At 34.1% G+C, this 68,216-nt stretch overlaps 2 protein-coding genes and 1 non-coding gene across 4 annotated transcripts; all 3 read left to right on the top strand.

The window, feature by feature from the left end:
- Positions 1-8,999: 8,999 nt before the first annotated feature.
- Positions 9,000-25,144, top strand: RBM34 (RNA binding motif protein 34). Of its 2 annotated transcripts, none has more exons than XM_074262431.1 (11): positions 9,000-9,141; positions 10,283-10,452; positions 11,139-11,281; positions 15,132-15,381; positions 16,216-16,275; positions 18,196-18,239; positions 23,468-23,551; positions 23,669-23,732; positions 23,979-24,018; positions 24,154-24,272; positions 24,790-25,144. In XM_074262431.1, the coding sequence occupies exons 1-11, from the start codon at positions 9,015-9,017 to the stop codon at positions 25,075-25,077; spliced, it is 1,389 nt and encodes a 462-aa protein (XP_074118532.1). In that variant the 5' UTR covers positions 9,000-9,014; the 3' UTR covers positions 25,078-25,144. The 2 variants fall into 2 exon arrangements, with proteins under 2 accessions (XP_074118532.1, XP_074118531.1); XM_074262430.1 differs by having other exon boundaries at positions 9,016-9,141; positions 10,278-10,452.
- A 4,362-nt stretch (positions 25,145-29,506) lies between these two features.
- Positions 29,507-44,892, top strand: TOMM20 (translocase of outer mitochondrial membrane 20). Its single transcript, XM_074262433.1, has 5 exons — positions 29,507-29,778; positions 34,434-34,480; positions 39,982-40,063; positions 41,321-41,463; positions 43,202-44,892. The coding sequence occupies exons 1-5, from the start codon at positions 29,658-29,660 to the stop codon at positions 43,244-43,246; spliced, it is 438 nt and encodes a 145-aa protein (XP_074118534.1). The 5' UTR covers positions 29,507-29,657; the 3' UTR covers positions 43,247-44,892.
- On the top strand, positions 30,594-30,729 carry LOC141542045 (small nucleolar RNA SNORA14). Its single transcript, XR_012482050.1, has one exon. It is a non-coding gene; the product is annotated as a small nucleolar RNA SNORA14 (small nucleolar RNA).
- Positions 44,893-68,216: the final 23,324 nt, after the last annotated feature.

The raw sequence follows: 68,216 nt of genomic DNA, 5'->3' as shown, positions 1-68,216 counted from the left end.
TTATAGCTTGTTTCTACTTTTTTGTTAGCTTGTCTCCCCCATTAAAATGTAAGCTCTTTAAGGGCCAGGATTTGTCTTTTGTCTTTCTTTGTATCCCCACACTTAGAAGTAGGGAGACTTTTAAATACTTTTTTCAATTCCAAATGTTCTTATCCCCCCTTCCTCACATATTGCAGTGAAATGATTTAAGGCAATTCCAATATACTTGTGTTAGGATTACTAGGTGTTAACTCAGTTGTCTAATTTAGCCTGGTACTTAACAGGTCTCTAGCTCAGAGTTCACACCTTTAGTTCAAACCTTTAGAGGAGTTTACACCTTTAAAGAAGCAAGTTCATTGGTTGTAGGAGTTCCCACAAGTCCCTGGGAGTACCTTCAAGCCCATTCTCTGGGAGGATAAAAAGAGGAACATTGAGTCTGGAAGAAGGCAGTCTGGAATGAGAGTGGCGAAGATCAAGGAGAAGGCTTCCTACACTCTTGGAGATTCAGAGTCAAGATTTCATTATCATGTCTACCTTTGCTCTGGCTGGAGGCTCCAAAAGCCTCCCAAAAAACCTGCTAACAGAGAAAAGGATTTAACAGAAAAGAAACCTCCTCCCAGAGAAGGATTATAATTGAGAGACAACAGAACAGAACATTACATTTTGGCGCCCAATGTGAGGCAAGGACTTATTCTGAGCCCTTCAGAGGAGCTAAACCGGGATTTGACAGACTTGTGATGGAAAGAGCCATCTGCATCTAGAAAGAGAACTATAGAGACAATGTGGATCAAAACACAGTATTTTCCCCTTTTGTTTGCATGTTTTTTCCTATGTTTTTCCCCCATTTGATTAGATTTTTTCCTGTATAGCATAACAAATATGAATTGCACATGTTCAGATTGCTTGTTGTTGCAGAGAAGAGGAAGAGAAGAGGAAAGGAAGAAAAATCTGGAATACAAAGTTTTGCAAAGGTGAATGTTAAACTCTCTTTGCATAATTTTGGAAAAAACAAATATTAAAAAGAAAAAAAGAGAGAGAGATGAGACCTTTATCAGAGAAACTTGCTACAAAGATTTCCCTGTCCCCTATAGAAGGTCACAGACAGTAAGGGAACTCTGGGTGAGGTATAAAACCCTTCAGCCCAGAGGAAACCTGCTAACAATGTCTGGTTCAGCTCCCCATCTCTCCTAAGGACTCTCAGCCTTCCATAGAAGTCAGAGGGCGGTGACAATATGTGTTGTGATTGAAGCAGAATGATACCAGGTGGCAAACTACATACAATAGCAAGTTGTTTATGTGGCCCCACATTCTTAGTATATACTTAGCTCATGCCCAGTGTTGTTTTGGTTACATAAGAATATGAGGATATAAAGAAGGGGGAATAAATGGAGTCCATATTTCCACCATTTTCAGGAGTCTTACCTCCTCACTCCTCCACTAAGAGGGTATATTTTAATCACCCCAGCATGGGGGCTCTAGAAAGCAGGACATAATAGTCCCCCATCCATTTTCCTGATTTTCTAATTTTAGATGTATGGATTTTGTTTGTGCAAAATTTTTAAAAATTTATACAATTAAATTTATTCATTTGATTTTCTGTCATTGATATCTCTTCTTTGGTGATGGGTTTTTTTTCCCCTCTCCATAGACTTGATTTTTTTCCCTGCTCCATAAAGGTGTTTATGGTATCACACTTTATGTCTAAATCATGCATTTTGAATTTGTTGGTATATAGTGTGAGATGTTGATCTATGCCAAGTTTCTGACAGACTGTTTTTCAGTTTTCCCAATAGTTTTTGTCAAGTAAGGAATTCTTGCCCTAATAGCTGGGATCTTTGGATTTGTCAAGCACAATTATTATGCTCATTTATTTCTGTTTGTTGTTTATCTAAACTGTTTCACTAATGAACTTATCTATATCCTATCCAGTTTTAATGATTGTAATCAGTTTGAAATCTGATATTGTTGGATTCCTTTCTTCCCATTTTTTTTACATTGATATTCTTAAACTTTTGTTCCTCAAGATGAATTTTGTTATTTTTTTTTACTTCTATAAAGTAGTTCTTTGGTAATTTGATTGGTGTGGCATTAGATAAGAAAAATAAAATGGAAAAATCAGCTAAAAATGTTTTATAATTATATTTATATAGTTCCTGTGTGTATCTTGGTTGGTAGGCTTCTGGGTAGTTTATATTTTCTGCAATTATTTTAACTAGTATTTCTCTTTCTTCTGGGTTTTTGTTGGTAATATACAAAAACACTAATGATTCATTTGGTTTGTGGTTTTATTTTATATCCAGCTACTTTGTTGAAGTTATTAGTTGTTTTGTTTAGTTAACTCTCTTTTGGTTAACTCTTTAGGGTCTTCTAATTAAACCATCATATCATCTGCGAAAAAGTGATAATTTTATTTCCACATTGCATATGCTTATTCTTCAACTTCTTTTTCTTGTCTTATTGCTACAACTAGCATTTCTAGTATTGAAAAATTATGGTGATGATGGTCATTGCTGCTTCAAAATTGATCTTATTCTAGCATATTTCCCCACTAGAAATAATACTTGCTCTTGATTTTAGATAGATACTAATCATTTTGAGGAAAGCTCTACTTATTTCTGTGGTTTTAAGAATTATGTTTTTTTTTTTTTTTTTTAAAGCAGGAATGTATATAGTATTTTGTCAATTTTCTGTTGTCCAAATTTCTATTGAAGTAATCATAATTGTTGATGTTTTTATGGCCAATTATATTTAAATTTTTTAAAAATTGAACAGCCCTGTAATCTTTGTACAAATCCCTAAATCCCTTCTGATCATAGTCCATGATCTTTGTGATAACTATATAAGACCTATGTATCTAGTTCTCTATCTACCTATTTCCTTGCTAGTATTTTATTTAGAATTCTTACATCAGTATTTATGGGGGAAATTGATCTATCTATTGGGCTCTTCATAATTTAAGTATCAAGACCATACTTGTGGTATAAAATTTGTTTGGTAGGACTTTATTTTATCTGTTTTTCCAAGTAGTTTTTATAGTATTGGAATTAATTGTTCTTTAAATGTTTGCTAGAAATCACTTGTAAATATATGTGGTCCTAGAATATTTTTTAAGAGTTCATTTATGGTTTGTTAATTTATTTTTATTTTATGTATTTAATTATTCTATTCCCAGTTCTGATAATCTAGAAAAATTATTTTTGCTATTTTTTTTTCATCTACTTCATTTAGATTTTCCGTTTTATTAGAATTAGCCTTTGATAATAGCTTTTATTTCTTCTTCATTGGTTGAGAACTAACCTTTAAAATTTTTTTGTTAATTATTTTTAAATGAAATTAGTCAGTAGTTTTTTCTTTTTGGTTGCTTTATTCCCTCAAAAAACCCACCCCTAGTTTTATTTATTATTTATTAGTTCAATGAGTTTTTAAAATTTATTTTCAATTTTGTTACTCTCTTTAGATTTTTTCAAAACTTATATTTTAGTATTTAATTAGAAGTTTTAAATTTGTTTTTCTAGTTTGTTTTTTTTTTTTTAAATCACACACCCATTTTGTTGTTGTGATTTTTTTTTCTTTTACTGACATAAGCAAGTAAAGATAGATATACATTTAACCCTAAGTTACTTTGGCTATCTCCTGGGTATTTGGATATATGTTTTTACTTTTGTCATCATCTTAATGAAATGTATTTTTAAAAATTCAATAGTATTTTATCTTTCCAATTACATGTAAAGGTAATTTTCAACATTAATTTTGTAAGATTTTGAGTTCCAAATGTTTTCTCCCTCTCCCCCTTACCTTCCATCTCCCCAAAACAGCAAGCAATCTAATAAAGGTTACAGATATTACAAATATAATCAATCATTTAATAAAATTTATTGTTTGAAGCTTTAGAGATTCAGCTACAGCCCTATTTTTAAATTTCTGTGTATCTTTCTGTTTGAAGTATCCTTGTACATGACATAGATTGTAGTTTCTAATTCATTGTTATCTTTTGTTTTATGAATATATTCCACAACCTTCTCCACTGTATAAACTTCTATGTGTTCTGTTTATTTGAAATAATTTTCCCCATTCTTCCTCTTCTGGCTCCCACCTCTCAGTGCATTCCTCTTCCCTACCCTTCCATTCTTCGAGATCATCCCAATATAATAAAATCATACCCAGACCCGCTATTTAGACTCCCTCTAAGAAACATCTCTTGTAGTCCCCATGATAATGTTTGAGAGATGTATCCTCTTCCTCCATATAAAAATGTTTAAGCTTGGTTTGGTCTCTTTGATTTCTTTCTTACTCATGCTTACCTTTTTTTTTTTTTTTTTAATTTCTCTGGAGTCTTGTGTTTTATCAGATTTTCTATTCACATTATTCTGCTCATCAGGAATGCTTGAAACTCTTCTATGTCATTAAAATTTCAATTTTTTTCCCTCTGTCAGATTGTACTCAGTTTTGCTGGTTGGTTTATTTTTTATTATGCTCTTAGATCCTTTGCATTCTGGAATATCATATTCTAAGCCTTTGGTTTATTAAAATTGAAGGCTGATAAATTTTGTGTGATCCTGATTGTGACTCCAGGGTCCTTGAATTCTTCCTTTCTGGGTTTTTAGGTTTTTTTTTTTTTTTTTTTTTTTTTTTTGGTTTTTGTTTTTTTAACAGTATTTTCTCCTTGATCTAGAAGTTCTGAATTTGGGCTATTATATTCCTGGGAGTTTTTATTTTTGTATTTCAAGTGATCAGTGGATTTATCCAGTTTCCACTATGTCTTCTGGTTCTAAGATATATGAGAAGTTTTCCTTTATAATTTCTTAAACTATGATGAACAAGTTGTTGTTGTTCATGGTTTTTAGTTAGTATAATGATTTTTAAAATTATCTCTTTAGACTATTTAACAGGTCAGTTAGTTTTGCCTTTGAGATATTTCATATTTTCTTTTATTTTTGCAATCTTTTAAAACCTTTGAGGGGCAGCTAGATGGTATAATAGAGTACTGGCCCTGGAATCAGAAGGATCGGAGTTCAAATTTGGCCTTAGACTTCCTAGCTGTGTGACTCTAGGAAAGTCATTTAGCCAAAAACAAAACAAAAACAATTTGTTTTATTGTTCCTTGATGTCTCATGGAATCATCAGCTTCCATTTGGCCAATTCTATTTTTTTTTCCCTGAGGCAAATGGAGTTAAGTGACTTGCCCAGGGTCACACAGCTAGGAAATGTTAATTGTCTGAGGTTAGATTTGAATTCAGGTCCTCCTCACTTCAGGGCTGGTGCTCTATCCACTGCACCATCTAGTCTGATGCCAATTCTAATTTTTAAGGAATTATTTTCTCCAGTAAAGTTTTGTAACTTTTTTTCCATTTGGCCAATTGTAACTTTAAAGAAATTAATTTCTTCATAATTATTTTATATAACTCTTTTACTAAGTTTTTAATGCTCTTTTCATAACTTTGTATAGTTCTTATTAATTTCCCCATTTTCCCTCTACTGCTCTCATTTGATTTTTAAAATTATAGATCAGGCTTGTCTCCCATGAGATCACTCCTCTCCACTTTGGAACTGTGACTTGGAACTGACTAAAGGTTGACAAGAGTTATCAGTTGGCACTTGTTTCTAATGCAGGGATCTTTTTATATTCTTTTTATACCCTTTCTGTTTCGATGTTCAGCTTCAATCCCTTTAACTTCATGACCACTGAAGTTGTCCCTATTCCTTCTGTTCTTCATCCTGGCCATCCTCTGTCCTAATGTTTAAACCTCTTTATCTTCCTTAGAATCCTTGACTAGAAAAATGTTATTGTGAATTTTTCTTGGTTTTCCTGATCAGAATTCAGTCTGATACATTTTCTAGGTTGTCATGGAGGAAGTGTGCTTGGTGAATTGGAAAAAAAAAATGCTGTTACTTTGCCATCTTGATTCAGCTTCTCTCTGGAAAATTTGAACTATTAACACAGGAATCAAAAGAAACATTAAAAGTCAGAACATGAATACATAATCATAAAAGATTAAATAAACTGTTTACATTTTAATATGAGATAGTATTTGTAAAGTATTTAGCATAGTGCCTGACACATAGTAGGTGTTTAATATATGCTTATTGCTTTCTTTTAAGATGGAAAGATGATTCTTGTCCCCTCAGAATTCTATCATCAGGGATCACAGAGGGAGCCTAATTAGAGGTACCAAAAGATTTTTGTTTTTAATTTTTTAATTATCTTAAAAGAAAGAAAAGGAAAAAGGAATATACTGAGGGGCAAGGTGGCAGAAAAGAGGGGGGAAGTTATATGAGATATTCTTACATAGAATCTTTACAAGATTCTACAAAAAGGAAGAGTGGGAGAAGTCAGCAACACTTGAACCTCACCATCTGAATTATTTTCACACAAGAATTGAGTACCAAAAATACCTTTCTTTTGGCAGGGAATTTTGGGAAAGGGGAGAAATTAAAGAGAAGAATAAGAGAGAAGATAAAGGGAAGGATTAATCCTAAACAAAATGAACTCCAACTCAGAGGGATACATTGCAAAGAGGAGGTTTATTTTTTTATTAACTTTTTTATTGAGTAAGTTTTTTTTTTTTAATACACATTGCTCTATGAATCATGTTGGGAAAGAAAAATCAAAACAAAAGGGAAAAACCATAGGAGAGATTAAAAAAAAAAAACCAGAAAAAAGAAATGTTGATTTCTAGTCATTCTCCTTAGTTCTTTTTCTGAATGCAGATGGCATTTTCTGTCCAAAGTCTATTGGAATTCCTTTGGATCACTGAACCACAGAGAAGAACAAAGCCTTTCATAGTTGATCATCACACAATTTTGCTGTTATTGTGTACAGTGTATTCCTGGTTCTGCTTGTTTTACTCAGCATCAGTTCATATAAATCTTTTCAAATCTTTCTATAATCAGCTTGTTCATCATTTTTTTTTAAAGAACAATAATATTATCTTCATGTATCACAGCTTGTTCAGAAAAGCAGAAGGCAAGTTCCCCAAACCTAGAATATTGGTGCCAAGCACACACCTTTTCTCTCAGAACTCTCTTCTTTATAAAGAGGAGAAAGAAACAGACAATATGAAATATAAAAGAATAGGAGGAAAAAAGAATTAACAATAATAACTGTGAATGGTAATGGGATAAACCCACCATTGAAACAGAAGAGGATAACAAAATGGCACAGAAAACATAATTCAACAATATGACAATAAAGATTTGCAAAGAATTAAAGGAGCTAGAACAAAATCTATCATACTTTCTCTGTAATAAAGACTTAGAAATCCGATTAATTCAATGATTATCCAAGATTCCAGAGGTATGGGACAAAATATAGTACCTATCTCCTGACAGGTGATGGATCAAGAGGGCAGAATGATAGCGATTCTTGGACTTGGTCCACATGAAATTTTTTTTTGCTTGACTATATAAATGTACTATGAGAGCTTTTTAAAAAAAAAAATTTTTATTTTTTAATTTGTTTGTTTAAAGTAATGGTTGTATAGCATATACATTCTTTCTATTATTGTTTGTTTGCATTTTTGTTTTTCTTTCCAGGTTACTTTTACCTTCTTCCTAAATCTGATTTTTCTTGTGCAGCAAGATAACTATGTAAATATGTATACATATATTGTATTTAACATATACTTTAACATGTTTAACATGTATGGGACTGCCTGCCATCTAGGGGAGGGGGTGGAGGAAAGAGGGGAAAAGTTGGGAACAGAAGTTTTTGCAAGGGTCAATGTTGAAAAGTTATCCATGCATATGGTTTGTCAATAAGAAGCTATAATAAAAAAGGAGGGAAAAAAAGCAATGGTTGTAAATTGCTCAAAAAAAAAAAAAGGTAAAATAAAAATGATTTTTAAAAATGTATACTTCAAAAAAAAAGATCATTGGTAATTTTGGATAATAGTTTTCAGTTAGGTGATAATGGAAACTAGGCAAAAATAAATGGGCAAATAAGAAACAACAGAGTGATTTCCCAACTGGAAATAAATCTCATTAATTACATATGGCATAGGCTTCCTTTTTGTTTCTTATACTATACATTCTACCTGTGAGCTCAGTTCATTTCTACCCTTGCCTGAAATTCTCTCCCTGCTAATCTCAGGCCCCTTGCCTTTCTTCCAGTCTCTGCTCAAATTCTATCAGGAAGCCTTTCCAAATCTCCCTCACTCTTGGTAGCCTTCCCTTTGAGATTATTTTTAATTGCTCCTCAATAGTAATCTGTTGGCTCTTCCATATTGTCTTCCTCATTGGATTGCGGGCTCCTTTGAGAGTAGGGGATGCTTTTGCCTTTTCATTGCTTCCAGAGCTTAGTACAGTGTCTGGCACATAGTAGCTATTTTATAAATGCCTGTTAATTTGACCCTTTTTAATTTCCCCTAAAGTTCCTGATCAAAGCTGCAGTTTACAGGTATAACAGTGATGCATCACTGCTGGCCTATCAGTGTCTGGATTTCTTTGAGATGGGGTGAGCTAAGAGTCCAGTCTTATTCCACAACTGTTCATTTTCTGAATGTCTTTTAAATAACCATTAATAAATATCTTTTGTTTCTAGATCTCCATAATTTCTGAATGTATTCTTTTCCTCAACACCCTAAGGACCATCCCTTTTTAAATTTGAAAAGAAAAAAGTAGATCAGCAAAATTAAGACGTCATGTTTGAAACCACATTCAATATTCTTTCTCCATAATTCTCTTCCATTTTCTTTCTTTTTTTTTTTTTCTGAGGCTGGGTTTAAGGGTCACACAGCTAGGAAGTGTTAAGTGTCTGAGACCAGATTTGAACTCGGATCCTCCTGAATTCAGGGCTGGTGCTCTATCCACTGCGCCATCTAGCTGCCCCTCTCCATAATTCTCTATCTCTAAAACAGTAAATGCAGTATATTATATTCACAAAACGGAAAGGAAGCCAGCCCATTTTTTCAATGCCAAACTTTGGCATTAATTACTGTAATTACTCAACGAGGATTTATACGCCCATCAGCAAGTTCAGAAAAAGTTTTAGGCTTGGGTCCGGAGGGAGGGGAAAAGGGCAGTGCGCCAAGGCGGAAATGACGTCTGGAGCACCAGAAGTTGACAAGATCACGTGGTCAATATCCCGGGGAGATGTTGTGTTGCGGCCAAGATGGCGCCTGAAGGGAATATTAAGCGGAAGAAAAAGAAACCGACCAGAGACAGGTGAGGAACGTGCAGAGGCTCGCAAGCGCACCCCGGGGACTGCCCTTCTCTCCCTCCTCTCCCTCCCTCTCTCCACCTCGGGTTCTTTCCTGGAGGAGCAGGCCTTGCTACCCCTCCGGGCAGTAATGCAGCTGTGGCGGCCGAGCCTAAGCCGGCCCCTCTGCCTACTGAGGTTAGCAGACGTGCCCCCGAAAGTCGTCTCCGCGACTCCCCCCGCCAGGAGCAGGGTCCCTCGAGCCTCCTGCCCCTCCCGGGCTGCGGGCTGGCGTGATGGAGAAAGCACGGGACAGGGAGGCGGGAAGACCTGGGTTCGAGTTCTTCCTCTGTTTACTTACTCGGGAGAAATCTTAGGCTCCTGGAGCCGCCTTTTCGTTATCTATAAAAGAGGAATAATTACGGCACCTATATCACAGGACTCTTGTGAGGATCAAATTAATATATGTGTGTGTGTACTTATATACACTTACTGTCTACATATATATACTAGACATACACACTCCTCTGTACCTCTTTTTCTCCTTTGTTCAGTTAGTTTCCTACTCTGAGCCACCCCATTTGGAGTTTTCTTGGCAGAGATTCTGGAATTTGCCATTTTCTTCCCCAGCTCATTTTACAGATGAGGAAACTGAGGCAGACAGGGTGAAGGGCCATGCCCCATAGTCACGCAATTAGTAAGTATCTGAGCCTGGATTTAAACTCAAATCTTCTTGTCTCCTGCCCCTGCGCTCAATCCACTGATCCACTCAGCTGGCCCAGAGATAGAGGTATTTCATCTGTATATGTCTAAATGTGTGTGCAGTTTTGCAAACCTTAAAATTACATAAACTGTGGCACTGTGAATAAAAACAGCTAGACTGGAAGTAAGAAAGCCCTGGATTCAAAGTCCTTCTCTTACATATTCTTCAGTTAACAAGCACTTGTTAGGTGCCAAGCTCTGTACTAAATGATGTCTATACAAGGGAGCAATAATTGACTGTTGCCCCAGTTAAGTCATTTAAACTCTCTTTACCTCAGCTTCCTCATTTGTTAAATGGGAATGGCTTAAAAGGGTTGTCCTGGGGAGCAGACAAGATATTTGAAATGCCCATTGCAAACCTTAAAGTGCTTCAAACATACTTGCTTTTATTTCTTTCTAGCAAAGCAATGGAAGATAGAATGAGCAGCTCCTCCTCTGGAGAATATCAGGTTGGACAAGTGGCCAGCAGTTTGTTTCCAAACAAACCTTGTAAGAGTGTCAAGAGCCACCTGGCATTTCTCTTCAGCTCCTCATCAGCACAAGCTCAGCAACCCGTCTATGTGGCTGCTAAAGAAGTAAGTCGGGAGATGTTCCTGTGCCTCAGTAACCACTTTTCTCTCCAGGCTGAAATTTCATTTCACCTCCTCTTTGAATACATATTCATTGGAATGGCTTTGCAATTCTTAGAGGATTTCTTGAGGGCACTTAGCAGATTAAGTGACTGCCCTAGGCCAGAAATTGGGTGTAAATTTATATCTTTCCTATTACGAAGATTTACTCTTTATTCAAAAAGTCTGTAGGAGACCAGCTGTCCCCATCAGGCTATGCTCTCTGTGTTTAATTTCATAGGGAACTCTTAAGATCCTGTGTTTATAATCATAAGGAATTTCAGAATCATCTAGTCCAATCTCTTCAGCTTTTAATGAGGAAATTGAGGCCCAGAAAGATGAGGTGGCTCTCCCAGGGTCATAAAGATAATAAGAAACAGAGTTAGTGTCCTGACTCCAAATCTAGGATGTTATCCGGTGTCCGTCAGGAAGCATGTCCCAGACATTATGGTAGTGCTGAGGATACAGAGAATGTTAAATGAAAAGTCTGACCCCCTAAGGACATTGGAGGGGAGACACAGAGTACAGTTTTATAGTGGAAGGTTTTGGTAATTAAGGGAGGAAGGGTAGGGAGACAGGAGAAGAGTAGGATTTTGGTTAAGTTGGTATTTATGATGAATGAAAACTCATATAGAGCTTAATTTCTTTTAAAGGCTAATGGTAAGAAGAGAAAACATAATGAAGATGAAATTGCATTGCACAGTCAGAGAACTAATGCTGCTGTTGAACAAATGCCTGCAAAGAAAATTATAATGAAGAAAGATCTCTCTGATGCAGATAAAAGATTGGCACACAGGTCAGTCCAAGCTCAAGAGGCTTTTTTAAATACTGAAATTCCCAATCCTGCTTTGTTATTCTTGTTTCTACCCTATTTCACCTTACTGATCATATTGATGAATATTACAGAATTGGAAAATAACAAATGTTGAAAGGGTTATTGAAAAATTGGAACAGATGACATGATGGTATACTTAGAGAACCCCAAAGACTCTGCTAAAAAGCTATTAGAAATAATTCAGAATTTTAGCAAAGTCGCAGGATACAAAATAAATCCACATAAATCCTCAGGATTTTTATACATTACCAACACAATCCAACAGCAAGAGATACAAAGAGAAATTCCATTCAAAATAACAGTCGATAGTATCAAATATTTGGGTATATATCTACCAAAGGAGAGTCAGGAATTATATGAGCAAAATTACAAAACACTTGCCACAAAAATAAAGTCAGATTTAAATAATTGGAAAGACATTCAATGTTCTTGGATAGGCCGAGCGAATATAATTAAGATGACAATACTCCCCAAACTAATCTATTTATTTAGTGCTATACCAATCAGACTCCCAAGAAACTATCTTAATGACCTAGAAAAAATAACAACAAAATTCATATGGAAGAATAAAAGGTCGAGAATTGCAAGGGAACTAATGAAAAAAAAGTCAGAGGAAGGTGGTCTAAGTGTACCTGATTTAAAGCTATATTATAAAGCAACAGTCACCAAAACCATTTGGTATTGGCTAAGAAATAGACTAGTTGATCAGTGGCATAGGTTAGGTTCACAGGACAAGATAGTGAATAAAAATAGCAATCTAATCTTTGACAAACCCAAAGATCCCAAATTTTGGGATAAGAATTCATTATTTGACAAAAACTGCTGGGAAAACTGGAAATTAGTATGGCAGAAACTAGGCATGGACCCACATTTAACACCACATACTAAGATTAGATCAAAATGGGTCCAAGATTTAGGCATAAAGAACGAAATCATAAATAAATTGGAGGAACATGGGATGGTTTACCTCTCAGACTTGTGGAGGAGGAAGGAGTTTGTGTCCAAGGGAGAACTAGAGACCATTATTGATCACAAAATAGAACATTTTGATTACACCAAATTAAAAAGTTTCTGCACAAACAAAACTAATGCAAACAAGATTAGAAGGGAAGTAACAAATTGGGAAAAAATTTTTACAGTTAAAGGTTCTGATAAAGGCCTCATCTCCAAAATATACAGAGAATTGACTTTAATTTATAAGAAATCAAGCCATTCTCCAATTGATAAATGGTCAAAGGATATGAACAGACAATTTTCAGATGATGAAATTAAAACTATTTCCACTCATATGAAAGAGTGTTCCAAATCACTATTGATCAGAGAAATGCAAATTAAGACAACTCTGAGGTATCATTACACACCTGTCAGATTGGCTAAGATGACAGGAACAAATAACGATGAATGTTGGAGGGGCTGTGGGAAAACTGGGACACTGATGCATTGTTGGTGGAGTTGTGAAAGAATCCAACCATTCTGGAGAGCAATCTGGAATTATGCCCAAAAAGTTATCAAAATGTGCATACCCTTTGACCCAGCCATACTACTACTGGGCTTATACCCCAAGGAACTACTAGAGAAGGGAAAGGGTCCTGTATGTGCCAAAATGTTTGTGGCAGCCCTTTTCATAGTGGCTAGAAAATGGAAGATGAATGGATGTCCATCAATTGGAGAATGGTTGGGTAAACTATGGTATATGAATGTTATGGAATATTATTGTTCTATAAGAAATGACCAACAGGAGAAATACAGAGAGGCTTGGAGAGACTTACATCAACTGATGCTGAGTGAAACGAGCAGAACCAGAAGATCTTTATACACTTCAACAATGATACTGTATGAGGATGTATGCTGATGGAAGTGGATTTCTTCAACATAGAGAAGAGCTAATCCAATTCCAATTGATTAATGATGGACAGAACCAGCTACATCCAGAAAAGGAACACTGGGAAATGAATGTAAACTGTTATTTTTACCTTCTGAATCCAATTCTTCCTGTGCAACAAAAAAATTCGGTTCTACACACATATATTGTATCTAGAATATACTGTAATATATTTAACATATATAAGACTGCTTGCCATCTGGGGGAGGGGGTTGGGGGAGGAAGGGAAAAAAATCTGAACAGAAGTAAGTGCAAGGGATAATGTTGTAAAAAATTACCCATGCATATGTAATGTCAAAAAATGTTATAATTATAAAATAAAATAAAAAATTAAAAAAAAAAAAAAAAGAAAAGAAATTAAAAAAAAAAAAAAAAAAAAAAAAAAGAAAAATTGGAACACTAATAAATTGTTGGAAATTCTGGAGAGCAATTTACAACTCTGCCTAAAGGGCTATAAACCCACATACCCTTTGACCCAGCAATAAACACAACTATGTTTATATTACAAAGAGAAGGAAAAGGACCCTTATGTACAGAAATATTTATAGCAACTCTTTTTGTGGTGGCAAGGAGTTAGAAATTGAGGAGATGTCCATCAATTGAGGGATAGCTAAACAAGTTATATGATTGTGATGGAATACAATTGTGCTATCAGAAATAATGAGCAGGATGGTTTCAGAAAACCTGGGAAATTTTAAATGAACTGATCCATAGTAATGTGAATAGAACCAGAAGTATATTGTACATAGCAACATTGTTGCCACCTTGCTGCCTGCAACAACAACTGACCCTTAGCCATCCTTTTGTGAAGGATACTGTTCCTTGGGATTAGAGATAAAATGTGGTATTATACAAGACAGGGATGAAAACAGAGGATCAGACCGAGTTTTGTCAGAAAATAGGTTAGAGGAGATAGATGGAATTTTTAATAATGGACTATAGAGTATATTAAAATAATCACATAAAGACTAATAGGAAATTTGGAAAGTATATAATGTTAGAGTCTTTAAGTTTTGAAGTTCATATGGAAGGACATGTTATATGGACCAAGGCTCATCTTTGAATCAAGAAATGAGATGATTTTCTGTTAATTTTGTGAATTGTCTTTTGATTTTCTTCATACTATTTTCTTTCAGGCATTCTATTATTTATTCATACTTAAATTCCACTCATTGCTATTTCTCCTGTCCTTTTTTCTCTGCTTTGTTTATTTTTTTTCTAAATCTTGGAAGGGACTCATCCTCATTTCTTTCTGTAAAGCCTTCTATAATGGTAACTGAAGCTACTCTTCCTTTTTCAACTTTCTCATAGGGCTTTTGGACCTCTTATTTCACTTATCTTAAACTTGTCTGATAATGGATACTTAAGTGCATGTTAAATCCCCTAAATTAGATTGTGAACTTTTTGGGGTAAGGTCTTATATCCTTTTTGAATTCCTGAAATAGTGCATTACATATAGTAAATGTTAAATAAATACAAGAATTTAATATCTTGTCACATATAATAACACTGAAATAAAAAGTATATTTTTATCATGATTGCTATTTAAAATTTTTAATGTCTTAGTTTGCATTAATATAAATTTGGAAGAAATAAAATTATGGATAGGGAATATGGCTGTTGTGAATGTGGTATTTATTGTACAAGTGTATTTGTGCATTGATCACTTTAAGTGCAGTGCCTAGAAATACCATAGCTTGTTGTTAAAAAAGGGAAATATGAAAGAAGTGAATTTATTAGATATTTTCTTCTTAAAAAATAGAATATGTTTTTTATTTTTAGGCTTAATGAAATAAGAACATTGTTAAAGATCTAGTCACATGTTTTATTTAACTTTTTTCCATGTTTTGAAATACTCAGTTGGAAAAGTGATATTTCTTAATTTGTCTTTAACACACCATTTTCTTGTGTACATTTTGCCTTTTATAGAGAAGGTGCTTTGGTATCTGCTGATCTTGAAGAGGAAGAAGAAAAAGAACAAGCTAAACAAATGAAGAAACAGAAATTTTCTCAAGCAAGTAGTAATGACAAAAGAGCAAATGGTAAAATACTTGATAATTCAAATGATTCATTTGAGTTAAATAAAAGAAAGAAGATTCAAATCAATGAGGCAGAGGAAAGAATAAAGAATAAGAGAACTGTATTTGTGGGGAATTTACCTGTCATGTGTAAAAAAAAGGTAAGTAAATATATGGATTGTAGAGATTTATAATAGTTTATGTTATCACAAATAAAGGCAAAAAAGTCCCCTGTCCTTAAGGAGTTCACAGTCAAAGGTCTATGTACAAACAGATAGTCTTTAAGAGAAAGCTCTGTTATAGGAGACTAGGAAAGGTTTCTTAGAGAAGTTGGGGTTTTAGCTGAATCTTGAAAGAATCGAGGAGGAAGAGCAAAGGAGAACATTCCAGGCATGGGGATAGCAAATGAAAAAGCAGAGTTTTGAGAGACTAAGTAACTTGCCCAAGGAACATTGAAAAGACCGGTATAACTAGACTATGTGGATGGTAATATGGTGTAAGAACACTGGAAATATACAAAGAGACCAAGTTATGAAGTGCTTTAAAAGCCAAACAAGATTTTACATTTGATCCCAGAGGTTAATAGGAAGCCATGGGAGTTGATTGTATGGAAGAAAAAAGATGACTTGGTCAGATTTGGATTTTAGGAAGATGGTTTGGACAAGTGAATAGAGATGAACTGGAATGGGGAGAAATATGAGGCACTGAAGACCAACCAGAAGGCTTTTGTTATAATAGTTCAGGTAAATGTTGATACTATGAATTACAATATAAACACCAAGTGCCAAGAATTGGAATTAGGTTTAACTGTTACCTGTACAGTATTGGTAATTTTTTTTTTCCCCCAACAATCTGGAAGTAGGCCATTTGCTCCTTAACTATTCCTTTGCTTGGAAATTAGTAATTAAATTTTAGTAGGTTTTACATATTGTCACATAGAAATTTTTATTGATTTTTTTATCTAAAAGTATAAGGATGTTTTGTTTCATCTGTAGGAGCTGAAATCATTTTTTAAAGAATATGGACAAATAGAATGTGTACGATTCCGTTCTTTGGTATGTTGATTCCTTTTAAATACTACCATGGTTTTGTTATGTGTAAATCTCTTATTGGCATAAAGATTGGTATAGGGTGGAAGTCTAACCTCAACTAACCCTTACAGTACTCACTCACTGTAAAAATCTTTTTTATTTGGTGAACATGACTGCTAGTCATTCCTTAGATGTAACTTATATTTTCTTCCACATAATTGGTTAAACTATTCTTTTCTCCTGTGATGGCTATTCTTTCCCCCACCCCCCTTTTTTCTGTTCTTTAAAGGACATTCCAAATACCAATTTTTCCATGAAACTTTTTGTTGGATAACCTCTCTTCTCTGGAAATTGTCTTCCTCTTCAGAGTCCCATAGAATTTTATTCATAATTTGCAAATGCATTGCTCATAGAAAGTGCTTAATATATATGGGTATTTTGATGAATGAATCTATAGTATTTTATTATATACTGCTTTGTATTATAGTATGTTGTGAAGCTGTTTTTTAGTCATGTCTGATTCTCTTTAACCCCATTTGAGATATTCTCGACAAAGTTACTGGAGTAGTATGCATTCTCTAACTCACTTGATAGATGAGGAAACTGAGTCAAACAGGGTTTAGTGACTTGTCCAGGGTGACACAGCTAGTAAGTGTCTAAGATGAATCTTCCAATTCCAAACCCATTGCTCTTGTCTATTGCATCACCTAACTGCTTCTGTCTGTGTATTTTATTTGTATTGTTGGGACACTATTATATTCATCTTTGTATCCCACATAATATTAAGTACTAAGTGCTTTGTATATAGAAAACACTGAATATTTGTGAATGAATTTATAAATAGCATTCTGTTATTTTTCAGTTTCATAATTTTTTTTGTTCATAAAATTTTTAAATTGGGGATTTTTGGATAGATAATAGTTCTCCCTTCAATTAATGATGTTTATGGCTTTTTAAAATAATAGAATCACTGTCTAGTTTACTTCTTTTGTCTCCCCCCTCCCAACACACACACAACCTCTGTCTCTTTCTCTCTCTCTCTCTACATGATTCATTTCTTATAATATTGAAAAATGTAAGCAAATCTTAAGCAAAAGTGCATTTACATCATTCCATTTCACTAGTGAGGGGGGACATCTTCTGTTTTCCCAGAAATCAAAATTTAGCATTGCAATTACTTTGAAATTGGCATTGTATTACTGTTTTTATTTACATTGTTTTGCCAAGTAGTTCTGGTATGAAAAATAATTTGTCAGAAGCAGATCTCACTACTTAAAAATGAGAATATTTATGAAATATGTATTTGGCAAGTATCTCTGTCACACAAGGTCAGGACAAAGTATAGAAGGTTCTCCTACGAAAATATATTGTCGGCTCTCCTCTATATGGAGTAGCAGTTGTATGTTTGTGTTTGTGAAGATTTACTTATGTTATAAGTTCTTATATTACTCATCTTTAGTTTTCACCAATTAGAGCTTCAGGCCATTTTTGCTAATTTCTTATGAAATATTTTTACTTGTCATTAACAAAGAAATTTATAATTTAGAGTTGGTTAATTAATGTATAGGTTTGTTTTGTTGAATTCTTTTTTTTCCCTCTGTTTTGTTATAAAGTATGATTTTGGGTTGAAGGGAGGTTTACATTAGGAAATTCTGATAATGAAAAACAAGAGACACCAATAAATTTCTGTTAACTATAGCATTAAAACAATCTACAAATACTTAAAGGAATGAATGAGAAAGGCATCTTCATGCTTACACTGTTTTGTTTTGTTTTTTTTGTTTGTTTTTAATGAGGTTATTTGAAACTTGCTATTTATTTTTTTCTTAGGAATATCCAATTATAGTGTAACAAATTTCATGTTTTAGCATACTTTGTAGACTTTGAAATTTTCTTTCTTTCCTGTATATAAGATTGAAGAATTTTTTTTTTTTTGTTTTGAAGATTCCAGCAAAGAGCAATTTATCCAAAAAGATTGCTGCAATAAAGTAAGTTAATTATTGAGGAAAAAGTCTAAGTTAAAACTTTTCTTTAAAATTTTAAGTTATTACAAGGTTTTAAAAAGGTGAATGTTGAAAACTATCTTTGCATGTATTTGGCATATTAAAAACCTATTAAAAATGGGGGAAAAGTATATGGCCAGAAAAAAAAAATTTTTAGGTTATTGCCCAAGAAATTTGTTTTTATGTATTGCTTTGTAGTGTTTGATTAATTGCCTTGTGTTGAAGTAATGACATTAATGAAATCTTTTAAGGTTAATGAATCTCTTTTCATAATTACTTTAGCTTCATGGTAACCCTTCAAAGTAGGTCCTACTGATAATGTTAGCCCCATTGTAAAAATAAAGAAACTTAGGTTATCATCCTCATTTCTTTATGAATGAATTATATCCTATAAGTTTCCTAAGCAAGGCAATTTTTTTTTTTTCCTGAGGCTGGGGTTAAATGAGTTGCCCAGGGTCACACAGCTAGGAAGTGTTAAGTGTCTGAGACCAGATTTGAACTTGGATCCTTCTGAATTCAGGGATGGTGCTCTATCCATTTCGCCACCTAGCTGCCCCTGCAAGGCAATTTTTTAAAGAATTCTGAGCCTTTTTTTTTTTTTTTTTTTTTAAAGAAATTGTGTTTTATCACATAATTCATTTCCAATCTAATCTTTAAAGTATATTTTAACTTGTGATGCACTGAAATTTAGGACCTTTATCGCCATAGGATACTTTATTCCCATAAATTTAGAATTTGATTCCTCCAAGGCAATCACTTTTAATATACTTATTATTTAATACTTCATTTTCCTCAATTATATGTAAAACAATTTTTAGCATTTGTTTTAAAACTTGTGAGTTCCAGATTCTCTCCCTTCCTCCCTCCCTACTCTACCTCATTGAAAAGGCACAGGTGAGGTTATGTAAAACATTGACATAAAAGACATGAAAGAAAAGAGATTATTCCCCTTCCCCCTTCCTCCCTCCCCCCCCCCCAAAAAAAAAAAAACTCAAGAAAAATAAAGTTTAAACAATTATGTTTCAGTTTATATTCAGACACAATCAGTTCTTTCTCTGGATATGGATACATTTTTTTTCTCATTATAAATCCTTTAGAGTTTTGTTGGGATCATTGTATTTGTTGAGAATAGCAAAGTCATTGACAGTTGATCATCTTACAATATTGTTGTTACCTTGTACACAGTAAACTTCACTTTTCATGAGCTCATGAAAGTCTTTCCAAGCTTTTCTGAGAATATCCTGTTAATCATTTCTTACAGCACAATATTATTCCATCATAATCATATTCCACAATTTATTCAGCCATTTCTCAATTGATGGTCATCCTCTCAATTTCTAAAGCTGCTATAAATATTTTTGTATATATATATATCCTTTTCCTTTTTTTCCCCCCAAATTGGCTTTGGGATACATGCGTACTAGTGATATTAGGTCAAAAGGTCTGCATGGTTTTATATAGCCGTTTAGATATAGTTTTGCTTTACAGAATGGTTGAATCAGTTTATAAATTCTTCCAACAATGCATTAATGTCTCATTTTCCCCACATTCCCTCCAACATTTATCATTTTCCTTTTCTGGCCAATTAGTCAGCCTGAGGTAGCACCTCAGAATTGCTTAAATTTGTATTTTTCTAATCATTACTGAGTTAGAGTAATTTTTTTTAATATGTCTATAAATAGCATTATTTCACTTGAAAGCTGTTTGTATCTTTTGATCATTTATCAATTGAGGAATGAATATATTTTATTTTTTATAAATTTGACTCAATTCCCTATATGTTTTAAGAAATGAGGCCTTCATCAGAGAAACTTACTTCAAAAATCTTTTTTTGCAATTACTACGGCTCTGCTTCCAGTGTGGAAGGTGCACTGTTCCAAGTTTTAGGGGTTTTGCATGCAACTGTTTTCAGAGATCCTTCTAGTGAGCTTTAAGTTTTCAATTCTTCCAAGGTGGTATGATCTAAGGAGAGGTGTGTTTAATAATCTCTTGACCTGTGCTCTGGTCTGTGAGTAACTGCAATCACTCTTTTCTATCCTGGAACTGTGAGGAGGGTTCTCCATTGTGGCCATTAAGTTCTTGTTTGCTAATGCTCCTTCTTCCTCTGGGTCTGTGAACTGCCACCCAGGACTGAGATCCATATCTAAGTATGGGCAAATCAATAGTCTGCCTCAGGACTAGCAAAGAGATCATTTTTAATGTCCTTCTGACCAGCTATTTAAACCCCTTACTCTGTGGGTTTGAGAGCACCAGAAACCACTTTTGGTGCTGATGCTGCAGCCGATTCCGTGGCTTCCAAGGCCTGTTCTTGGTTTGCTGGATGTATGGCTGTGCTCATGTATCCTGTGCCCGACTCTGCTCCAGTCTCTCCCTGGTACAACAGACTTTTCCTGCCGACCTTCTAAGTTGTCTTTAACTGGAAAATTACTTCATACAGGTTTTTTGTGGGCCCTAACCCTCTAAAATGTGTTTAAACTCATTGCCTAATGGTGCTTGGAGAAGTTTGAGGGAGAATTCCAGCTAGTCCTTGACTTTACTAGCTATCTCAGCTCTGTCTACTCAAGATAATAACTTTTTGTGTAGATACTTTACTTTTTAAAAAGGTGTGGGAAGCTAGGTACATTTTGCCTCTTCTGTCTGGTCCATATATGTGTGTTACTAGGCTCTAAAAGAACTATTGAGGGTAATGTCCCTTTAGTGCAGCTGTGCTGCATTCTGATTACAGATTATTTTAGCATTTTTATTGTTAATTTTCTTCCTGTCCCTTTAGTGAATAGCTGATTTTATTGGTATTCTTTTATTAACTATAGAGATCTCTCAATTTCTCATCATCTGTGCACTCTTAGCTTTACCATGTTGGAGAAGTTCTTCTGTTAGAAGCAGTGGGTCAGCATTTGGGCTGCTCACCTGTTATCTTCCATTTCTGCTTAATGACTGGCCTATCCACCCATCACTTTTGCCTTTGACCCCATTTTTCACCTAGATTATTAGTATATAAGGGTATAGCCTGCTTGTGCCTATATTGTCTTTTTATTGCTGTTTGAGTTGCTTTAATTCTGCCAATTAAAGGTAAAGTCTTAAATTTTTGTTAACTGTTAATACTTGAATTTTTTAAAATATTAGATTCACAGATAGAACATGTCACTCTTCAATGGCCATTTAAGAAGTATATTAGGATAACCATAAAAATTAACAGAAGCTTAGGCTACATTAAGAAAGGCTTGGCATCCAAGAATAAAAATGTGATCTCCATCCTTTACCTTAATCAGACCACTGGATTTATGGGGCAGGTTACTCAGAAACTCCTACAGCCCTGGGTTCCTCAATGATAGGAACTTAGAAGGCCTCTGAGATCCTAAGGAATTAAACTTTTATCAGATATGTCTCTTTATCAGAAATGTCTATTTATACAGGTATTGATGTAGTATGTACAAAATCCTTTTTAATTTTTATGATTGAAGCTTCCTATTGTCTTCTATGATCTTGTTGCTTTAGAAATTTTTTCCCTAACCATGGCTTTGAAATATATTACTATCAATTCTCTGATTTCTTTACGATGAGATGTTATACTTGGGTCATGTTTCCTTTTGGAACTTATTATGGTGTAAGCTTCAGCTCTTAAAGTCTATTTTCTTTTGAATTCCTTTAGTTTTCTCAACAATTCTTTTTTTTGGGGGGTGGAAAGGAGTGGGAGTTTACATATACACTAGGATATATTTGTACATTTAATTCTTGATTTTTTTTTGGGGGGGGGGTCTAATTTGTCCCATGGAACTTCTGTTTTTGTATGAGTGTCATATTATTTTGATAATTGTTGTAATATAAGCACTTCCCCTAATTTAATCAAACTCATTGTTCGTCTGTGATGCTCATCCATTATATCCTTATTAGACTAATTCAGTGGACTATTTTTACAACTCTATCACTTAATATAGTGTCTCATACATATTACATGCTTAATAAATGTGAATTGACTACACTTCCCTGGGTGTTGCATTTTTCATTCAGTGTATATGATCAGACTAATTTCCCTTTTGTAGTGTCATGAATTTTACTAAGGATTTTTTTTATTGTATTGGAATTTGGTGAAATTAATACTATCTTATATGTGACTAAAAGCTTATTTCCTTGTTTTTAACCTTAACAGTAAAATGGATCTTTGAATAAAATTATCTTTCTAGTCACATTTGTCACAGAAATATGCATATTTATTTTATATGATAGACACTTGAGGAGATGTGGCATTTTCCAGTCAAAGACAGCTTAGAACATTGGCAAGAAAAGTCTGTTGTACCACGGTAAGAGTGGAGGAGAGTTGGGCACAGGATACACAAGCATAGCCATACTCCCAGCAAACCAAGACTAGACACTTGCCCAGTAAGGCAGCATTGAGTTCTACAAGATAAAAAGCTTTTTTTTTTTTTAATCAGTAAACAATTGAGAAAGTAAGGTATTATATTCTTCTCATTTATGTGAGTGTAAAGTGGGGTGTGATATAGAAAATCATCTGTAAAAGGCTGTCTGGTTCCATTTTTTTCATCAAGGCTACCTTTTAATTGATAAAAATTTTAGAAAAAATTTTTAGAGATGAGAATACAAACATCTATGTTAGTAATTGATGTCTTCTTTCATTGTGTGTCCCCATCCCTCCCAGATTGCTTTTTTCTTTTTGGTGTGCAAAAGCACTGTCATCTTTTCTTTTTGGTTGGAAATAGAATTCAATTCATACTCTGTATCTAGCCTGTCCTAGGTCATGCTTCATATACTATCCAACCATCCACTAGAAACCAGGCCTTTATCTGGGCATTGTGCCTCTCCCTCTCCCCTTTCTAAGACTCTAGAGATAATAATCTCATCAGTATTACCCCTGATACTAGGAAGACTTCCAATGCCACAAATTCTTCCCTGGCAACTACTTCCCTTCACCGGTTTTAAACTGAAGTGTCCTGGAATTTGGATGAGATGGAATGGAAGAGAGTCACAAAGACAAAGTTCTCTACAACAGTAGCTATTTGTAAGGACAGCTTATCTGTTTATTGTGCCACAAATTGCCCCGCAATTTGAATAGTCTCTTTATGGTCATTTTTATATATAAAGAACTTTTTTTTTTTTTTTTTTTTTTTAATAATTGTTTATTGAGTGTTGACCAAGTATAAGAAGAGAATTATTATATTTTAGAAAGTAAAAAAAAAAAAATCACTGTTGTTTTGTAGACGTGAAGTTCATCCTGAACAGAAGAGTATTAATGCTTATGTTGTTTTTAAGGAAGAGAGTGCTGCTGAAAAGGCATTGAAAAGGTAATTTTATCTTTTGATATTACCTCTGAAGCAATTTTTTTTTTGTCATTCTTAGATAATCTTTGTAATATTTTCCTTATTCCTTTTTTATAATCTTCTTCCTCATATCCTTAATAGAAATGGTGCTCAGATTGCAGAGGGATTTCCCATCAGAGTTGAACTTATATCTGACACTCCTTTGGTAAGTTAGGATTGTATTTTTAAAATTTCTGAATTCTATTTAATATATTTTTTTAAAGTGACCTTTAAAGGAAGGCAGAAAGGAACACAGCTTGACCTTGGTCTCCATTTTAGAGTTATAATGGTAGAAGTGCTTCCTAACTACTTGAGCAGAACTTAATCATTCAGTACTAGTTCTGGTTATTTAGATAGCTCTCTTGATTTTATTTCTGGCTTTTAACGTATTAAATTCAATTTTTTGTTTCAGAGGAGCAAAAGATCAATATTTGTGGGGAACCTCCCTTACAGTGAGTTGATTTTTTTTTTTATTTCTGATTTAAAATTGACTTGTAACATTGAAAAACTGTTAATTTATAGAAAAATATGCTAAAATAAATTTTTTTTAAATATATGAATTTCTTGTTTCATTGAATTTGTTGCAGAAATTGAAGAGACTGCTATTCAAGAGCATTTCTCTGACTGTGGAAGTGTTTTAGCAGTAAAAATTGTGAGAAATAAAGTCACTGGAATTGGCAAAGGATGTGGCTATGTTCTCTTTGAGGTATGAAAAATTAATGCTATTTGATAGCTATATGTAATGCTGTAGATAGTTGAAGATTATCTAAAATTATGTGAATTTATGGCTCAGTTTTCCATTTTGAAATAAAACTTTGCCATTAGCTTATATTTTAAGTAATGTAGGCTTCAAAAAAATTACATATGATTTTCATCTACATAGTACCACAGAATTACAGAACTGAGATGTGGAAGGTATCATATACAATTCTTTCCATATGTTGTAGAAGAACCTGAGCCCCTGTGATTAAGGCTACACAATAGTATTCTTCTAGACAGCTTGGATCTTTGAAACCCTTATCTTTGTTAGCTTTAGATTCTCTTCCTGCTGCATCCATGAGGTGAGATTTTAGGGCAAGAAAAAATAAAGGATTCTGTAGTTAGTATTGAAAGTGAAAAGTTACTACTCTATATATTATCATTTATTTGCTTTCTGTGCATATATGTTTAGTTTAGTATGAAATCTTGCATGGTAGTAATTAACCTTTGGTTTATTTCTTCAGAATACTGATGCTGTACAGCTTGCTTTGAAATTAAACAACTCTGAATTAATGGGAAGGAAACTACGAGTCAAGCGTTATATTAATAATGAAAAGGCTAAGCTATCACATACTCCAGGCAAAGTTTTGGAGAATTCCACCAAATTTAAACACAAAGTTAATTTTCCTCCTAAAAACATAGGACAGCATTCTGAAAATGCATTTGCTGGAGAAAAAGCTAATCCCTTGAAGAAGAAAAAAAAATGGCAAAAAAGTGGAAAAAGTAAAAAGCAAATGGAAAAGCACAAATAGAGAATCACTCTGAGACTTTTATACTTGTTGTATAATTTACTAATAAAGTTTTATTTAATGAATGTGAGAACTGTTAATTTATAAATAAGATATTCTTGAAATCTGGCAACCCTAGCTTCTGTGGCTGATGCAAATTATAAAACTTACCTCCTTTAGCAGTATATTTTAAAATTCAAATTATAGATAGATAGGACTATGACTAAATATATTTCTTTCTTAAGAGATATTTTTCTAATTTCTTTTTCATGTTCTTTCTAGCTTAATTTTTTTTTTTTTTTTTTTTTGGACATGAATCTATTATTTTGTCAGTGTAGGAAGCTCCCCAAGACAGACATTTTCACAATTGATAGGAATTGATAATTCCTGAATGTCAGAGTCTTAAAAAATGTTCCTTGGGGTGTCTGGAAATTTTAGAGATTTGGCATAATCATAAAGCTAATATATGTCAGAAGCTGTCTTTCTGCCTCCTACTACTCCTACTCCTACTCTTGCAGCCACTCACATGTTGAGACACTTGATTTGGATGACTGAAAAATGAGTTGTTAGCTGTTTATTAACTCAAATATTTATTAGAAATTGTGCTTTCTCATTATTAAAAATAATTTTTAAATGTTATTTTATAGTTAGTACAGTGATTGATACTTCATAAAAGCTCGATTGATGATTGGTTATAATAGAGATGATTTATGTGAGGAAATTTTATCAAGTTTAATAAAACTATTTTAGAATACCAGAAAGGTTCCAAGAAACTTTTTGAAATCACATGCCCATGTATGGATTAAATGATTTTGTTACTCAATAAACAAACATATAACCATTCACATCCTTTTTTGAAACAACCATGTGAAGTAGAAATGCATTTATGACTATCATCATGAATGAGGAAACTGAAGATAAAATCTGAGTTTCCGACTCATAATCACACAGCTTATGAGTTGCTTTCAAATTGACCCAAGAGATCTTATTTTGTTTTTGTTTTTTCATGCACAGTAGCAGTTAATTTATAGGAAAAAAAAAAGTATTGTAAGGCAACTTTTTAAAATGCCATACCAGTTTCTGTATTCCCTTTAATGAGAGATCTTGAAAACTTCCTTGATCACTAAGTTGTAAGTCAAAGTAAAGGAACTTATATTGAGATAACTAAAAAATGTTTAGCACACTTAGCAATGTAGTAAGCCCTGTAAAAAAGTTAGCAATTGTTGACTTGTAGAATCTTCTCTTAACCTCTTTCTCCGTCTGTTTCTGCTCTCTCTTATTTCCAGCCTCTTCCCCGCCCCTTTCTCCTATTTACCTGTAGAAAAATTTTTATACCCAACTGAAAATATGTTATTCCCCCTTGAGCCCAAACTGATGAGATTAAACTTCAGACAATGCTTACTCCCCTCCCTTCTTTCTAGTGTAATAAATCCTTTGTACCTCTTTATGTGATCTAATTTACCCCATTTTACCTCCCCTTCTCTCAGTACAGTATTTTCCATCCCTTAATGTATTTTTAAAAAAATATCTTCAAATTAATCACATTAAAATGAACTCTATCCACACCCTCTATGTATATCCCTTGTAACTACCTTGACAAAGATACAGTTCTCAAGAGTTACAAGTATCATTTTACATCTAGGGATGTAAACAGTTTAACCTTTAAAATATTTTTTTTTTCTTTCCTGTTGATCTTTTTTATGTTTCTTAGAGTCTTATTTGTAGATTGAATTTTTCTGTTTAATCCTATTTAATTCTGTTTTTTTCCAATATAAATGACTGAAAGTCCCCTACTTCATTGAAAGACCATATCTTCCCTGGAAAAATTGGGCTCAGTCTATTTGGGTAGTTGATTTTTGGTGTGATCCAAGGTCCTTTGCCTTATAGAATATGGTATTACAGGCTCTCAAATCCTTTATTGTAGAAGGTGCCAACTCTTGGAGAATCCTGACAGTGACTCCTTGGTACTTGAATTGTTTTTTTTCTGGCAGCTTGTAGTATTTTTTCCTTGACCTTATTGTTTGGGAGTTTTGCAAAAATAATTCTTGGAATTTTCCTTGAGGGATCTCTTTTGGGAGTTGATGGATGGATTCTTTGAATGACTATTTTACCCTCTAGTTCTATGACATCAGAACAGTTTTCTTTAATGATTTTTCTTCTACCTCTCCTGACTTTTAGAATCCTTTATAAGCTCTTCCAAGGAGTCTCTTTTGGGCTTTAGACTAATTCATATTGCCCTTTGAGGTTTCATATTTAGGCATTTTGTCGTCTTCTAGGTTGGTGTTTCTTTTTGGTTTTCCCTGTTACCATAATAGCTTTTTATGGTAGAGGTTCTTTTTTTTTGTTGTTGTTGTTTTTCATTTTCTTTCATTCTTCCCCCTATTTTGTATCTTTTAAAGTTGAGTTCTGCTCCTGGGGCAGGTGTTCATTTTTGAGCTTTGGCTTTGAGCCCCTTGTATTGGTGGGTTGCTCACAACACTGATAGTAGTAGATCTAGTCTGGTCTGTTGGCTATTTTTCCTGGGCTTGGTAATTTGCCTTCTGAGCTGGAACTGGAAGCTGCTACTGGATCTACTGATCCAGGACTGAGGGTCTACACTACTGAACTGCTGTGAAAGCCCATTCTCTTTCCTGGATATCCATCTGAGCTGGACTGAGTGCTCCTTTCACCCCAGTGAGACTGACTTTTCTTGAAGTCTTTCCAACCTATCTTGAGCTGGAAAGTTGTTTCATTCCATCTCTTTGTAGGCTCGGTCTAGACTGTTCAGAGGCTTAGATTTTTTTCCCCAGGGAAACTGGGATAGCTCAAGCAGCTTCTTGGCTTCACTCTTTCATCTTCAATTGTAAATATCAATTTAGAAACAGATATATGAATTTTTTTTTCTTTGTTTGAAACTAGGGTTGTGAAACTAGATCCCCTAGGTTTAAAATTTAGAATTTAATTCAATATGTATTTGGCATTGAAAGAATTTCATGGCTAGAAATAAGACAATTCTTCCTTATAAGGAGATTATTGTATTCTGCTGGGGTCCATTGGGTGACAAGGTGGTACTAATAGATATAACACGTAGATATAAAAATAAAAGGTAATTTGAATTAGGAAAAATGACATGTAACTGGGGAAAGGTGGTAATTAGGAAAAGAAAGAAAACCTGAATGAACGTTGAAAGACAATTATCCTTGTGGTATAATTGGAAGACTTTGTTTGGTATCACAGGAACGTGGGTTTGAATCCTACCTCTCCTATTTAGTGCCTGAGTAACCTTGAGTTTCCATTCTCTTGAAGAGCTACCTCTCAGGACTTAAGTTTCTTCATCTGCAAAGAGAAAAATTTAGATAATCCCTAGTGCCCCCTTTGAATTCTAGTAAATTCTGTAAATTCTGAGAATTATGAGAATCAAGAAAAGGGAAATGCAATAGGACAGAGGTATTAAACATGGGCCATGTGGCCATATAATACTTCTAGTACAGAACCAAACTAGATGAAATGTAACTTTTCTTTGACATTTAAACATTTTCTTAATATGTAGTTTCCTAAGTCAGTATGTGACTTGTTTCTCCTTGAGTTTGATATGCATTAAACATTTGGGAGGCAGTCATTTTGTAAATGACTGAAGGTAGAATAAAGGAGATATAATATGGAATAAATCTGAAATGTGAAGCTGGTTGGAGCTAGACAGTGGAAGGTCTTGGGTTCCATAGATTTAGAGCTGGAAGGAAACTTCTTTATAGGTAAGGAACCTGATTTAGGCCCAGAGAAGTTACTGGACTCCTCTTATCAGAGGTGATATCGGAACCTGTGTCCTTGGACTCCAAAAATCAGAGTTCTTTACTTTTTGGAGTTAGCAGGCAAGGTCAGACCAGGGTTTTTAAATTTAAAAAAAAAAAAATTGGAGGAGAAAACATTTGTGAGGTTATTGCCATAGTCCGGGAGCAAATGACAAGGCAAGGTCAGCGTTGATTAATGAAGGGAACAGAGATGAACTTCCGTGGAAACAGACCACCACCGGTGGCTTGGGAGTTTGGAGACTCAGATGTTCCGAGGAGAAAAAAAAAATCAACTGTTTAAATTAACGGTTATTCCGAAGCGTGAGGCAATAGTGGGTGGATGGGATCCGAAGGTCATTTCCCTAGCAGCGCTCCCCAGAAAGAAGCGCCTCATTAAAACAGCAAATATGCTTTAGAAAAAATTCTATTCATTCATTCAATAAACGTTTATCTAACAAACTAAATGCAAGGTAGGAACCCAGTAGATTGACCATCTGCAACATCTCTAACTCTCCCTAGACCTGGAACTTTGTCCCACGTGTTTGGATCACTTCCCACGTGATACCCAGCGTCCCGCCGCGCATGCGCGCAAGGGCAGCAGGACCGAAATTTTAGCTTTCTCCTCAGGCTCTGCTCTAGACGTCTAGGTAACGTCGCTTTTATACGACGTCAGAAGCGGAAGTGGGGCGCCAAAGGGTCCTTATTGTCCCTCCTGTCTCTTCCCCTTTCGCTGGCTCCGCCCTCGACAGGAGCGGAGCAAGCCGACTCTCCTGGCTTGGGGGTCAGCGGGGGACGGCGTCGCTGTTGCTATCTCCATCCCGAGCAGCAGCGATAAACATGGTGGGCCGGAGTGGCGCCATCGCCGCCGGTGTGTGCGGGGCCCTCTTCATCGGCTACTGTATTTATTTCGACCGCAAGAGACGGAGCGACCCCAACTTCAAGAACAGGCTCCGAGAGCGTGAGTGGATCCCCGCCCCCTCCTCCAGTTCCGTCCTCTGGTCGCACGCCTTCCTTCTCTATTCCCTCCACTCCACCCCACCCCACTCCGCGCTCGCTTCCCCTAACTACGTTGCCCGTGTGGGTGCGCGCCCGTTCGCTCTGCAGCGCCACGCACAGCTTAAGTAACGGGCGGGCCACGAGCGTGGCCCCTGCCTGCCCTCCGCGCACGTGCCTCTTGGGGGCTTCCGCGGCGGGTGCACCACGTTACCACGATTGCTCCTCTGGGCTCTCTCCTGCCCACTTTCTGGCGTGAGCTCCACACCCGGTTACCAGGGATCCACCTGGGCGTAAGGTGGGCGCAGTGAAGGGAACGGGGGTCCCCTGAGGCCAAGGTTACTTAATGGATTTGCCTTTGAAAGACTGCGCGGCCTCCACACCCAGGGGGAGGGAACTCGGAGGTCCCCGGTGCGGGGGTGGGTCGGAGGCGTGGAAGGCCTTGGCCTTGGCTGGGGGTGGAGAGAGAAGGGTCTGATCTTATCTTTGCTGCCTTCTATCAACCCTTTTGCCCTTTTGAAAGGTTAGAATTTTTTGTCTCCCTTGTCTTCCTCCCTCCGTGCTTCGTAGATTCCCTCTGGAGTTACTTTTACTTTTCAGACCTCTTCGTGTCGTTTTTTTTTTTTTTTTTTGGTCTCTTCCTCCCATTTATTTTCGTTGCTAACTCAGGTAATTTATGCTCATGTTTCTCCCACTGCCCGTGAGACTTAGCCCTGCTCAACGTTTCTGCAGGTATTGCGGGAGCTGAGATAGGCGGCTGAGGAATGTGCTAGTATCCAACAGCATTCTTAAACCCTCTTGGTAGCATTGCTGTAAACGCTTCCAAGATATGAGTGAATGCTACAGAAAATGCAGATTAATCCAAAATGCTAAGTATTTTCTTTTGACTTGGCGTTATTTCAGATCTGTGACAATTTTTTAGAAATGATGGGATGTTTGAGAATCTGATTTGGAGATTCCTGGGGTTGCAACTTTACAGGACCAGATTTGTTTGCAAGTTATATTTTTAAAATTAATGGAGTAGGATGCGGTTTTTCATTTAAAGTTATTCACAGGTATAAAATTATTATACAGGTGTAAAGTTGATGATCATTCAACTTCATAGCAATGGGAGTGGTGAACAATTTTGAAAGGTCATAATTTGTAACTTGTAGAACAGGACTGATTTAGTTTTGTGAAGATTAGAGTAGTTATTTTGTATATTTATCCCGACCAAAATTTAATTCTTCTCTTTATGTTCCTTCTTCTCCTTCCCCCAAAAAACCTGGAACCACATTTCAGACACATTAATTGGCATTATTTTTGTTGGCTTTGGTAGATTTGTGGAAATCATTTGATTTTGGGGTAGGATTAAATTCAGAACCAAAAGAGCTTTTCTGTACTTTAAAACCCTTGAATTATTGGTAGTCAAAAGGACTTTCTACACCTTTTTTCTTTCATTTGTTAAATAACTGAAGTTCATGCCAACAAGATTTGAAAGCTCTAGTTCTTGTTGTAAAACTAGGTAGAAAACCCCCACATTGAAAGAAGCCAAGAAACAGCCACTTTTTCACTTTTTGAATTCTTTTATTGAACTGAAAACAGAAGTCTTAACCTCTACCCCCTTCCTCACAAAAAACTTTATCATTTTTAAATTTCTCTATTACTCTCATTTCTGAAAAAAATAATCTCTCTTCCCTCCCTAACCTAATAAGCTGTGTGTGTGTGTGTGTGTGTGTGTGTGTGTGTGTGTGTGTGTGTGTGTGTGTGTGTGTGTGTGTGTGTGTGTGTGTGTGTGTGTGTGTGTAAACTTTAAGGTTTGCAGAGGCACTTTTTATGTATAGTATCTCATTTGAACCACACAGCAACCCTGCTAGATCGGTGCTGTTATCTTGTCTTCACTTTACTGATGAGGAAAGTTGAGAGAGATTAAGTATTTTATCCATGGACACACACCTTTAAAGCAGGCTTTGAACTCATTTCTTGATATTGGATTCAGCAGTATTATTCTTAGCAGCCTATTTAAAATAATAAAGGTGGTGGGGAGTAAAGGAAGCAGTTCAACAAAATTATCCAAATCTTATAGTATAATAATAGCTAATGCTTATATAGTGCCTGTGTGCCAGACACTGTCTTAAATCCCCTAACTTTGCTCTTTTGCACTTCCCCAGATCAAATAGAATAAAGTATTGTGTAAATTGTGGAGGAAAGATGATTTCAAATTTTGTAAAATTGGAGTAAGAAGGGACCTTAGGAGATCCAATGCTCTCATTTTAGATCTGGGGAGTGTCTTAGCCAAGGTCTGAAGAACCCAGATCTCTGTCCTGTGTCCACCACTATCTGCCCTATTAGCATTCTCCTGGATTTATTCCCTAGAAGAACACCCTACCTGATTGACAAATACAGGGGCCTTTCCCCACCCCTCCTTTCCCCAGTCTTGAACTTTCTAGTTTTTTTTTTTTAACACCATTGAAGTTTTCTTATAGTAGCTCTTGATTATTTTTTGTTCTCTTTAATTGCTTTACTGGCTCTTCATTCTTTTCTTTATCCCCTTAATGTGTTTAATTTCCTAAGCAGTATCTTTGGATGTTTTTATACTACCCTGACTCCCAAGGCTTCAGATTTATCACCTCAGTTAAATTAATTCCAAATCTAAATTCTCATTCTTGAGTTGCAGGCATCTCCAAACTACTTATATATCTCCATTTGAATGTCTTCCTAGTACTTCAAATTCAATATATATTCTATTTAGTATATCATATTTATCCCCCTAAAATCTAATGTTATTTCTCATTTGGTTTCTTTTTTTTTTTTTTTGGATGGGGCAATTGGGCTTTAAGTGACTTGCTCAGGGTCACTCAGCTAGCAAGTGTTAAGTGTCTGAGGCCACATTTGAACTCCTGATTTCAGGGGCCGGTGCTCTGTCCACTGCACCAACTCGTTGCCCCCACTTTGTTTCTTTTTATGGTATAGCCCTTCACTGAGTCACCCATATTTGAAATCTAGGGACTATCTTTGACTTAACTATTAACTTTCATCTCTCCTACACAGTTAAACTCAGTGGATTTTGAATGGTATCCTCTTCCGTTTCCACCACTGTAGTCAGGCAGTAGTATCATAATAGGTTTTTTTCTGTCTACTCTCCCTATCCCAACTGATCTTTCACTTACAATTTTTATGTATAACTATAGCTTTGTCTCTGTTCCCAACTCTTCGGTGTCATCTTATTTCCTATCAGGTAAAATTAATAATTCTTTGTCTTTGGAACACTGCTTACTTATAAATTCCTTCCATTCTAGAACCACTCTATCTTTCTTGCCTTAGCTCATTTCATTCTTTAGATATTCTAACCAAACCAGGATAGCTTTGACTTGCTAACACATTGAGCCTCCATTCTCTTCATTTCAACAGTTTACTTGTTTGTGATAGATCATGTTGGGAGTAAGTTTATAAGTCACAGATGAAACAGTCCCTGGCATCAAGAACCTTATATTGTATCGTGGAAAGAGTGATATATCCAAATAAGTATTTTATAATCTAGATAAAGATTAGTATGTTTTCTACCCCAGTTCTTTTTTTAAAGCTGTTGTCTCTTCCTTAGGGAATTTTTAGATTGAGATGAAAAGTAAGGACTGGACAAAGGCCAGAGAAAAGGGGAAGGGAATAAGCATTTACAGATAGCTTGCAGTATTTCAAGCACTACTAAATTCTTTATCAATATTATCTCATTTTATCCTTACAGCCTCCCTGGGAGGTAAGTGCTGCTGGAGTTTAGCACTGGAGTTTTTTAGAGTTAGCAAAGTGAAGCAGACAGCGGTTAAGTGACTTGTATAGGGGCCATACAGGGTGTCTGGGCTTTCAGACTCTAGACTGTAAATGTAGGTTGTAAGCCTTAAAACAATTCAGTGTATGTTAGCTATTCCTATTTATTAAATTTTTTAATTTATCCATTTGTTTATCCAAGTTGGCATCTAGTTCAGCCAATTTCCTTATTTTCTATTAAAACACCTTAAATGTGTAATATGAGTAATTATTCCAGTTCTGTAGAACCATACATGGTTGATAAATTCTTGTCTAATCTATTATACTTACTACTCAGTATATCAGTTTACTCTCAAGTAATTTTGGAGTCGGTCTTTGGGTGACATTGGTAACCTCTTTACATAATAGTAATTATATTGCTTTTCTTAGGTTAATGTTGCTTCAGACATTCTCAAATGATACTTAAACCTGGCTGTTAGAGTCTATGTGTCAGTGTTGCTGAACATGGTATATGTAACTCATTTAATACTATGGTTACATCTTGATTTTTTGAGCTGGTATAGATCAAAGAAAGAAGGGGATTCTATAGGATAAGTAGAAACATGTCTCAACTCCAGAACGTAATTATATATTCTCTTTCATATTTGTTTAAAAGCACATATGAATTAGGGTAATTCCTCAACTTTTTAGAAGTTAGATTAAATAGTTTCATGTACATTATCCTCTTTTGATCTTAACTCTCTTAAATAGGTTTTTGCAGATCTGAGCCTCATTTTACAAATGAAGAGACTGAGGCTTTATATAACTGTTAAGCATTCAACCATTGCTGATTAATCACTATTTTCATTGAAAAATGAACATGTATTAAATCTGTTGCAGGAAGAAAGAAACAGAAGCTTGCTAAAGAGAGAGCTGGACTTTCCAAGGTAATGCCAGTAATGTATACTTATACAGACTATGTTATGTAAAAATTATTAAAGTAGACTTTAAAATCCTCTTGCATGAATGTGTATTTTTTGGAAATATAGACATTTCAAAGTATTGAAATATAGAATTTTTAATAGTAATATCAAAGTATATTTTAGTATTTAGATATAGTAATTTATTTAAATCATTTAAAAAGTGAACTTGAAACCAAGTTTTTTATTTATGATAATCTACCTATACTAGGGTCATATTTGTGCATTTACTTGTTTCTTTGTTTTAACAAGTGTGGAACTTTATCCTCCATTAAATTGCTATTTAGATGTCTTATTATATCATAGCAATGATGACTTTTCAAAGACTGATCCTATAAATTCTTCCAGGTCCTATGAAACTGTATCTATTGATACATTATGTCTTTAAGTACCAACCTAGTAATCTTAAACTAATGAACTGCCTAGGTCCTTGAAGTACTGAAATAATCAAGACTAGATTTCCCTGATTTAATTTCACATACCAATTTTAGTTCCTCATTTCAACTTGTCAGTATTCTCTCATAAATTGATGGGTTTGATTAGATGCCTTCTTAACTGCTAATCCTGTCATCTTTGTTTTATGTATCTATACATTTGATAAGCATCCCATCCATCCTTCTTTGGTCATCATTAAAAAAGCTGGTGTGGACTGGGCTCAGTAATGAAGACATTGGTGTATGAGTTGACATTGATCGATTAATCAGTATTAGGGTCATACATAGGACCCTGGCTCAAATCCCAGATCTACTACTACCCTGTATAGCTTTGAGCAAACCACCTTTCCTCATCCTCAGTTTCTTCATTTGTAAAATAAAAAAAAAACATTTGCATTAGTTGATCTGTGAAATCTGCTTGCTTACCTGAATTAATCTAGTGCCTCATTTTACAGGTGAAAAACCTTAGGTTCCAAGAAACAAAACATGCCCTTGCTCAAGGTCTTACAGTAGGGCCTAGATTTTTATTACTATTATTTATTTGTTTATTTTTTTGCTGAGGCAATTGGGGTTAAGTGACTTGCCCAGGGTCACACAGCTAGGCAGTGTTAAGTATGAGACCAGATTTGAACTCAGGTCCTCCGGACTTCAGGGCTGGTGCTCTATCCACTGTGCCACCTAGCTGTCCCAGGAAAGAAAAATTAGACCTAAGTCATTAGAATTTGCTTTTTTTTGTTGGAAGGCTTAGAGTAGTCTGTGTGAAAATAATTTTTATTTATTTGGTAAAATATGTTTGAGGGTTACATTTATATAACAATTACATTGAGTCCTTTGAGCCTTTTCCTTCAAAAAATTTTAATAGGCAGATGGTGATAATGGTTATGACACTCCAGTGGTTACTTGTTTTGAGAGGCATGATGGAATATGTAAATTATAGAATCTGATTTGGAATGAACCATTAACAGCTATTTAGTTTAAACCATACCTGAACAAGCATATTCTATAACAGGTGTCAAACTCTTGCAAACAGCTGGCAAAACTTTCCTGAAACAAATTAATATTTTTGGGAAATATTTAATACAACAAACAAAAATAAAATAAAACATAGGTAACATTAATTTGAGGTTTTTTCAATCAATATATCCTAGACAGGATCATTTCTCTCTGAATTAGACACCATGCTCAATAAGTGAATATCCAGCCTTTATTATAAACCTCATGAAAAAAGGAACTTTTTTTTTTTTTTTTTTTTTTTTTTTTTTTTTGTTTCATGGATGTGATCATTAATTACACTTTTGAATAGTTGTGCTTTTCTACAGCTTCCACATATTTTCTTGTTTTTTCTCTCTTAATGAGAAACAAAAAAAAGTAGTTTAGTGAAAAAGAGTGCTAGAGCTATAGGCCCCTCTGGGTCTGCCACTTAGTCCTTCAGGTAGGTTCCATAAATCTATGATCCTATCGATATAATCCCTATTTCATTTAACAACCCTTAAATACTTGCTTTTTCCAGAGTTGCCACTGATCTTTTTTTATTGTCAACATTTTCTCAATACACATTCTTGATTCTTTTAAGTTTTAACACTCTTGATACTCTTTTTAGCTTCCTGGTTCTCCTATATATCTGATCAGTTTCTTTTGCTAAATTTGTATCAGAACTAGTGTCAGCGGTTTGGGATTCAGATACTACTATTGCCACCGACTTCCTGTCACTTCTTAATAAGTTGTTTAACATCTCGAGATCTTAGTTTTTGCTCATGTAAAATGAGGTTACTCTGGGTGATCTAAGATTCCTTCCAGCTTTAAAATCTGTGATCTTTGTAATATTTTTCTGTGTGTTCTTGGGACCTTTCCATTCATCACTTCCTCCTTGTTTGTTAAGAATTGGTTCTAGAATAAAATACTATTTGGTTCTTGGATGGGTAGCAAGAATACTTAGTGCTACTATGAGTACTTTTTCCCCCACTTGTTCTTTACTTCTCTTTGCATTCTTCTCTTTCCTCCCTCCAATCCATCCAATGAGCTGTTATCACCAGAAACTCCTTCCCTTTGGACTTTCTGGTGCTTGAGGGCCTATAGGACTTAGATAAGACTTTTGGAATGGAGGACAGCTACATTTTACCTTTTCCTGCCAGACTTCCTGAAGTCCTTTGGGTTTTACCTTCAGCCTTATCTCCACACCTCACAGAACTGTAGGACCATCAAGTGAAGCTCCTGAATGTATGTGGACTATTACCTATAGCACAAAATAAAAACTTGAGCTTGAAATTTGATGCTATCAGTCTTAATCCAATCTTTATTTTTAGTCTTCATATCATTCGCTTAGACATACCCATTTTGGCTAAACTCTGAAATATTTGTTGTGCTGTGCATTCAATGTGATGTCTTCCACTGTTGGGTTTTTATTTATTTTTATTTGCTTCTAATACATTTCTACCTAACAGAGTCTTCTGACAACTCATCTCATTCATATTTATCTCCTGAATAGCTTCCTGAATCCTTATTCTTGCCCACATCTTCCAAATGAATTTTTTTTCCTTCTCACATTACTTTGAATCTCCCCTTTTTTCTTATCACTTTTCTTCCAGCATACTTGTGTACTAGTTGTCTCTCTTCCCCTTCCCCCCATTATAAATTGCTTGAGGGCAGGGATCATTTTAGTATCTCCAGATTGTGCTTCATGCTTAGTAGGCACATTGTTTTAAAAAAAAAAAATCTTGACCATCTCTCTTCCCTTATACTACTAAGTTAGAGTATTCTGTACTTAATTCTTAATCTTTTGCAATCTGTTTTCCACTCCTACTAGTATGGTAAATTTGTTTTCTCAAAGATGACCAATGACATCTTACTTGTTAAATATGCTAACCTCTACTTCTCAACTCCCTTGATTTTTTTATTTTATTTTATTTTTTTGTAAATTTTTATACTGTTGATCACTCCCTTACCCTGAATATTCTTTCTGGGGTTCTACTCTTCATTGATCTCCCAAGGTTCTGAGTCTGGATCCATAGATGTGGTAATGTTCTTTATATAAAAATTCTAAATCAACTTTCCCACCTTTCTTTGCCAACACATTTTCAGTCTTACTAGTGCTGTCATGTTTTTCTGGTTGTGTTTGCTCATTATCTCACATTCTTCCTCTTTTCTTCATTAATACTGCTGCCACCCTAATTCATTTCTTATTAATTAATTGAACTATAGTTTTCCTTCCCTCTATTCCCTTTCTTCCTTCAATCCATTTTCCCCACATAGCTATAACAATAATTGTATGTATAGACTTGACCCTGGCATTTCTCTGCTTTATTGCCTCGAGGCTTAGATAAAAATCTAGCCTGTTATTTGCACTTCTTAGATTCTGGGTATAACTTTAACCTTTTTAGTCTTATTCCTATATTATTCCCTTTAATAGTCTCTTCATTTCCACCAAATTAGATTGCTTACAAGCCATCCTTGAAATAGCATCATGCTGTTTGTCATCTTATTTTTATACATACACACACACACACACACACACACACACACACACACACACACACACACACACACACACATTTATTTATTTATTTATTTGCTATGGCAATTTGTGTTAAGACTTGCCCAGGGTCACACAGCCAGGGAGTTTTAAGTGTCCAAGGCCAGATTTAAACTTAGTTCCTCCTGATTTCAGGGCTGATGCTCTATCCATTACACCAACTAGCTGCTCCAAGGTTATATATTTTAATGGGAGAAGACAACCTGTAGAGTTGGTAGAAGATCTCTACAGAGTAGGTAGAAGATAATCTGAGATCAGGTAGCCCTAGAGCAATGAGAACGTAGGAGAGACTTCCTATAGAATGTGAGAATTGAACTGAGTCTTGGAAACAACTCCTGTCTCCATGCATTTAGGTAGACTGCCCCTTTCATCTCTGCTTAACTACAGTGTACAGAGTATCTTCTTGTGGAGACTTTCTTGATACTTGATACTACCCCCACTTTAAAATAATCCCAGTCCTTTTAATTTTCCCAGAGCACTTTAGGTCTTTCTTTTGCTTCCATTATGTCGCGCTTTGTATCATGCTCATCTTTCAACTTGTTGTGCCCTACAAACATTTATTTAATTTTTATAGTTGGAAAGATAAAAAATATCAAAGTGAGAGATCCTTCCCTGAAGGAGGTTTTATTCTATTGGGTGTTGCAATTGATTCACAAATAAGTAAATAGAAGATACATAAAAAACTAAATTTAAGATAATTTCAGGGGTTGGGGTTAGGTTCCCTAACAAAGGGAAAAAATGAGTAAGATCTCTTAAAAAGACATGGGGCTTGGGTTTCAGGCTCCTTGAGCAAGTACTGTGTCACAATTTTTGACACTGTACCTTGGACATTCTACATGCTCAATATTTTTTGGCTCAAATACAATATTAGATATATGATCAACTTTTGTGACCATTTAGTTTAATGACCTCTTTTAGAATGAGAAAATTGCAAATTCAGGATTGCTCTGTGATTTACCTTAGGTCACATGGGTTTAGCATTTAAATTTCATAACTGCTTTATTGGATTATGCTGACGTTTTTAGACCCTAACCAGTTAAGGAGCCTTTAACAAAATACTTTATACAGTCATAATGCTTTTAGAATTAAAAAAAATCAAATTAATCATTTACTTTCAAGGGGTCTTCTGATAATCTGCATTATTAAATATCTTTGAAAGTAATAATTTTTAAAGAGATTAGTTTTTAATTTGCACAAATGAATTAGAAGCCTGAGTTTTCCTATGTAAAACTGATTTAGTTGACTCGCATTTTTATAGCACTATTAGAACTGATAAATGGACATTTTTCTGAATCCATTTGTAAAGGTTCTTTTTGAAAAAAAATCTATTGATAGCACTGGAAAAAATAATTTTTTCCTTTTTTAAATAACTTTTTCTATAATATTTTGTTCCAAATTTTATTGAAATACATGTGTACATATATATGTAAACATATATATATATATTTAAAATATTGGTTACCTATTTTGATAGTTTGTTAAATTAAGATCTTTTTGCATTATAGTTACCTGATCTTAAAGATGCAGATGCTATTCAGAAGTTCTTCCTTGAAGAAATACAGCTTGGTGAGGAATTACTAGCCCAAGGTAAATATCACCTAAAAAAATCATATTTTTTTCATTATTATGTTGTATTCAAAAGAGAATCGTAGACTATAATAACTTACTGTGTTTTAGAAGTACCCATATGATTATCTGAAAAACCCATGAATGGGACTGGTTTAATTTTCTTTAAATCACTATTATCTTAAACTGTGGTTCACATTTAATAGGATCTTGAATTAAGAGAAAGAAGGGTTTATTAAGGATCATGTCTAGGTTTATTAAGGATCATGTCTAAATTTTTTGTAGTTTAGTTGAATTGCTTAAAGTTATACAACTGTTAGGTTTCTGAGGTGGAAGTTAGATCTTTAGGCCTTCACTTCCATTGCTACAGAATGTCTAACAAAGTTAACATTAAACCACTAATTTGACCACTTAGGCAAATTCTGATCTACCCATATTATCCATTTTACAATATCTGGCCCACTTATCTCTACCTTGTCCAGATTAACAGCTTGATTTACTGCAAGATGTGGTTAAAATAATGATTGTAGAACTCCCCTTTTGAAAATTTGCTATAATGGATAGATCACTGGATTTGGAATTGGGAAGACTGGTTTGACTTCAGCTTCAGATACTTGGTAGCTATGAGACCCATGGATAGTAATTAGCTCTTTTGAGATTTGGTTTCTTCATCTGTGACATGAAGACTGCATTTCGAAAGTCTTTTCCAACTCTATATATCTATAAAAGGGAGTGAAGTTAGATACCATGAAAAGTTATGGTAGTGGGACTAACAGGGAGAAAAAATGAAGGAGGAATGTTGACATAAGTTTTAAAGTACTTAAGAAGCTTACATATACAATTCACATTTATTTAAAATTGTTGTTTAAAACAACTCCCTTTTCTTTCCCCCTTGCTCTAGAACTAGTGTGATAAAACTTGAGAATAGTTAAAATTGAATTTATAATTCACATACTTTTTATACCCTTTTTTTTAAAATTAAGGTTTTACTGACAAGTTTCATCACAATTAGCAGTCTTGAGATAATAAACATACTTCTTACTCTTTTCTTGCCAACTTCAAAATGTAATTGATATGTGACAGTTTCACTGTATTCAGAAAATTAGGATAATATTGTCCTATGAGATTTATTATAATAGAATTTTATGAAGAATGAGATCTTAGAAAATTCTTTTGCTTGAAATATAGCAATAAGTCTTGGCTTTGAATTTGAAGATTATGATTTTGGGAAAGATTTTGCAGGTTTCATAATAGCATTTACATAAAATTCCTTTATAGGTGAATATGAAAAAGGTGTTGACCACTTGACAAATGCCATTGCTGTGTGTGGGCAGCCACAGCAGTTGTTGCAAGTTTTACAGCAAACTCTTCCATCACCAGTATTCCAAATGCTTCTGACTAAGCTGCCAACAATTAGCCAGGTAAGAAAATGGAATTTTCTGCAGAATTTTAGATCATTTCGATTTGAAAACTAAATTTCATAATTTTGGAAATTGAACTTTTATATGTCTTCCTATTGAATCTAGTTAAGTGATGAAATTCAACCATAGATTTGAAATAATACTATATTTGTGTGTGTGTGTATACACACACAGTCACACATACACATCTTAAATCCAGTTAGGATTATGAACTTTTCTTACTGTGTAATATTCACCACTACTAATCACTAGAGAATAGTCTCAACCTAACAATTTAGTAACTAGGAAGAATGATCCTTGAAGATCATTTACCTTTAAAAATGTTCATACCAAAAAATTTTATTTTTTTTCTTGATAAAGTTATGTTGGGCTATCTTCGTATGCTGAAAATTATAGCCCTTGTGTATTTATAACTAGCATACTTTTGTTGGTCAGAATACTCCCTCTGATTTTTACCACATATACTTAGAGGGTCAGCTATAACTGATAGGTTTTATACTAGCAGTTGTATCATCATGGTACCACTGTAAGAGTATATGTTTGTCTAGTGATAATTTTTTATTTTTTTAGAAAAAGTATACATTTAGAATTTAGAATTCATATCATGAAACATAAAAGTCAACCTTTTTCTAAGTTTCTAAGTAGCCTTTACTTGGTAGTGATAAATATGTAGTAGGTGGGAAGAGACAGAGTCTTAATGGGTAAGTACCTTCTCAGTGGCTTTCCTAGCTTTAAATTTTGTGGGATAGGAGCTGGGGACCAAGTAGGACCTAGTAAACAAAATTCCATGTGTAAAGGGCTGAAACTCTGAATCAGACGAGAGAGCATTTAAGGCTGCCTATTCAATGAGATGATGGCTCTCCTCATAGTTGGTACAGGCCTACTGGGGTGTAACAAACATGAATTGTACATGCAAGTAGTGATATAAAAAACAATATGAATCAACATGGCATTGTAAAAGATTTCCAGAAGTCCTAGGAGAGTATGTAAATAACAATTACACATATGCCTCCTTCAGCAGCCAAGAGATAGTCCAAACCAATCTGTTGTTCATTACTATATGTGTAAGGGAATCCAATGATCCCTGCAAGTTTTTGAAGTCCTGCAACAGTCTTATTACCATGGACTTAGAGAATCGAAATTAGGGTAAGATTTGTTTAGACCTTATTCATAGAGGCTTATGGTATCAAAAGTTAAGTTATAGAAAATTTTTACAACAGTGTATGTGTTAAGATAACTTTTGTTTTTGGTATTACTTATACCTAGTGGTATCATTTCCCTATGAAATTTGTCTTCCTCCTTTTGGAATAAATATTTGAGGTTGATTTTTATTTTTGTAGAAGGGTAGAATATTAAAAACTTACTATAGATGAAAACTAAATTTCTTTGTACAAATATTGACTTGTGTAAGGGATGAATTTATAATCTGTGGTGTCCAGCCTTTGTAACAAATATCGCTTCTCATTTTCTACTTTCCCTTAATTTTAATGTAAATAATTTAGGGGCAGGTCAGTTCTGTTGGTTACAAAGTGGAAAAGCTGCCATGTGTTGGTAGGCATTTTCAAGTGGAAATAGCTTGGTTATAATTACAAAATACTGCATCCCATTTTTAAATGTCACAATAATTTCCAGATACCTGGAAAAAAATGTGTTTTTATTATATGTAGATGGGCTTAATTTCTTTAGTGTGAACTTATATATATATATATTTCCCTTTTTTTTTTTTTTCCCTCCATAGAGAATTGTGAGTGTGCAGAGCTTGGCCGAAGATGATGTGGAATGAGAAATATGTCAGCATAATAAAATCTTAATTAAAAAAATTTTAAATAATTCTTAGCCCAGAAGATGAGCAGCAATGGGGGAAAAGGGCAAACATGTTAGTTATGGACTATGTATTACACTGAAATCTACCAAAGTTAATTCTAACTTTGTGTGGGTAGGTTTGCTTGGATTTTATTTATTTATCTTAGTGAGAAGTGTATTTTGATAAAAAAAAAAATAATAATAATAATAATAATTTTTTTTTCATTTTATAAATACACTATGAATTATCTAAAAATCATTAATTTCATTTGTCACTAAAATATGCATTTGTAAGATACATATGACATGACACTACTACATGTTAAAATACCCAGTGCTCATTTTTGAAAAACAAAAAAGGCAATAAAAAGAATTCTGCAGTCCATATTAGAAAGCTAATGGGTGGATTTGGTTTATCTTGGTAAATTTTATAGCAAATTAGACACAACTGATAAATTTTTTTTTTTTAATTTACCAAAGTTAAACTGTGAAGTCACTCAATGTGAAGTATTTCCTATTCACAAAGATAATCATGGATATATTTAGGAGATATTTTTGGTATATAAAATAACAACTATCAACAACAACCAAAAAAAACCCCATACTTGGTAATTATTTTATTTAAGACAAGCTTATGAGTCCTGGATATTTATCTTGTAATTCAGTTATCGGAAAGAGTACTGAAGTTGTAACAATCAAGAAACTGGTGGTCTAGTTATGTTTGTTCTGCCACTAGCAGCTGTGATTGTAGGACAGACTCCCTTATCATAGAATCCCTATAAAATGAGAAGTTTTTAAGTAATCGAGTTCTTTTCAAGTCTATGATTGTCAAAACCACTTAGTTATGTTTTCCCTATGTGTTTGTCTTACCGGTCACATATTATATGTTCTAAAATGTTTTTTGCCTATTACCCTAAAGAGTTTTTCTTTTTAATTTAAAAATTAGTTGTGGGGGCAACTAGGTGGCGCAGTGGATAGAGCACCAGCCCTGAATTCAGGAGGACCAGAGTTCAAATCTGGTCTCAGACACTTAACACTGCCTAGCTGTGTGACCTTGGACAAGTCACTTAACCCCAGTTTCGGGGGGGGGGGGGGATTAGTTGTGAAGGAAAATTTTTATACAATTGGCTATCCAAAAGTAGAGTAGTGGAGTATCTCAGGATATTGTGAATTTCTCATTATTGGAGATCTTTAAATTGGAGGACTGTATGACTTTTCTTGAAATTCTTTTTCAGGTTTGTGTTGGATTAGATGATTTCTAAAGTGAATTTTCCACTTTTCAAACCTGATACTATGTCATTTTAGGGGAAGTTTAACTTACTCCTTAACTTCTTCCTTGCACTTATCTATCTCTATGGTCTTTATTCATTTCTCTTCCTCAATACCTTCAAATCTTTGATTTACTTTCTTGAACACTAACACATGGTTGGAAGCTTTTTCAGAGAGGGATTGAACTGATCAAGCTCCTTTTCTATTTTCATATTCTATAGTCCATATTCAAACCCAGTTTGAAAACTAAAGCCTAGAATCTGAAAATATTGGTATATTCCACACTGAACACTGTCCTTAAGTCTTTCTGAATTTATAGACTTCCCAATAAAATTTGCCATGACATGTTCATGAAAATTTTCTTTTAAATTTTAAATAATGCTTTCTTGAATGATGTACTCTAGGTTTATAGAAATGAGAATCTTGTGATCAATTTTTAGTGATGATTTGGTGGCTAAAAGTGGGAGAGAAGAAGAAACCATTTTTCCAAGAATAATAAAGCTTGTGAGGAGCAGCTCCCCTACCTTACTGATCTGAGTATGTTAAAGAAGTGCTGTTATGAATATGCTGCATTTAATTAGAGGAAGAGGGTTGCTACTGAAAGCTAAGACAAGCAAAAATACAGGGGAAAATGAAGCATCATAGAAATATAGAGTGGAGCATTGAAAGAAGAAAAATCTATATTTCCAAATTATAGAAAAATTGCTTCTCTGTAGTGTTGGGTTTCTATGATGGGAGTTCCTTACATCAGTGAAATCAGTATTTCAAAAACAAAAAAACTCCAATCCTTTATTTCAATCAATCCAAACACCCCTAAGTTAAGGGAAAGGAGCAACAATGTAATAAAGTTGGAAATACAAAAGTAAAGAATTATCCATGTTCTTGTGACATCAATGTCCCATAAAAGTAGTCATTTGGATTTGCTATTTTTTATGCTGAAAGGTAAATAAATTGAAGAATTTTTTAGTGAACTGATATAGCAGCATCTTCCTTGTTTATTCACTGAAGAAACGAAAAATGAATTTTTAAAAAAATTTATTTTATTATAGCTTTTTATTTACAAAACATGCATGGTTACTCTTTCAACATTCACCCTTGGAAAACCTTTTCCAAATTTTCCCCTCCTTCCCCCCACCTCCTCCGTTAGATGGCAGGTAGTCCAATATATGTTGTGTTAAAATATGTTAAATCCAATGTACGTATACGTAGTTATACAGTTACCTTGTTGCACAAGAAAAATCGGATCTACAAAGAAAGAAACCTGAAAAGGAAAAATAAATGCAAGCAAACAATAACAGAATGAATGAAAATGCTATGTTATGGTCCACACTCAGTTTCCATAGTCCTCTCTCTGTGTGTAGATGGCTCTCTTCATCACTGAATAATTGGAACTGGTTTGAATCATCTCATTGTTGAAGATAGCCACATCCATCAGAATTGATCATTGTATAGTCTTGTATAATAACCTGGTTCTGTTCAGTTCATATAAGTCTCCAGGCCTCTCTGAAATCCTCCTTCGTCGTTTCTTACAGAACAATTAATATTCTATGACATTCGTATACCATAATTCAGTCATTCTCTAGCCACTACAAGAAGGGCTACTGCAAACATTTTTGGACATGTGGGTCCCTTTCCTTCTTTTAAGATCTCTGCAATACAAGCCAAGTAGTAACACCGTCATAGGATATATAGAGTATATCAATATATCAGTTGTTGCACATTCTTTCCAACATTCATCATTATCTTTTCCTGTTATCTTAATCTGAGAGGTGTGTAGTGTATCTCAGAGTTGTCTTAATTTGCATTTCTCTGATGATAGTGATTTGGATCACCTTGAAAATGATTTTTTTTTTAAAGAAGTAAATTATAATTGTATTTTTTGGGGTAAGTCACATGTGTCATCAGATAACGAAATATTTTTGGTGAGAATATCTGATCTTGAAGGTGTAGAATGATGCAATTTTATGAAACCCTAGGTAGGCCATTCTGTCAATGTCAAAACCTATTAAGTTCAAGTGAATCAAACGTGCCCTTTTCCTATGTCCCACTTACCCCCTTTAAGAAAAAAAATTTTTTTTACAGAACATACATACTTGGATAAAACTTAGAAATGGGAAGTCAATGAGCTTTCAGAGATGGACAAAGTTTCTTTGGACAAAATATTTTCATTTAGACACTTGTTTACTTGGAAGGTAGAATTGGTCTGTCAGGTAAATTTAGCAGTCACTCAAATGGAATATACTATTTTTACCACTACCACCACTATATCTGCTTTTGTTACATTATTTAACCTATAGACAAGGGTGTTTCTCAGAACATAAAATGTTATAGGAATTTCAAGATTGTTGGTTTATTATATAAGCACTATATAGAATTTTCAGTCTTTTAAAAGATGGATTTTTTTTAATGTTGCTTGTGCCTCAAGCTGTTAAAAAAAAAAGTAAATATTAAAGGGCTTAGACAAAATTTGTGGTCCTCGTCTTTGCAAAAGTGTCTATTTGGCATTTGAACAATGTGGCCAGCCCATTGGAGTTGCAGAAGAGTTTAATGCTTGGCAGTGTAGTTTGGGAAAGGATTTAAATGTCTGACATCTTATTGTGTCAGATGATCTTCAGAATCTTCCATAAACAATTGAATTGGAAGTAATTCAGCTTCCTGGCATGGGACTAGTATACTGTCCAGGTTTCATTGGCAAACAGCAGTGAAGTCAGTATAGTGTTTCTGCAGATCTTCACTCTACCTCTTCACTTTTCCTTTGGAGCCTATAAATACTGAGCTAGCTCTGACAATGTGTATCAACCTCATTATTCAGTGTGGACATCCCTGGAAAAAATACTGCCAAGGTAAGTGTATTTATCCACAGCATTCAAAACTTGCTGTAACTGATGATTCCACATATGGATGATATGGTGTGCTGGCTGATGGAGTACCTGTGTTAGTGTTAATTGTTAGGCAAAAATTAGCACAAGCAGCATAGAATCAATCCCTACTTGTACCTCAGCTGCAAAAAAAAAAAAAAAAATTTCTGCAACGCTCCCTTTATTTGACTTACAGCCTTTTCTAAGTTGAAGAATTTACCATTAAATACAGTAAGTTGACCTTGGTGCTTTGTCCTCATTGAAGGCATTTGACAATATGACTGATCACATGCTAAATTAACTCATGGGAGCAAGCACATAAACTTGTTTAACTTCATTGGTGATTGGGAAAACCTGAGCATCCATTAAGTGGAACCCAGCAAGCATTCCATTGTGAAATTGACATATAATGTCAGGCAATCAAATTTTGTCAATTTCCCATAAACCCCCATGAGAGTATCAAAGGCCTCAGTCATTTCTACAAATGTGTAGAGATCTCTGCTGGCATTTCAGGAGTTGTTAGGCAGCAAATGCTATAGTCATTGTCCTTGGACCCCTTATGAAGTCACAGTTGCTTTCAGGTAAATGACCATCTAGGTGAAGGATCAGCCAATTAAGGAAAACTGGCAAGAATCCTGCCAGCAAAGACTAATTGCAAAGGAGTCCCCTTTTCCTTAGTTGTCACAGGAGAATATTTTTTTTAAAGCATTTTATTTTCAAAATATGCATAGATAATTTTTCAACATTAATTCTTGCAAAACCTTGTGTTGCAATTTCCTCACTCCCCTGGATGGGAAGTAATCCATTATAAGTTAAACATGATAAAAATGTTAAATCCAATATATGCATTCTTATATACAATTATCTTGCTACACAAGAAAAATTAGAGTGAAAATGCTATGTTGTGAAACCACATTCAGTTTCCATAGTCCTCTCTTAATATAGTTTTTCTTCACAAAATCATTGGAACTGGCCTGAATCTCATTGTTGAAGAATAACATCCATCAGAATTGATTATCATATAATCTTGTTGCCATATAAAATGATATCCTGGTTCTGCTCAATTAGTTAATATCAGTTCAAGGCCTCTCTAAAATAATCCTGCTGATTCTTATAGAACTATAGTATTCCATAACCTTTATATACTATAATTTATTCACCCATTCTCCAATTGATGGGCATGCACTCAGTTTCCAGTTTCTTGCCACAACAAGAATGGCTATCACAAACATTTCTGCACATGTGGGTTCCTTTCCCTTTGAGATCTTTTTGGGATATAAGCTCAGTAGAAATACTGCTGGATCAAAGGGTATGCACAGTTTGATAACTTTGAGTATGGTTCCAAATTGCTCTCCAGAATAGTTGGGTCAGTTCACAACTCCAATCACAATGTATTAGTGTCCCACTTTTCTCACATCCCCTCCAACATTCATTATCTTTTCCTGTCATCTTAGCCAATCTCAGATGTGTATTGGTGTCTTAATTTGCATTTTTCTGATCAATGGTGATTTAGAGCACTTTTTCATATGACTAGAAATGGTTTCAATTTCATCTGAAAATTGTTTATATCATTTGACCATATGCCAACAGAGAATGATTTGAATTCTTATAAGTTTGAGTCAATCTATATGTTTTAAAAATGAAACCTTTATCAGAACCCTTGAATGTAAAAATGTTTTCCCAGTTTATTGCTTCCCTTTTAAACATTAGTTTTTAATCAAAATTATCATCTATTTGGTGTTCAATAATGCACTCCAGTTCTTTGGTCATAAATTCCAGCTTTCTCCATAGATCTGAGAGGTAAACTATCATATGTTCCAATTTGTTATAATATCACTTTTTATGTCTAAATCACGAATCCATTTCTACTTTATCTTGGTATATGGCATTAGGTATGGTCAATGCCTAGCTTCTGCCATACTAATTTCTAATTTTTGCCTAGCAGTTTTTGTCAAATAGCAAGTTCTTATTATCCCAAAAGCTGGGGCCTTTGGATTTGTCAAACACTACATTACTATAATCATTGATTATTTTGTCCTGTGAACCTAACCTATTTCACTGATCAACTACTCTATTTCTTAACCAATACCAAATGATCTTGATCACTGCTTTATAAAACAGTTTTAGGTCTGGCACAGCTAGGCCACATTTATTTGCATATTTTTTCATTAATTCCCTTAAAATTCTTGACCTTTTGTTCTTCCAGATGAACTTTGTTATTTTTTCTAGAGCTGTAAAATAATTTCTTGTGAGTTTGTTATGGCACTAAATAAGTGGATCAGGGTATTATTTTCATTTTGATTATATTGGTTCAGCCTACCCTTGAGCACTTGATATTTTTCCAATTAAATAGATTTTATGTTATTTATATGGAAAATGTTTTGTAGTTGTGTTCATATAGTTCCTGACTTAGCCTTGTCAGATAGACTCCCAAACATTTTATATTATCAACTATTATTTTCAACGAACTTTCTTCATATCTCTTGCTACTGGATTTTGTTGGTAATATATAAAAATGTTGATGGTTTATATGGATTTCTTTTATATCCTGCAGCTCTGCTAAAGTTGTGAATTGTTTCTAGTAATTTTTTTAGTTGATTCTCTAGGGTTCTTTAAGTATACCATCATATCATCTACAAAGAGTGATAATTTGGTTTCCTCATTACCTATTCTAATCTCTTTTTCTATTATTGCCAAAGCTAACTTTTCTAATACAATATTGAATAGTAATGATGATAGTGGGCAACCTTGTTTCACCCCTGATCTTATTGGGAATGGTTCTATTTTGTCCTCATTACTTATGGTGGTTGCTGATGGCTTTAAGTAAATGCTATTGATCATTTTAAGGAAAAGTCCATTTATTCCTATACTCTCTGGTATTTTTAATAGGAATGGGTGTTGGATTTTATCAAATGCTTTTTCTGCATCTAATGAGATAATCATAGTTTTTGTTAGTTTGGTTATTGATATAGTCAATTATGCTAATAGTTTTCCTAATGTTAAACCAGCTCTGCATTCTTGGTATAAATCCTACTTGGTCATGATGTATTATCCTGGGGTGACTTTTTGTAAGATTCTTTGCTGATATTTTATTTAAGATTTTTTGCATCAATATTCATTAGGGAAATTGGTTTACAATTTTTTTTTCCCTCTGTTTTCATCCTATCTAGTTTAGGTGTCAGCACTATATCTGTGTCATAAAAGGAATTTGGTAGGATTCCTTTCCCTATTTTTTCAAATAGTATACATAGTATTGGAGTTAATTGTTATTTAAATGTTTTGTAGAATTCACATGTAAATCCCTCTGGCCCTGGAGATTTTTTCTTAGGGACTTGATTAATAGCTTTTTTCTATTTCTTTGACTAAAATGGGACTATTTAAATAATTTTTTTCCTCTGTTAATCTGGACAATTTATATTTTTGTAAGTATTCCTCCATTTCACTTAGATTATCAAATTTATTGACATAAAGTTGAGCAAAATAACTCCTAATTATTGCTCTAATTTCTTCTGCATTGGTGGAAAGTTCTCCCTTTTCATTTTTGAAACTAACAATTTGATTTTCTTTCCTTTTTCTAATCAAATTAACTAAAAGTTTATCTATTTTGTTGTTTTTTTCATAAAACTATTTCTTAGTTTTATTTATTAATTCAGTAGTTTTCTTATTTTCAATTTTATTAGTCTTCCCTTTTAATTTCAGAATTTCAAATATGGTATTTAATTGGGAGTTTGGGGCTTTTTAATTTGTTCTTTTTCTAGTTTTTTTTTGGTTAAAAGCCCAATTCATTAATCTAGAGATATAAAATTTCCCCTTATAACTGCTCTAGCTGCATCCCACAAATTTTGGTATGTTGTCTCATGGTATGTCATTCTCTTGGATGAAATTATTGATTATGTCTGTGATTTGTTGTTTCACCTATTCATTCTTTAGATTATTTAGTTTCCAATTCATTTTTGGTCTATTTCCCCCCTCCCCCTGGCTTTTTATTGCATATAATTTCTTTTTTTTTTTTTTTCTTTTCTTTTTTTTTTTTTTTTGCATCATGATCTGAAAAAAAGATTCATTTAGATTCATTTACTATTTCTGCCTTTCTGCATTTGGTTTTGAGGTTTTTGTGCATTGTGATCTGAAAAGAAAGCATTTACTATTTCTGCCTTCCTACATTTAATTTTGAGATCTTTATGTCCTAATATATGGTCAATTTTTGTATAGGTTCCATGAACCACCGAGAAAAACATGTATTTATTTCTGTCTCCATTCAATTTTCTCCAAAGATCTATCATGTCTAAGTTTTCTAAAATTCTAATTATCTCCTTAACTTCTTATTTATTTTATGGTTTGATTTATCTAATTCTGAGAGACCAAGTTGAGTTCTTCACTACTATAGTTTTGCTAAGTATTTCTTCTTGCAGCTCTCTTAACTTCTCTAGGAATTTGGATGCTATACTACTTGGTATGTATATGTATAGTATTGATATTGCTTCATTATCTATGATACCCTTTAACAAAATATAGTTTCCTTCCTTTTCTCTTTTAATTAGATGTATTTTTGCTTTTGCTTAATCTGAGATCAGGATCATTACCTCTGCTTTTTTTTTTTTTTACTTCACCTGAAGCATAATAGACTCTGCTCCAGCCTTTTACCTTTACTCTGTATGTTATCACTCTGCTTTAAAAGTGTTTCTTGTAAACAATATGTTGTAGGATTCTGGCTTTTAATCCAGTCTGCTATCCACTTCTGTTTTATGGGAGAGTTCATCCCATTCACATTCACAGTTAGAATGACTAATTCTGTATTTTCCACCATCTTATTTACCCCAAATTATGCATTTCTCTTTCCTTTCCCCTTTTCCCTCTTCCCCCGTATTTTGTTTCTGACCACCATCTCCCTCAAACAGCCTTCCCCCTTTCTTATGTCTTTCCCTACTGTATTTCAGTTTTCCCTTCTAGTAGCTTCTCCCTCTTTTCCCTTCTCCCCACTTCCTTCTTTGGTGAGAGAAGTTTCTCTGTGAAATCAAATATGTTTAATATTCTCTCTTTGATCCAAATCTGATGTACAATGTACATCCTCCTCCCTTCTTTACCTCACTTATAATAGGTCTTCTTTGCCTCTTCATGATGTAATTTCCCTCATTTAACCTCTATTTTCCTCTTTTTTCTAGTATAATCTCTTTTCCATCCCTAGTTTCTTTTTTCATATTACTACAATAAAATCAAATTATATCTGCACTCTTTAAATATACCCATATTCCCATAGCAGAGATATAGTTCTCAAGAGTTCTTTCCTTTTTACCTTTTTATGCTTCTCTTGAATTCTGTATTTGGAGGTCAGATTTTTTGTTCAGCTCTAGTCTTTTCATTAGAAATAAATGAAATTCACCTGTATTATTGAATGTCTATCTTCTTCCCTGAAAGATAATGCTCAATCTAGCTGAATAGTTGATTTTTGGCTGCAATCCAAGTTCCTTTGCTTTTCCAAATATCCAATCCCAGACTCTTCCATTTTTTAAGGTGGAAATGGCTAAGTCCTGGGTAATCCTGATTGTGGCTCCTCGATATTTGAATTGTTCCTTGTTGTATGCAATATTTTTTCCTTGATCCTTTAATTCTGAAATGTAGCTACAATATTCCTTGTAGTTTTCATTTTGGGGTCTCAGGAGGTGATCAGTTCATTCTTTCAATGGTCATTCTACTTCCTGTTTCTAGAACATTAGAGCAGTTGTCCTTCGTGATTTCCTGAAAGATTATGTCTAGGCTCTTTTTTCATCATGGTTTTCAGGAAGTCCAATAATCCTTAGATTGATAAATTTCCTCTGAGGCATTTTTCATTTTCTTCTGTTTTTTTTTTTTTTCATTTTTTTTTGATTGTTTGATTCTTAATGTCTTATTGAGTATTTCATTTCCATTTGTTCAATTCTAATTTTTAGTGAATTGTTTTCTTCAATTAACTTTTTTAGCTCCTTTTACATTTGGCCAATTGTATTTTTTAATGAGTTGTTTTTGTTCATTGCATTTTTTCCCCCATTTCACAAATTCTATTTTCAATGGATTGGTTTCTTTTTCATATCTATTTTGTAAGGAGTTATTTTCCTTTTCCACTTCATCAAATCTATTTTGTAGGGAGTTATATGCTTTCCCCATTTCATCATATCTACTTTTAAAGTAGTTTTCTTTTCCTTACCCTCTTGCAAAGATCTCATTTCCTTTCCCCATTTTTCTTCTCTCTTTTAAATACTTTTTGAATTCTTCCAAGAGAACCTTGTGAAATAGAGACCAACTCATTACTCTTTGGGACTTCACATTTGCCTTTAGAAATCTCAGAGGTTCTTAGAAATTTCTGCAACATTTATTTTACAAATGAGGCAACAGACTAAGAGAAGTGAAATTTGCCCAAAGTCACACAGGATGATGGTGGAGCTGGAATTTGAACTCAGTCCTGAAACTCCAAGTCCTGAAAACTTTACACATGCCACAAGGTGAATAGTTTGAGCTAATGCCAAAATTGTGAACTCAGTAGACTACAATAATGGTGATACCTTTGACAGAAATAGGGAAGTTTGAAAATAATGAGTTTGGGAAGGAAAATGATTAATTCATTTTTTTATATTATGAATTTAAGATCTCTAAGGGATAACCAGGTTGAAATATCCAATAGGCATTTGGGTCTTAGATCTTGGGAGAGAGATAGGGCTTGGATATATAGATCTGGGAATTATTTGCATAGAGATCAAACATCTAATAAGGGCACCAAATGAGTACAGGAATAGAGTCCAGGTGAGTTGTTGACTTAATTATTTGGCACTTTTTAAAGAAACTGGATTACTAAAGTAGTAGATGAGGGCAGAGCTGTGGATATAATTTGCCTTGGTTTTCACAAAACTTTTGGTAAAATTGTGAAATGAATGAGAAGATAATATATATCTAATAATAATAATTGTCTAATATGTAGACAATTCAATTAGATGAATTCAGAACTGATTGAATGACTAGTTCTTAATTGTTAAATGTCATGAGTACCCCAGCGATCTGTGTTTGGCTATGTTCTGTTTAATCAAACTTGTAGATAACAGAGCTGGGAGAGACAAAACAGATCAGAATCAGGATCAACAGGATATTAATAGGACCATCCTAGTACAACTCATCACTACCAGCTAGACTATAGCGATAGCCTCCTAATTTGCTTCACTATCTCACATCTCCTATAAAAATTCATTCTCCATTCAGCTGCTAAAATGATTTTCCTGAAGCATAGGTCTCACTATTGTTATTTTCCCATCCCCATCCCTTCCACGCTCTGGCTTTCTATTGCCTTGAGAATCCAATGAGATGTCATATGTCAGTCAATCATTTATTAAGCATTTGCTCTGTGTTGGGTATTATGCGAAGTGCTGGGGCTACAAAGAAAGGCAAAAGCACTTATACTTGCCCTCCAAGGGCTCACTAATAGAGTTCATGTCCAGTCATTTTTTGACTGTCCAACTCTTTGTGATCTCATTTGGGATTTTCTTGGTGGAAGTACTAGAGTGGTTTGCCATTGCCTTCTCCAGTCATTTTACAGATGAGGAAACTGAGACAAAAAGGGTTAAGTGACTTGTTCAGGATCATACAGCTAGTAAGTACCCGAGGTCAAAATTGAAATCTGAAAGATGAGTCTTCCTGACTCCAGACCTGCACTCTATTGATTGTGTCACCTAGGCCCCACTGATGGAGATAACATGTACAAAACTATATACATGAAATATAAATAGATTGAGAATATTTTCAACATGTACAAAACTATATACATGAAATATAAATAGATTGAGAATATTTTCAGATTAAAGGTACTAGAAATAGAAATGACTGGAAAGGTAACTTGCATAAGATGAGATTTGAATCTAGTTTTGTATGAAACCAGAGAAGCTAAGAATAAGTATGAAGAAGGAAAATATTTTAGCCAAGGTAACAGAAAGTTCAAAGATCTATACATGAAATGTCACATATGATGAATAGCAAATAGGCCATCTATTTGAATTGTAGAGTTTAAGGAAGAGAGCAAAGTATGAGAAGATTTGAAAGGAAAAACGTGAGGTCTCAAGGGTTTTTAGTGACTAATAGAGAGCTTTTTATTTGGTCCCCCAAATAATTGTTATTCAGTACAGTTTATCAAGTTGAGGGCAGGCTGTGATATAATTATTAAGTTTGGAGAAATCTCTCTCACAGCCAAATAGAGGAAATAATTTCTGTGAGTGTCTTGAATCAGGGATAACAATTATAACACCATTGAAAAAGTACAGATAAGAGGAAATGAGAGCCTATACTCATCCCAGTGATTTTAAGTGAAGAGAAAGGGATTTAGAAGGTAGAAAACATTATTTGACAATAAATTGTATATGAGATGATTGTAAGTAAAGAAGCAGGGATGATACTGAATTTGAACTTGGCTGCCTGGGAGGATGATTTGACAGTAACAGTAATGTTGAGAATAGAGGAGGATTTCGGGAAAGACATTGGTTGTTCTGTTTTGGACATGTTGGATTTGAGATGTGTATAGAACATCCAGTTCTAGGAATCCAAAAGAGTAAGACTTGACATATTGATCTGGGAATTATCTTCATACAAATACTAATTGAACCTGTGAAAATTGATGGAATCACGAAAGTATAGAGCATTACCTTAATAGTCCCTAATAGGATATACACCTTTGAAAGGCATAGGAACTCTGATGAACATAATCACTACTCACAAATCTAAAGGACTTATTGTACCATTATCCACCAAATTCTAAAATGATATGTAATTTGTTAGAGGTGATTATTGCTATATCCTTGCTGTAAATGCATTAGATGATGTGAAGAGAGGTTGGATCTTCTGGTAACCATTTCAGGGAGTTTCAAGGCACAATGATGTCGAATATCAACCTGCATTTCTCTTAAGTCTGTTCTTGTTAACTAATAAAATGTACAGAGATCAAAGAAGTCTAGTAATTATTGAAATGGTATTTAATGAAAAAAAAAAAACCCAACAATTTTTGCCACTGTATATTCTGTTATGACTAATGGGTAGAAAACCAACCTTAAAGCCTAGAAGATCTGGACTCAAGTTTTGTCTTGGAGACATTGGCTCATGTACTTAATCATTTAATTACTTAATCTTTCAGCATTCTATGCCCCAATGTCTTAAACTGTGGTTTGACAACCTTATATGGGGTTTTGTAATTGAATGTGGTGGTCATGAAATTATGATTAACTAATAGTAAATGTTTGATTTATATGCCTATTTTACATACCTATATATCCATGATCATGTAAAAATTTCTCAGGCAAAAAGGTATCACAAGGGAAAAATGTTCAGGAAACTGCTCTATGCAAAGTGGGTTCAGAGTCTCAGCCAGCCTTAGAAGTAGGAAGAGGCAGAGGTTGGCCCTGCCTTTTCAAAGTCTTGCACTCCTGCTACAGATGCTATAGATCAACAGGGGAAAAGAATCCTATGAGGTTGGATAGTTCATTGGATGGACTTTTCCAATCAGAACTCTTACCACTGGAGTAGTTTAGAGATTGTTTTGAGATCTAGAATGTCATAAAGTAGGTTCTTTAAACTAGATATGATCAAAATCAAGTCCCTATCACATGGGAGATATCTTTGTGCTTTATTTATAACCTACTCCCATCCTATTCAGTATTTAGCTCTCAATGTTCATTTCTTCTCTATCCCATGGAAGATATCTTTGTGCTTTATTTATAACCTACTCCCATCCTATTCAGTATTTAGCTCTCAATGTTCATTTCTTCATCTCCTGGCTCCAGGCATTTTCATTGGTTCTCCTCCATACCTAGAATTCTGTCCTGCTTATTTCCATCTCCTGGGTTCTCTGGCTTCCTTCCAGTCCCTGTTAAAACCCCATCTACAGGAAGCCTTTCCTGATTCCTCCTTAATATAAATAGTTTCTCTTTATTATTTACAATTTACCTCATATTTACCTTGTTTGTATATAGGTATTTGCATGGTGTCCATCTTTACTAGATTGTGAGTTCCTAGAGAACAGGGACTATCTTTGGACTTTCTTTGTATTCCTAGAGCATAGTTTCTAACATGTAGTAGGTAGTTAATAAATGTTTATCGACTATTATTGCAGAGAAGGTACTAAACTGCATCAGTAAAGGAAGTTTCCTCACCTGGGAGTTATTTATACCAATAAAATCATAGTTCCAGGTGCCTCTCCCTATATATTTTTTGACTGTCTTTTGTTCACTGTGGGAAAATGCTGAGTGTTCTTTATCAAATAATACTCTTTTTCAGTGGGTCAATCTAGATACTGTCTACTTTCCCCCCACTTCTCCTTGAAAAAGGACAGTGTTGTCCTTTAGAAATTTATCTTCAGCCAGATGCATAATATAAAGCAGTTTGGGTGACAGCTCTTGAAATACTTTATATGAAGACATTGAATTTAAATGTGACTTTAGAAATTAGTCATCCACCAAAGCAGATTAAATTCTTGTGAAAGATGCCAGGGGAAAGACAACTTGTTCCATATCTCCTTTAGCTCACAAGTATAATACTATGAACTCCACAAGCTAAATTTTAAAAAAATTAATGAATAGTATAGGATGTTATTAAATCATTTCTGAATTGTAAGTTTAGTTATTTAGTATTCCTTTTCTTACTTTGATAATAGGTCTCTGATGTCTTTTATAGATTATTTCATATAAGGTTTGGGGAAAAAAACACCTTCCATTTATGTGAGAAATATAGCAAGATAAAACACGTTTTATCATAACAATTCACATTTATTTAGAGTTTTGAGGTTTACAAAGTACTCTCTTCACAACATGAGGTAAATAATTCAGGGATCATTATCTCTATTTTATGGATAAAGAAACAGAATGGGAAGTGATCTCAAAGCTAGTATGTCATACCTGGGATCTAAATTCAAGTCTCCTGACTCCAGAACTAGCACACTTTTTGCTTTACCACATTACTTTGAAGACAAAACAAGAATTTTGAAATAAAATTATTAAAATTCTGAAAAGCAAAAACTAGATTTACTAATATAATTCTGCTCCCAACAATTTACTTTGGGCTAATTAGGAAGAAGGCCAATTTACATTATAATGTAATTCCAAAAAGTATGATTTTGCTTTTTTTGAGCATATCTTTCTCAGATTAATTCCCATTTTGTTGTTCAATCATTTCATTTATGTTCCATGATTTGTGACCTCATTTATAGTTTTTTTTTGAGAGATACAGTGAAATGGTTTGCCATTTCCTTCTCCAACTCATTCTACAGATGAGGAAACTGAGGCAAACAAGATTGAGTAACCTGAGCAATATTAAATTATGAGGCCAGATTTAAACTCAGGTTTTCCTAACTCCAGGCTTCATGCTGTATTTATTGCATCACCTAGTTGCCCCCAAAATCTCATTTGAAATGGTCATAAAACCAAAAGAATATTTTTGATAGATATATAATCTTTAATATTTAAAAGTATTTTGCAAAGACTGCCTAAGCTTTTATTTATTTATTTGTTTTTTAATTAAAGCTTTTTATTTTCAAAATATATACATGATAATTTTCAGCATTCACCCTTGTATTCCAAATTTTTTCCTCTTTTCCACAACTTTCTCCCCTAGACAGAAAGTAATCCAATATATGTTAAACACGTGCAGTTCTATACATATTTTCACAAATACCATGCTGCACAAGAAAAATCAGATCAAAAATGAAAAAAAAAAATGAAAGAGAAAAGATGCATGCAAACAACAACAAAAAGAGTGAAAATACTATATTTTGATCCACACTCAATTCCCATAGTCTTCTCTCTGGGAATAGATGAATCTCTTCATCACAAGATCAATGGAACTGGTCTAAATCATCTCATTGTTGAAGAGAGCCACATCCATCAGAATTGATCATCGTATAATATTGCTGTTACCATGTACAATGATTGCCTGGTTCTGCTCATTTCACTTAGCCATCAGTTTATGTAAGTCTCTCTAGGCCTCTCTGAAATCACCTCTTAAAATCTTTAGTTTTATGATGGCAGGAAATACAGAATTAGTAATTTTAACTGTAAATGTGAATGGGATGAACTCTCCCATCAAACAGAGACGGATAGCAGACTGGATCAAAAGTCAGAACCCTACAATATGTTGTTTACAGGAAACACACTTAAAGCAGGGTGATACATACAGAGTAAAGGTAAAAAGTTGGAGCAGAATCTATTATGCTTCAGGTAAAGCCAAAAAAGCAGGGGTAGCCATCCTTATCTCATATCAAGCAAAAGCAGAAATTGATCTAATTAAAAGACATAAGGAAGGAAACTATATCCTGCTAAAAGGTAGCATAAACAATGAAGCCATATCAATACTAAACATATATGCACCAAATGGTATAGCATCTAAGTTTCTAAAGGAAAAGTTAAGAGAGTTGCAAGAAGAAATAGACAGTAAAACTATAATAGTGGGAGATCTCAATCTTGCACTCTCAGATTTAGACAAATCAAACCACAAAACAAATAAGAAAGAAATTAAAAAAGTAAATAGAACATTAGAAAAAATTAGGTATGATAGACCTTTGGAGAAAACTGAATGGTGATAGAAAGGAATATACTTTCTTCTTAGCAGTTTGTGGAACCTATACAAAAATAGACCATATATTAGGACATAAAGATCTCAAAATTAAATGCAGGAAGGCAGAAATAATAAATGCCTTCTTCTCAGATCACAATGCAATAAAAACTACATTCAATCAGAAGTTAGGGATAAATAGACCAAAAAGTAATTGGAAACTAAATAATATCTTAAAGAATGACTGGGTGAAACAGCAAATTACAGAAACAATAATTTCACCCAAGATAATGACAATGATGACACATCATACCAAAATCTGTGGGATGCAGCTAAAGCGGTAATAAGGGGAAATTTTATATCTTTAGAGGCTTATTTGAACAAAATAGAGAAAGAGAAGATTAATGAATTGGGCCTGAAACTTAAAAAGCTAGAAAAAGACCAAATTAAAAACCCCCAACCAAAAATCAAACTTGAAATACTAAAATTAAAAGGAGAAATCAATAATATTGAAAGTAAAAAAACTATTGAATTAATAAATAAAACCAAGAGTTGGTTTTATGAAAAAGCCAATAAAATAGATAAACCTTTGGTAAATCTGATCAGAAAAAGGAAAGAGGAAAATCAAATTGTTAGTCTTACAAATGAAAAGGGGGATCTTTCCACCAAATGAAGAGGAAATTAGAGAAATAATAAGGAGTTACTTTGCCTAACTTTATGCCAATAAATTTGATAACTTAAGTGAAATGGATGACTACCTCCAAAAATATAGGCTACCTAGATTAACAGAGGAGGAGATAAATTGCCTAAATAGTCCCATTTCAGAAAAAGAAATAGAAGAAGCTATTAATCAACTCCCCAGAAAAAAATCCCCAGGACCAGATGGATTTACATGTGAATTCTACCAAACATTTAAAGAACAACTAGCCCCAATGTTATATAAACTATTTGAAAAAATAGGGGATGAAAGAGTCCTGCCAAACTCTTTTGTGACACAGACATGGTACTGATACCTAAACCAGGTAGATCAAAAACTGAGAAAGAAAACTATAGATCAATTTCCTTAATGAATATTGATGCTAAAATCTTAAATAAGATATTAGCAAAAAGACTTCAGAAAATCATCCCCAGTAATATACTATGATCAAGTAGGATTTATACAAGGAATGCAGGGCTGGTTTAATATTAGGAAAACTATTAGTATAATTGACTATATTAATAATCAAATTAGTAAAAACCATATGATCATCTCAATAGATGCAGAAAAAGTGTTTGATAAAATCCAACATCCATTCCTACTAAAAACGCTTGAGAGTATAGGAATAAATGGACTATTCCTTAGAATAATCAGGAGCATATATTTATGATCGTCAGTAAGCATAATATGCATTGGAGATAAGCTGGAACTTTTCCCAGTAAGATCAGGAGTGAAACAAGGTTGCCCACTATCACCATTACTATTCAATATTGTATTAGAAATGTTAGCCTCGGAAATAAGAGTCGAGAAAGAGATTAAAGGAATAAGAGTAGGTAATGAGGAAATCAAATTGTCACTCTTTGCAGATGATATGATGGCATACTTAGAAAACCCCAGAGATTCTAATGAAAAGTTATTAGAAATAATTCGCAACTTTAGCAAAGCTACTGGATACAAAATAAATCCACATAAATCCTCAGCATTTTTATACATCACCAACAAAATGCAACAGCAAGAGATACAAAAAGAAATTCCATTCCAAACAAATGTGGAGAGTAGAAAATATTTGGGAATCCATCTACTAAAGAAAAGTCAGGAATTATATGAGCAAAATTACGATACACTTTGCCACAAAAATAAAGTCAGATTTAAATAATTGGAAAGACATCCAGTGCTCGTGGATAGGCAGAGCGAATATAATAAAGATGACAATACTCCCCAAACTAATCTATTTATTTAGTGCTATACCAATCAGACTCCCAAGAAACTATTTTAGTGACCTAGAAAAAATAACAACAAAGTTCATATGGAAGAATAAAAGGTCGAGAATTTCAAGGGAATTAATGAAAAAAAAAGTCAGATGAAGGTGGTCTAGGTATACTCTAAAACTATATTATATAGCAGCAGTCACCAAAACCATTTGGTATTGGCTAAAAAATAGACCAGTTGATCAGTGGAACAGATTAGGTACAAAGGACAAAAAAGGGTACAACTATAGCAATCTAGTGTTTGATAAACCCAAAGATACCAACATTAGGGATAAAAATGAATTATTTGAAAAAAAACTGTTGGGAAAACTATTAATTAGTATACCAGAAATTAGATATGGACCCACAATTAACACCATATACCAATATAAGATCAAAATGGGTCCATGATTTAGGCATAAAGAATGAGATCATAAATAGATTAGAGGAACAGAGGATAGTCCACCTCTCAGACCTGTGGAGGAGGAAGGAATTTATGACTAGAGAAGAACTAGAGATCATTATTGATCACAAAATAGAAGATTTTGATTACATCAAACTAAAAAGTTTCTGTACAAACAATACTAATTCAAACAAGATTAGAAGAGAAGTAACAAATTGGGAAAATATTTTTATAGTTAAAGGTTCTGATAAAGGTCTCATTTCCAAAATATATAGAGAATTGATCCTAATTTATAAGAAATCAAACCATTCTCCAATTGATAAATGGTCAAAGGATATGAACAGACAATTCTCAGATAATGAAATTGAAACTATATACACTCATATGAAAGAGTGTTCCAAATCACTATTGATCAGAGAAATGCAAATTAACTCTGAGATATCACTACACACATGTCAGATTGTCTAAGATGACAAGAACAAATAATTATGAATGTTGGAGGGGATGTGGGAAAACTGGGACACTAATACATTGTTGGTGGAGTTGTGAAAGAATCCAACCATTCTGAAGAGCAATTTGGAACTATGCCTGAAAAGTTATCAAACTGTGCATATCCTTTGATCCAGCAGTGCTACTACTGGGATTATATCCCAAAGAAATACTAAAGAGGGGAAAGGGACCTGTGTGTGCCAAAATGTTTGTAGCAGCTCTTTTTGTAGTGGCTAGAAACTGGAAGATGAATGGATGTCCATCAATTGGAGAATGGTTGGATAAATTATGGTATATGAAGGCTATGGAATATTATTGCTCAGTAAGAAATGACCAGCAGGATGATTTCAGAAAGGCTTGAAGAGACTTATATGAACTGATGCTGAGTAAAATGAACAGAACCAGAAGATCACTATACACTTCAACAACAATGCTGTATGAAGATATATTCTGATAGAAGTGGATATCTTCAACATAAAGAAGATCCAACTCACTTCCAGTTGATCAATGATGGACAGAAACAACTACACCCAGAGAAGGAACACTGGGAATTGAATGTAAAATATTAGCACTACTGTCTATCTACCCAGGTTACTTATACCTTTGGAATCCAATACTTAACGTGCAACAAGAAAATTGGATTTACACACATATATTATATCTAGGTTATACTGTAACACATGTAAAATGTATGAGATTGCCTGTCATCTAGGGGAGGGAGTAGAGGGAGTGAGGGGAAAATCTGGAAAAATGAATACAAGGGATAATGTTATAAAAAAATTACTCATGCATATATACTGTCAAAAATGTATAATTATAAAATTAATAAAAATTTAAAAAATTCTTTAGTTTTCTTTAAAGCTCAGCTTAAAGATCATCCCTAAGAAGCCTTTCCTTTTCCCTGCAGTTGGTAGTACTTCCCACCTCACCCCATTACTCAGTATTTATTTTGGGTATACATATACATACTTTTCACAGGTGTATACACACACGTACATATGAAAGCACAGGTATGTATCCATATACACATTCCACAAATAAGATGTAAGCTCCTTAAAGGCAGGCACTTTCATTTTTATGTATTCATAGTGCCTGGAAGAAAGTAAGACTTAATAAATATGTTGATTGATTGTTTCATCTTACAATTAGTGCAGAAAAAGGGCTGTCAGGAACTTCAGATTTCTGAAGCAATCTTGAATAAGAAGGAAAGAATCCTTTTTAAAGAAGGACTGGTTAAATGGATATATTAAGGGACTTGAAATTAAGAGACTTGACTTAGAAATCTTAGTTCTTTTTATCCCATGTAGATTATTTAATGTCTTTGAACCTCAGATTTCTCATCTACTTAACCATAAAATGGGAATAATTCTTGTACTAACTTTTTTCTAGGGATGTTACTAGGAAAGAACTCTGCAAATCTTGAAATGCTATATAAAATGCAGGTTGTTAATGCAAAATTTTAATGTATTTATCTTGTTTGGTTTTTTATATAGTATATGTATATGTGAAACTATGTCTACCAATATAGATAACATCTACTTTGTAATTTATAGTCCTGGAGAATAGCCTGGTGTTAAGTTAAATGACTTGCCTAGATCATATAGGCAGCATATTTTAGCAGTGATTCTTGAACCCAGATCTTTGTGATTTACAAGATAGTTTTAAGATGTATAGAAGATATCTTAGGTATTTAGTATGTGCTGGGCAATGTGTGCTTTACAATATTATCTCATATGATCCTCATAACAGTTGTGAGAAGTAGGTATTGTTATTATCTTTATTTTATAAGCATAAAGAAAAACAGTCCCTTCCCACAAAGAGCTTACTTTCTCATGAGAGAAGACAGTAAATAAAGGGAAGAGCACAAAAGCAGGTAGGGGTAGTGTTGGTGAGGAAGACCTGAGTAACTAGGTGGAATTGGTAGAGAAAGCCTGAAGTACTAATAAGATTATAATACTCCTTAAGGTAAACAGAGAAGGGCATTGACAACCTTACAGTCCCAACCTCACCTTACTGGTATCCAATCAGAAAGTCAAGTTATGATGTCAAATTCTCGAGGTTAAATTTCCCCTATAAATCTGCCCATGGCCTATGCCATCTTTGCTAAAAACCCTTTTGGGGTTAGTCTGTCACAGCATTCTAGTGTCTTTCTCCTTACTCCCTCCCCCAGCTTCATGGTGTCTTTCCTCTCATCCAGCTCCTGTGCCTTGAGGTATCTTTCTTCTTGTTATAACTAACTCACACTTTTAGGGTAATAAACTCTTCTATTGATTTAGTCTGCCACTTAAGGGCATACTTCCACCTCCTGGTATATTTGAGTTCCAGTGGGGACCATGTCTTTTCCATTGTTAATTGTTAAACTTGCTACCTACATGTTCTCCCAAAACTATTTCATATTTACCACTCCTAGTGTCTATTTTGCCTCTTCAATTTATAACATTTTCAGGTAAATAAAGGCATTCTTCACATGTGCCTTGACCTTGCACCTCGTATAAACCAGAAATTGCTATCTCAATTTCATCATTTGGTGCTGAAACCCCATTTTTGGTTCTAACCTCATCACTGGGTATGGTGAATCTGCTTTTGTTTAGACAAAGTGGAAGAAGAATGCAGAGAGCAATGGGATGATCCACACTTGAAGTCAGCATGGATAACAGTGTTCTTTTAAATGGAGTTTCCATGGAAGAGTCTACCATTTGAAGAAGTAGACTATAGGTATGAAGGTGCTGTCATCATGAAAAGGACACGAGGACTTAAAAATTGGCTCTTTATCCAATATGCCACACTGATTCTGCTTAAGCTGTTTACCTTAGCTGTAAATCCTAGTCTCTTAAGTCTTTTTCATTCTCTGTTGTCAGTTAAATGAAATGATGTATACAAATAGCTTTTCAAACCTCAAAGGATTATTTAAATGTTATGATAATGATTACTGTTATTATTATCCTAAGTAGAATTTATCAATCCTTGGTATAATATCCTTGTCAAAAAGCATCTTTAATTCACTTCTAGATCATGTAATACTTAAAAATCGCCACAATACATACTATCATATTAAAGTAGTACAAAAGGATTGGTTAACAAGTTCCATTTGACCCTTCCTTCTCCTTCATTCTTTATAGCCAATTGTTTGACAAATCCTATTGTTTCTTTCTTTTAAATGTTAGTTAGATTTATCCCTTTTTCCCTTTTCCTACTTCTTACCAACCAGATCCAGATCCAATCATCTCATGTCTGACTAATTTCAAGAGCTTTGTAGATGAGCTCATTGACTTTCACTCTTTCCAATCTATCTTCCACACATTGCCAAATTAATTGTTCTAAAACACTGCTTTCATTTTTTTCCCACTCCTCATTCACGAGCTTATAATTGCTTCCTACAACATTAAATTCAGATTCCTTTGTCTGGCTCAAGGCTCCTGGTGCTGTGGATCCTGACCTACAAGGGAGCCAGTCATCAAACCCTTATAAAAGTACGTATTATGCAACAAACTTGTGTCTAATATTAGGGATTCAATCAGTCAGTAAACATTTATTAAGTAAGCATGTACTATGTGCCAGTTACTATGCTAAGCACTGGGTTCTTACCCTGATGGGACTTACAGTCTAATGGGGGAAGCAAAACAGGGAAGCTGAAAAGGGGAAAGGAAAAGTTCCCTAATGCGAGGGCATAATGGAAAAGTCAGAGAAATCTCAAAATAGTTCAGCCAGGTGGGAAATGAGATGTCTGTCCTAGCCTCCTTCTTAAATGGAAGTTCTTGAATCTGCCACTCCAATCAGAGGGGAGAAGATAATGATGAGTTGGAAGTACCAAAGCTAATTAAATGATGCAGGATGAAGAGATTTCAGTGGTGAATTTCCTGGAGTATGGTGGAACAATCAGAGAAGTACAAAAGTATTTCCTCTAGGTGAAAAGTATAAAGAAATATAATCTACAGTATCTCCAATTTCTCTACAGTATGCACCCTTTGCTTCCATCAGGCTATTCTCAATGTTGTCTGCTGCACAGTGTCCTTATTCCTTCCTCTTAAGTCTCTTCATGATGTATTTGCCCTGAGTATGCATGATACCACAGTCAAATCCTATCTATCCTTCAATACTCAAGTTAAATCTACCTCCTTCATGAACTTAGACTTCTAGTCTAATCTACAATGAATTTCCTTTTCTGAACCATGTTTACACTTACATTCAGTTTAAGGTTTAGTTATTTTTCAGTAATTTTTTTTTTGTGTGTGTGTGAAAGTCCTGTCTTCCAGTGAGAACAGAAATTTCTTGAGGTCAACAGCATGTTTTTAAAATCACCTACAGCATACAGTATAAGATGTGCTAGTTTTCTCTTGACTGATCAGTTGATGGACTGATAAAATAGAGTAAAGTAGCATTTGCTTTATTGAGATACTTTATAATAGCCTGGGGAAAGAAAAATGACTCATGAAATTTGACAGGGCATTGCTTCATTCCTACAGCTAGAAATTAATTATTTTATTATTAATCTATGTTAGAAATGTTGAAGAAAGTTTCAAGCTGGATATAATTAAATAAAATGACACCTGCATTTAGAGCCTAATTTTTTATATTTTTAAGACAAATTTGTGACAACTAAAAAGGGGAAAAACAATGTTTCTAATTTTGGCTGTGTTAATAACGTTACTAAACCAAGCAAAAATTAACATTAAAAGCTATATTATTATAGTCTTGATTCCACACTTTTGTCAGAAAGAAATTCGTGAATAACAACTAAAATTAGGTATTTTTGTACTGTTTGATTTTCGATCTCATTTTCTCAAACTTTTCATAGTCTCAGTGTTAGAAGCCACTTTCTTCAACCCAAGAAACATTTAGTAAACAATGACCAAAGGTCTTTTCACTTTTCATTTTCAGAATAGTAATGTGAAGGAGATAGAAGAAACCTCATAAGCCACATCTTGCAAACTGAAAAATTGGCAGAGAGGAATGAAATGTCTTTTCTAATATCATGTGCTAGTTAGTATTTAAATAAAACACAGTCTTTAGTTTCCTGATTTGCAGCCCAGTGTTCTTTCTATGGGCCATGATATTTTACCCCACTAATTCTACTTACAGTATGGTATGTGTATATAAAAATATATACATACATCTATGTATGTGTGTTGGAGACAGCTAGTGACTCAGTGAATAGAGTATTGGTCCTGAAATCAAGAAGATCTGATTTCAAATTTGGCCACAGATAATTACTAGCTGTATGAACCCAGGCAGAGAAAATCACTTAATCCTATTTGCCCCAGATTCTCATCTGTAAAGTGAATTAAAAGAGGAAATGTCAAAATAACTCCAGTATCTTTGCTAAGAAAACCCCAAATGGTGTCATAAAGTGTAGGATGTAACTGAACAACAATAACATATATGTGCATATATACTATATGTGTGTGTGTGTGTATTGTGTAGTATATCTCCTCAAAGGCAAT

The sequence above is a fragment of the Sminthopsis crassicaudata genome, chromosome 4 (assembly GCF_048593235.1).
Source record: "Sminthopsis crassicaudata isolate SCR6 chromosome 4, ASM4859323v1, whole genome shotgun sequence".
NCBI lineage: Eukaryota > Metazoa > Chordata > Mammalia > Dasyuromorphia > Dasyuridae > Sminthopsis > Sminthopsis crassicaudata.
Note: the sequence above shows the minus strand (reverse complement) of the source record. Positions and strands in the feature narration are given on the sequence as shown.

Coding starts and splice junctions, on each gene's coding strand:
- RBM34 (XM_074262431.1), top strand. CDS start 9,015: ATGACGTCTGGAGCACCAGAAGTTGACAAGATCACGTGGTCAATATCC. Junction 18,240..23,467: donor AAAAAGATTGCTGCAATAAA/GTAAGTTAATTA, acceptor GTTGTTTTGTAG/ACGTGAAGTTCATCCTGAAC. Junction 23,733..23,978: donor TTATATCTGACACTCCTTTG/GTAAGTTAGGAT, acceptor TTTTTGTTTCAG/AGGAGCAAAAGATCAATATT.
- TOMM20 (XM_074262433.1), top strand. CDS start 29,658: ATGGTGGGCCGGAGTGGCGCCATCGCCGCCGGTGTGTGCGGGGCCCTC. Junction 34,481..39,981: donor AGAGAGCTGGACTTTCCAAG/GTAATGCCAGTA, acceptor TTTGCATTATAG/TTACCTGATCTTAAAGATGC. Junction 41,464..43,201: donor AGCTGCCAACAATTAGCCAG/GTAAGAAAATGG, acceptor TTCCCTCCATAG/AGAATTGTGAGTGTGCAGAG.